General features: G+C 41.4%; 2 protein-coding genes and 1 long non-coding RNA gene across 4 annotated transcripts; 1 reads left to right on the forward strand and 2 right to left on the reverse strand.

The window, feature by feature from the left end:
- Positions 1-3,350: 3,350 nt before the first annotated feature.
- LOC310992303 (tectonic-1-like) lies at positions 3,351-17,836 on the forward strand (the record flags this gene model as incomplete). The annotated part of the gene is made up of 14 exons (XM_083980317.1): positions 3,351-3,660; positions 4,640-4,757; positions 6,263-6,396; positions 8,041-8,192; positions 8,268-8,370; positions 9,135-9,247; positions 10,027-10,047; positions 11,160-11,294; positions 12,809-12,934; positions 14,307-14,394; positions 15,249-15,387; positions 15,466-15,619; positions 15,772-15,903; positions 17,693-17,836. 14 exons carry the CDS (start codon positions 3,351-3,353, stop codon positions 17,834-17,836), a joined length of 1,869 nt encoding a protein of 622 aa, XP_083836443.1.
- A 107-nt stretch (positions 17,837-17,943) lies between these two features.
- Positions 17,944-26,319, reverse strand: hvcn1 (hydrogen voltage-gated channel 1). Of its 2 annotated transcripts, XM_083980152.1 has the most exons (6): positions 26,080-26,319; positions 23,645-23,855; positions 22,236-22,340; positions 21,927-22,158; positions 19,240-19,352; positions 17,945-18,353 (listed from the first exon to the last, which is right to left on the reverse strand). In XM_083980152.1, exons 2-6 carry the CDS (start codon positions 23,816-23,818, stop codon positions 18,297-18,299), a joined length of 681 nt encoding a protein of 226 aa, XP_083836278.1. In that variant the 5' UTR covers positions 23,819-23,855; positions 26,080-26,319; the 3' UTR covers positions 17,945-18,296. The 2 variants fall into 2 exon arrangements, with proteins under 2 accessions (XP_083836279.1, XP_083836278.1); XM_083980153.1 differs by lacking the exon at positions 26,080-26,319 and having other exon boundaries at positions 17,944-18,353; positions 23,645-23,851.
- Positions 26,320-30,279: 3,960 nt separating this feature from the next.
- LOC310992435 lies at positions 30,280-34,166 on the reverse strand. Its single transcript, XR_014595685.1, has 6 exons — positions 34,118-34,166; positions 33,060-33,148; positions 32,162-32,234; positions 30,895-30,947; positions 30,651-30,714; positions 30,280-30,402 (listed from the first exon to the last, which is right to left on the reverse strand). It is a non-coding gene; the product is annotated as an uncharacterized lncRNA (long non-coding RNA).
- Positions 34,167-72,089: the final 37,923 nt, after the last annotated feature.

Below are 72,089 nucleotides of genomic sequence, written 5' to 3' on the forward strand. Positions count from 1 at the left end.
CTTCCTACTTTGGGTTCTCTTGACTTCCTCCCACAGACATGAGAATTAGTGCTGTGAAAAGTGTGAAGAGAGTGACAAGGGGAGTGGAGAGAAAAAGACACCAAAACCATCTTGGTAGAATTTGAGGGAAGTGAACTGCCAATGTTTGTGTCTTATGGATTATTTAGGAATAATAAGAGAATAAATAACAACACCATGTGTTTCAAATGTCGGGGGTGTCCGCATAGTGTGCAAAGAAAAGAGACAGAGTTGTAATTGGTGATCACAGTGCAGCTTATTGGTGGTATGAAGTGCTGATAGGATGATGGAGTATTTCATGCTGATGGAGAGAACTTGGCAAGATCATGATCTGCTCTGATCTTGATCAGGTTGTCATCATCTTAATAAAAGCCTGATCATGTTTATATTTAGTAGAAAGGAACAGACAGACGCATTCTGTGTTCAGGAATCATGGCTGAAAGCAAATTTGGATGTTGTGGCTACCTGGGCGTGAGAGACTCATAGAGAGGAGGAGGAGAAGCTATCCCTCACAACTAGGGATATAAGTGAACAAGAAGTGGAAGTGAGGGTGTGGACAGAGAGAAAAGAACTGGTGATATAAGACCAGAGCACAGCAAACATGAGGAGATAGAGGAGTGTTGTTTAGTGTGGTGATTTTAATGGACACATCACATTATGGGAATAATAGACATCAATTCTCAGGTAACAGAAGAATTATTAGAAGAGAAGAATTTATCATATTTGAATGATGGTAGAAACAAACACCAGAATTGATGAAAAGGAAAATAATCTGTGCTTGATGTATCAAAACATCAATATGCATCAGTATGTGACTGGACAATGTAGGCTATAAACAAGAGGCCAGTGATCATTATGCAGTTTGGTGAAGGATTAACCACTACACTGACAGGAGACTAGGCCTATACAGCAGAGGTGGGAAGTGGATCCTAGAGGACGCTAGTGTAGAGGAACCTTCAAAGGGACTGAAACAGCATTTTTATATTTTAATCTTGCATGTGTTGATCTTTGGTAGCCTATGTTTATATGTGCACAGTAGGTTTGACTATATTGTTGAGATGTGACTTAAAGGTTGTCCGATGTCCTGTGAAAAAGTCCATAAATGTATTGCAGAGGCAGGGCAGTAGGTAATAGCTACTAGGCTACATGAGGCAAGAGCATAGACTCTAGTGTAGTAGTATACACCTTAACTTTCTTGCTTTAATAACTTGTATCATCACCATGTATTATGTTAATCTTTTTATGTGTGTCCTTTTTTGGAACTGAAGGAAAGTGTGAATTGGTGTTTTACTTCATGGACATGTTTTGCTTAGTAAACGAATCAAAGGTAGATGTTATAAGAGAGAAAGACGCACATACAGTACATTTATAGATATATAAAGATGTTGCATTAGGTGTTTAGTAACAGTAATAGATTAGATAATGAGTGGCTCTTGTGAAATGTACCCTAGGAGAATGTCTTTCCTGTTGTTCACATTTTTCCTGTGAGAGCCTTTTCTAAGTTTATGTTAGCCTCGTCCGGAGTATGAATGTAAGGTCGTAAAACTCTATAGACCCTTTCAGAGAGTATAAACAAAGACAGGTGTGGCTCATTAGAAAACGCTCTGGTACACTAAATTGAATGGAGCCTTAATTAGTATCCTTGGTAACACCTGTCTTTGTTTATACTCTCTGAAAGGGTCTATAGGTAGATCCTGTCTCATGTTCATTGACGTAAAACATGAACTGCGTATGTTAAACAATTACAGGAATTGTTTAGATTAACAGATACATGGATTGTTCATGTTAAAGTTGAACACTTAATGCCTATTATGGTAAGCAATATCCTTATGTTGGGAGAAGGTGGAGTTTTGGAGTTAGAAAGTATATAGGATTCGGCATTTTTTGTACACTGCTCTTCTTCTTGTTAATAAACTCCTTTTTGAATAGGAGTGAAGACGCGTCGGCGGTGATCCCTTCTTTTCATCAACACATATACCACACTAGGGCAAGAGGGGCAGTAACATATTGTTGATTGTGGTCAAACTGGATTTGAAATGAAAGGCAGCAGCCAGCAACCTGTAGGTGGCAGCACTGCTGCACTTTGGATGAACAACAACTTACCCATCTCTTTAAAGGTGTACAGAAATGGCCGTTTGTCCTGTTTGTCGGCCGAGTTGTCACGAGCTGCAACACGAGTTTACCCGAGTGAGGAAAACGAATTTGATTGGTCGTTATCGAGCGGGCGGGATATTCAAAGCTTGGGGCGAGCCTGAGCTCCGTGTGTGTGTGCGTGTCTCAGACGTTTGAATGACTGATGACGGATCCAATATCAGTGGCTGATGAATCGTGTACAGGCTGACGTATAATCCGTGCGCCTGCATTATCCAATGCGGAAAAAAAAATACACACTTTCATCCCAGATTTACTCAAAAATAGAATTTTGCACAAAGTTTGGCCTACAACGTCTGAAAGATGAGTTATTACATTAATTTTATGACCCAAAGTGGGCTCAAATTCAATTTTCTTTTCTGTACACCTTTAAACATTACCGAAACAGCAATGGGGAAAGCTTGTTTCGTGGGTAATAATAAAAATAAAAACAAGTTTATCCGTCAACTATTTCAACAAGATATTGTAAGTTAGTTCACCCTCTGCTTTATCCTACTGGTCTACATTTGTTGGAAATATTAATTGGGAAAAAGTCTGGCTACTACCCATAGACTGTATAGGCTACTACGTTTTTTTTAACCAACAAGGTCAAAGAGATTTCATTTAAAATGCTTCATAGATTTTACCCAACTAATCATTATATACAAAGGCTTAAGAAGGACATTGATGTTCATTTATTTTGGTCTGGCCCACACACCAGACAACTCAGTGATCATATTCACCCCCAGTTTAATTTATACTGGAAAAATGTTTTGTTTGGCTACACTGAATATGACAAAAAAAACTAAATTCTTAGTTTTATATGATTAATTTGTTAATTATTTTATCCAAATTGTACATACATAAGTCAATTTTTTCTGGTAAGAAGCCAAACTTCTTGGATCTGTCTGCATATGTTGGTCAATCTCCTCCCTCTGTGAGTGTGAGAATAAAAAAGCTGTTAAAACGTATGATCTTTATTTATTTAAATGTATGTTTGTTTGTTTGTTTTTTTTACTTTTTTCTATCTTGCTGTCAACCCCTGGCGTATTTATGATGGTTTGGTTGTGTATTACACTTATCTCATACTGTATTCAATCCTGTGTATACTCTTGTTGTCAATAAAGTTGTTAAAAAAAACTGTGGATGCCACCGTTAAACACCACAGAAGAAGAAGAAACCATAGCAACGGCCCAACAAAAATGGCGGCTCCTGCTGCTGCGCTGGGCTTTCTACTTATCTTCTGTTTATTCTTGTCGCTGGAAGTTTTAACAGCAGATGAAAACACAACGAGCCAGACATTTGACGTCAACACGACTGCGTTTGGTGAAGGTAACGAGACGTATTACGTTACGGAGAGTTCAACAACCGCTCTGCCTCCAGAGTTTGAGGCTACAGACACAGAACCGACACCCACCGACAGCAGCAGCAGCACGGAGCAGCCCAGTCAACCGACAGCTGCCCCGGTGCCGCTGCCCGCCTCTGGCTCCCTGCTCACTCCTCTTACTAAAGGTAAACAACTGAGTCAACCCAACACCGCTAAACAAGCTGTTGGTGAGCTAACTCCCAAATCCCAGTTTTTTGAAAACAGACACAGAGCGTTGTAAAAGGTTTGACAGCAGAAATGATATCTAGGAACTTAAATTAAAACCTGGATGGACAACCCTGGAAAGCTACAGGGGCCAAAACCCCTTTCTTGGCTCATTTTGCTGGCGAAATTATGTAAATGCAAATATTTATGTTCTACAATGGCATAAATAGTCATACAACTATAACATTTGGCAGAGAGTAACTTGACACATAGGGGGAGGCATGAAAAAAAGATTCTGGGGTTTGTTGCAACTCAATTTTAAGATATCACCCTCAACATCCCAAAAAAGACAAACAAAAAAAAGTACTGTTCACCTGACAAATTCTCATGAAAATGATTATTTTTCAGCACTTTATGGAGATTATCTATGCCTAACATGTATATAGAAAACTTCCTTAATTCATAAGCTTCCATTTGAGTCCAAGATAGCCTTTCTACTAGCTACTGGAAAGCTACAGGCTGTCTCCAAACAATGCAACACCTATTGTGAAAAACTCCATGTTAACTGACATGATCAGAAACCATTCTATTTCTGGTCTCCCCAAAGTGAACAGATAGATAGAGAAGACCGTTGGCCACAGCAAGTGGGGCTTTTGAGATAGAAAGGCTATGGCTGTGGAGGCAGGCTAACACTACCTATACACTTCCAGCGTTTGAGCTAAGCTAATTACGGGCGATACGGCTCTATCTCCCTTGTTGCTGCACGCACAGTCGAAAAGGATGGTGTCTATCTGCTGGTCATGGACTCGGGAGTGAGGCAAGACACGGAAAAAAAAATGTTGGTGTATCCCTTTAAGGTTAAATGTATTGGTTGAAAACCAGAGAAGGAAAAGCTCCTCAGTCAGTGCACCATCTGGAGACCCCAGCTTTAACTTGTGTGTTGCTTTGTGTGTGTGTCAGTTGACAGCGTGTGTCCCTGTGATGAGTCCAGAGAAGTGTGTGACATCAACTGCTGCTGTGACAGAGACTGCGGTGAGGAGTCGGCTCTGTTTACCCACTGCTCTGTGGCCTCAGTCAGGTGGGTTCTGTCTGAGTGGCAGCTTTCCACTCACTGTGCTCTCTACAGATATCATGGCCACAGGCTACTGTGACCCATTAGTGGATGATGCACCTAAACATCTACTGATGAAAAACAGAGACACCCAGATAAAAAAGAAATCAGACACAGTGATTATGACCATTAAAAACACTGAATACATCAGTTTCACATTTAAAGTCATTGGACCTCATTCATGAACTGTTTTTAAGAACAAATTGGTTCTTAAAGCCCCAGTATGTAACTTATTTGGCTTTTTATTAGCAAAAATCAAATATTGCTTTCATAAATACGTATTTCACTGAAGTGGAATCACACCTGCATACAAATGAAAGCTTTCTCCTACCTTAGAATGAGTTGTTACAAGTCGTTACAAATACATAAGTCGGCGACGCACCGAACCGAGGCGGCCATGTTGCATCGCCATTTGGCAGCGTGACCGTAGGTAACCACGGAAACTCAGCGGAGCTGTGGGCTCGGCCTGTTAAAACTGTCACCACTGTGTAGTGTGAGGAAGGACGGAGGCACTGGTGTTGCATTCAGGTGCAGTCAGGCAGACGGCCGTCGGCAAACCAACCAGATGTAATTTTACTCCACCAGAGAAAGACGGTAAAACAATACCACATCACCATGACAACATATTGTCACGCCTGTATTGTTTTGCCTCGTGCTGGCGTCTGACGTCTGCCCGATTTCACCTGAATGCAACATCAAGAATACGTTCAGATATGCAACTGCATCGCTAGATGGGGGGAATTCCTACATACTATACCTTTAAGTCCTACTTACAAAGCTTTTACGAAGATTGTGGCATTCATAAATGTCTTATCCTGGATATAATATAATATAATTATTAATTATTTTACAAATCATTGTGGTCTCTTAAAAACACTTTAGAAGCTTAATTCTATTGGGAATCACCGCGCTCATATGATATGATGATATTTATGACGGCACAGCTGAGAATGACCCGATGGGCTGGTCCAGCTCAGTCTGGACCAGGATGTCATTCATCAATGTAGGAACACAGCTGTGATGTAACAACGCCTTCAAATCCCACGTAGAGTTTTCCTTCTTAAAGGGATAGTTCACCCAAAATTGAAATTTGGTCTTTGTAACAAAAAGACACACCAAAAAACATCCAAATACCTCCAGCGGAAGCTCCTCTTCCCGGTTCGTCCAATTTGGACGAACCAGGGTCCGTCCTCTTCCCGGTTTGTCCAAATTTGACAAACTGGGAAGAGGAGCTTCCGCTACAAAACAAGCTTGAAATATAGACTTATTACATTTTTTTCGGAACAATTTCGCATTTCGGGGCTTCAATACAAGACGGACATTACATAAGAGCAGCATGGACGTATTTGGATGTTTTTGGTGTGTCTTTTTGTTATGAAGACAATTGGTATGGACAAGGTGGAAAAATTCAGATGTAAAAAGAATTCATGTCCCACGTGAAGGTAACATCTTTTACATGTTTCTGTTTTCAGAGGCAACAAGCAGCTGTGTAGCCGCGATGTGGCGTCATATTCTTTAGGCAGCACCACGGACAGCTATTCACATCCACAAATGTCTGTTGCCAAGGAGACCAATTATGACATTTTCTGCATTCAATCACAAAACCGTAAGTTTAACCAGCGATCCATCCATCAGTTCAAAGAAGCCAGGTAGATTTATAGACTGATATTATCCTGGAGCCATGTATTATGAGACTGGAGCTGGGGAATCGCAGTATTCTGTCCTATGATAGTGGTTTATTTGTTATTTGTTGTTATTTGTTACGAGTTAGATCACCGTGGTAACTGAAGCTGAAGTCCTAACCTGCTGCAGACCAGGTCAAAGCCTGTCACCAACCGAGCTGCAAGGAGATCACAGGAAAAACAGTCCCAACGTTCCTACAGGGACAAAAGATTTAACACTAAAAACACTGAAAGAACAGAAAATATACTGTTCACTTTTGTGATTACAAACATTTCAGTCAGACTGACTCATCCTTTTTGCAGTATACAGTATACAATATACCCATAGTTTGACTTTACAATACAACAATATACAAATCATTTATTTATATACTATATTTATATAATCATTTGTAATTATTTCTATCTGGATTTCAGTATTTTTCTAATCCAGTCATGTGATAATATTTACATGTAATTGACCTAATAAGCTATAACAAACTTTTTTTTTTGTATATTTTGGGGTTTTTTAATGCCTTGGTAGCACAGTGGAGAGAGAGACAGGAAATGGGGAGGCAGAGAGGGGGAATGACATGCAGGAAAGGGCTATTACAAACTTTACCTGCAGGTGTCAGCATTTCATTTCAGATCATATTGATCACGTATTCATGGTTTTTCTAAACAGCTCTGTCTTTCACATGACCAAGCTTAGACCTGGACAGGTGAACCAGGGTTAAATATGTCAACTGGCACCAAGCTTCATAGCAGAGGTTACCAACACAGTAAGGTTCAGTTAAAGGGATAGTAGCATTTTTTTTAAAAGTGGGGTTGTATGATCTCCAAATAGCCCCTAAGTACTTTAATTGCAGTAGAAGACTCTCTGCACTCCTCCCGTTAGCAACGCCAGCCCATAGCCCTGCCCAGAGATTTACAACATACAGTGTTGTGAACAGACCCAAAGAAACGGCCTATTTTCGTGGCCTAAAAGAGGTTTTACCTGAAAAAAAAAACACAGTTCCATTGTTTGCTATAATATAATTTTTTCCAGCCCTTCAAAGTGCAGGAAAAACTCAGTTTTTATTTGGAGCAAACCAACTCACGTATCCCTCCGCCCAGGGTTAGCGCCCGCCGATCAACAGTTGGTTAGCTCCAAACAAAAACTGTGTTTTTCCTGCACTTTGAGGGGCTGGAAAAAATTATATTATAGTGAACAATGGAACTGTGTATTTTTTTTCCAGGTAAAACCTCTTTTAGGCCGCGGAAATAGGCCGTTTCTTTGGGTCTGTTCACAACACTGTATGTTGTAAATCTCTGGGCAGGGCTATGGGCTGGCGTTGCTAACGGGAGGAGTGCAGAGAGTCTTCTACTGCAATTAAAGTACTTGAGGGCTATTTGTAGATCATACAACCCCACTTTTAAAAAATGCTGCTATCCCTTTAAGCCTGATAATGAAAACCTGGTTTTGTTGAGCTTGCTTGGCATTACAGAATCCTGAATCCAAGTTCCTCATCAGACTGCTACACACAGTGATATCACCGATGACTGACCAACAACAAACGTCTCAGCTGCTTGTCATTGTCTGTGTGTAGGTCACGACGGCTTCTCTCATCCCACTCCCGCTCTTCCAACCGACACCAATTTTGACTCTCTGTTCGAACTCTTCAACAACTTTATGTTTGACCTGGAGGAAAAGAAAAGTCAGGTGTCACACGTAGGACGTCAGGCCTCGTCTGGATACCAGGTACATCTCTGTTCTTTCAGTTATGTACAGCACTCTCCATCTTGTTGGTTTTCTGATGTGTGGTTGTGTTTTCAGTGGGGTGATGGGATGCTTACAGCAGGTGAGGGTGGAGACAGAGGTCTGTTGTGGCTGCCAGGTCCTGGTGTCACTGCTGACTGTGTGGACAACAATCCTGCAGGTAGATACCACTTCTGTTGATGGCTTCTCTACGGCAGCCATCGATTCCAGTGTCTATTGAACTCCAATACAAGCACCTCACTCTACTGAGCTGATCACCTAAACCAAATCATATTTAATGATGAAGAAAGATTATAAATAAATAAAAAAACACTGCTGTGATTAAAAATTGGGATTATTCCACCAATGTTGATTTCTAAACTCTTCCTAAATTTAAAAAGTAGTGTTGTGTTGTTTTAAAATTAATATGAATTTGTTTTTGTTGCATTATACAAGGTCTGAAAACGCCAGAATTGTTTTGTTATTTTGACCTGTTGCCATTTTCTGCAAATACATGCTCTAAATGACAATATTTGTATTTCCAATTTGGGAGAAATGTTGTCAGTAGGTTATAGAATGAAACAAAAGTGTTCATTTTACTCAAACACATAGTTATGAACAGTAAAACCAGAGGAACTGATCATTTTGAAGTGGTCTCTTAATTTTTTACAGAGCTGTATATATACATTATTTGTGTATATTCGTCAAGAGAGACAGGAAATGGGGAGGCAGAGAGAGTCGAGTCAAGTCATTTTTATTTCTAGAGCACATTTAAAAACAACAGATGTTGACCAAAGCACGAGAGGGGGAATGACGTGCAGCAAAGGGCCACCAGGGTCGGGATTCGTTCCTGCAGCGAGGACTATAGCCATCTGCTCAACCCACTGAGCTTAAACAGTGGTCGTTTCTTCATAGTCTTTTAATGGTTAACCTTTGTTTTGGCAGCGTTCTTAAAGGATGAAAGCAGAGCCTGTCATCGAGATCTGATCCTGGACCAGGACTGCAGCACCTCAGCAGCCCTCAACATGAACACCTACACTAACATCCAGCTCTCTGCTGTGAGTCTGCCACACTCTCCTGTTCCCTCACTGTCTGACTGTGATGTCAGTGATGCTAATGCTGTTATTAAAGGAGCAGCTGTTGATACTTTCCATGAGAGTTAAAGCAGATATCAGCTTCACGGCCGTTTCGGCTAATGCTGCGTTCAAGGCAGGCTTTTGAAACCGTAAGTTACAGCTTCAAGTCACAACTACGACTTGGTAGCGTTCCAGGTAACCCGTAGCTCGTGTTTTTACCATCCTGTTGTCTGTGAAAGTTCCCTATAACGGCCACTCGTAACTTCCGACCCGTGAACTCGTACCAGATCGAACTGGTATGACTTGACAGGAAGGAAAAACACAAAGTACGAGTTTCTTTGAACGCACCATGAGTTAGCAGCCCCCGCCCTTGTCAGGCATCAATTGGTCCTCGTGCTACGTCACCACATTCACGCGCATCCCTTGGCTGCACACACAGCCCTTCATGCCGTTCTCTCTCCTCATTGGATAACACTTGTATCCCACAAGGAAAATTTTCTCCTCGGGTTACAGCAGAGCAGAGTGACGGAGAGACTCGTGTTTAGGCTGAAATACTTCATGTAAGTGATTGCTGACGGAAAATAGGACTATTTAGGACTTATATTAACAAAAACATTCCACTGATATCTGCTTTAATATACATAGTAACATAGTATCTTATTAAAATGAATGTAATAAGTAAGAAAAAAAGGCGTGATAACACTCAATTGAAAGAATCAGTTCATTTTAAGGTGTTCAACTAAATCTTCTCTTCTCTACAGGGGAAGAATAAAGATGCAGCAGTAAGTATGTTTTTTTTTAAAGACATTTTCCACATAGGTGTGATGGGGAGGAGGCTGTGTCAGGGTTCAAATGCCCTTTGTGAGGGGGTGTGAGAAAAAAGGTGTTCACTTGCTTTGTGTATTACTGAATTAATTGATTGATTAAATGCCCATGAACAGACCTTAAATAAACATTACGGTAGATAGATATGCATGTATAGAAAGAAGCATGGAATGGATCAGTATAAATATAGAGGGCTTTTAAAAGAAGTAGGGCTGCCCCCAAATAGTCGACCAAATAATCATTAGCCGACCAAAATTTCATTGGTTGATTGGTTGCAGGAAAAAAAGAAAAAACCCATTTGGAGCCGTGTCTTGTCAAAATTAGGTCAAAATCAATATGACTGACTTTAATTTGAAAGGCCAGATACAGGAAGTCGTGACACTCACTCGCTGTCAGTTTTTTGTTCTTGTTGTATGTTTTTTTTACACGGCACAGCAGGTCCCTATTTATTTTTTGTCAAAAGCGACTTACCAGGTGTGGATGCTGTGTCCCAGCCTCACAGCTTCTGCTAAACCAGGAAATGTAGCAAGACACTGACAAATGTTTTGCACATAAATGTGTCTTCATCATCATGTCACCACAAAGAGCAGAAACTCTGAGGTTAACTGCTGCAACACACTCTTTTCTGTCAGTTCACACGAATAAGGAACCCATCACTTGTTTATATTTCAGGCTGCACTTGAAAATAAGAATTTTGTTCTTAATTTGCTCGCCTGGTTAAATAAAGGTTATACATCACCACATATGAAGCATGCTGTTGTCTGACTGTCTGTCTGTCTCTGCAGTAGGATGATCCTTTATAGACCTGTCTGAGATCTTTACAGTGTGTTCACACAATGAACACTGTCTGTTAGTCAGCTGAGATATTGTTGCAGTGCAGTTGCAGAGGTTTTTCACATGAATCTGCACTAACTTCCCTTAACAATAAAACATAAATCACCAATAACCACTGATCTCTCTGTAAGTTGGTGATGATGCAGAAAACAAATGACAGCAGCCTGAGCCAGCATGTAAACACTCTGTAGACTGATAAAGTGAGTAAACATGTCTGTCTCTGTTGCTGCTGCAGCTTGTCCCTGTGGAGGTGTCTTCAGTCGTCCTACAGTCTGTAGACCGGACTCATACTGAGCTGAGCCTGAGTGAAGGAGAAGACCTGAGTCCTGTTCTCCTGCACCCACACCTGTGTGCTCATGTTGTTCTGAAGGTGAGTCCTCTGGAGCACTGCTCCTGACAACTTGTCATCACTTTATCTACCACAACACAACAAGAGTCCTAGGGCCGTTTTATCAAGCGTCTTAGAGTGCCATTTTAGTCTTAAAGGGATACGCCAACATTTTTTGTGTGTGTCTTGCCTCACTCCCGAGTCCATGACCAGCAGATAGACACCATCCTTTTGACTGTGCGTGCAGTAACAAGGGAGATAGAGCCGTATCGCCCGTAATTAGCTTAGCTCAAACGCTGGAAGTGTATAGGTAGTGTTAGCCTGCCTCCTACCTGAGCCAAAATCAGCAGTCAGAAGCTGATTTCATTTTAGCTCTAAACTCTGTAAATGTATCACTTCGACATATCGACATTTCAAACATGTTTAGGCGAGAAAGTAGCTGTTGAGATCAGCAGTGTGTCGTTAATTTGTCTAAATACCAGCAATTTGTTCACACGAATTTGGCCCTACTCAAGCTAGTCGTTGTGACCAACGCACTTCCGGTTACTTTCACAAAATAAAACACCCGTTTCCCTTTACATACAGAAAACCATGACGATAGAATTTGTGCTTTTACTTTGAAATAGGAAGCTAACCTACCCTCCATGTAGCTAGCTTGAACCAAAATAAAGCGTCTTTGCTTGAACCCTCCGTTTTGACCGATCTCGTCCCGTTAGCGGCATTTGACCGCTCAAGATGCCTTACCGGAGAGTTTTGTCAGCTCTGAGACGAAGATCGGTCCGTTTAGAGTTGCTGAAGAGTGTCTCTCATGACTTTAGGTGGAGGCAGGCTAACACTACCTATACACTTCCAGTGTTTGAGCTAAGCTAATTAGCGACTTTAGCTGGAGGCAGGCTAACACTACCTATACACTTCCAGCGTTTTAGCTAAGCTAATTACGGGCGATACGGCTCTATCTCCCTTGTTACTGCACGCACAGTCGAAAGGATGGTGTCTATCTGCTGGTCATGGACTCGGGAGTGAGGCAAGACACAACAATTTTTTTTGGCGTATCCCTTTAAGTGCTGAGAATTTGGGAAATTTAGTCCTACTCTCAAATTTAAGAATAAAAGCTATTTATCAACTTTCTTAAATCTAAGAATCACTGGAGAGTGGTTAAGAGTTACCAGTAGTTACCAGTAGGGGACGGCACTGAGAGAGAAACGTGTGTGAACCTTCATGGAACAGAAAGACATTGTGGCTTTGTTTGATGATGAGTTGATGAAACTATATTGTTTTGACAGAGCAGGTATCATCCTTGTCCTAATAACCCTGATAAGGGACGTCATCTCCCCAATAACCTCACACAGCAGAGCTTTCACTGCAGAGTTATGGGTTAAGGCTCATCACAATGCTTCCATTTCTTGCCACTGGAAAAATGCAACAATGTAACAATAAATTAATGAATTGGAGGAAACAGATTTCATTGTTTTACTGATCACATACACTGAATGTTAAGTTAAAGTTTCCTCCTGTAATGAATATTTCTGTGCTCTGGTGTCCATCTGTCTCCTCAGGTTGGCTATGTGGTGTCATACAGTCCAGGGGGTCACATACTGAACGTGTCCGCATCTCTGGTGCTGGGATTTGTCCGTGAAGTTGATTTGCCCCTGAAACAGGAATTTCAGATCACCTTTGTTGAGGTACAGTCACTCATCAACACACTGCGGCTCATGGATGGATGGATGGATGGAGAGATCCAGTCTTGGTCATGCTGTGTCAGAAGATGTTTTGATTTGAAGAAGGCACTGTATGATTGGAAGCTGTTCATCGGGACCAGGTGGTTAAAGGGATAGTAGCATTTTTTTTAAAGTGGGGTTGTATGATCTACAAATAGCCCCTAAGTACTTTAATTGCAGTAGAAGACTCTCTGCACTCCTCCCGTTAGCAACGCCAGCCCATAGCCCTGCCCAGAGATTTACAACATACAGTGTTGTGAACAGACCCACGGCCTAAAAGAGGTTTTACCTGAAAGAAATACACAGTTCCATTGTACACTATAATATAATTTTTTATAGTCCTTCAAAGTGCAGGAAAAACACAGTTTTTATTTGGACCTAACCAACTGCTGATCGGCGGGCGCTAACCCTGGGCGGAGGGATACGTCAGTTGGTTAGGTCCAAATAAAAACTGTGTTTTTCCTGCACTTTGAAGGGCTGGAAAAAATTATATTGTAGCGAACAATGGAACTGTGTTTTTTTTTTTTCAGGTAAAACCTCTTTTAGGCCGTGAAAATAGGCAGTTTCTTTGGGTCTGTTCACAACACTGTATGTTGTAAATCTCTGGGCAGGGCTATGGGCTGGCGTTGCTAACGGGAGGAGTGCAGAGAGTCTTCTACTGCAATTAAAGTACTTAGGGGCTATTTGTAGATCATACAACCCCACTTAAAAAAATGCTACTATCCTTTTAATAAACAATGCAAAACTAACACTGAAGTTCGGTCAGATAACATCAGCTTTAGTTGTAGTTTTCTTAGAGATTCTAAAGCTGCAGGAAGAAAAGGCCACAACTCAATATGGGACGACTTGGAGTACGACCCACAGGTAGATAAGAGTAAATGGAACCTGTTGAGGACTGATGGGAACATTATGGGATGTAACTAAAAGGGAAAAATCCCACAAACGTGGAAGTTCATCTTCAGAGGTCTGACAGAGGCTTTCTCCTAAAACCTGAAAAACTACAACTAAAGTAAAACCACTTCATCACTTGCTGAACTGACTAAAACTAAAGTGAAATAATAGAAAAAGCAAACTGAAAAACTAAATGAAAATAAAAACTAGTTGTTAAAACTATAATAACCTTGATTCACCAACACTTCAACGTCAACATCTGACATAAAAAGAAGACTATGTGATGTCTATGTGATGTTAAGGTGAGTAGGCTGACCTTGAGTTAAGTTAACTGTTATTCCAGTGTTGTAAAGGTTTTTAGGATCCTTTGTGACGATGTACCAATGAAAACGTGCTGTTGATGAGACTGAATGAGTGAGTGTCCTACTCTGTGGTTGTCAAACAGCAGGACACGGAGCAGACCACAGTCCACTACAGCGGAAATCCAGGGTATGTGGTTGGACTGCCTCTAGTGTCTGGAAGAAGAGCAGCAGAATATCCTTTACCTACCCCAATGCAGGGCCGTTGTATAGGGGAGAAAGGTGATGATAATTCTAGGGGCCCAGCGCCCAGTGGGGCCCATAAAAAAACCCCAGTAGTCTATTCTTTGTATGACTGATTTATTCTGTGTAAGACTCAATACTCATAGTACACTGTAAAAACTCAACATCTTTCCAAGAATATTTGTCTTATTTCTTATCCAAATGTCTCATTTCTAGTCCAAGCTAATCTCTTTCCACTTAAAATAAGACTCATAACCTAAAAATGAACTTGTTTTTAGATCATTTTCACTTGTTTCAAACAAATTTTCACTTTAATTAGTAGAAAAATCTGCCAGTGAAAACATGTTTTTGTGCTTGTAATAAGGAAGAATTCCTTATCAGATTTTTTCTACTTATTCCAAGTGAAAATATGCTTGAAAGAAGTAAGAAGTGTCTAAAAACAAGCTACTTTTAATATGATGTGTCTTATTTTAAGTATAATGATATTTGTTTAGACTAGAAATTATATTTTGACTAGAAATAAGACAAATATTCTTGGTAAGATACTTGAGTTTTTGCAGTGTAATGCTGCATTAGCATCAAAACAAAGTAGGCAAAATAAAAAATGATAATACATACGTAGTCTAAGAAAAAAAACTGGAAAAGTTAGGCGGAGGGGCCCACTTTAGTATTCTTTAAGGGGGCCCAGAATTCCTAGCAACGGCCCTGCCCCAATGTGGTGAACAGTGTGACTGGATTCACTTCTTGTCCAGTCTTGTAAACTTGTACACTATCTGAGAAAGAGTGGGGGGGGGGCTTTCTGATCTGCCACAAGCACCAGGATTTGGCCTTAACGGTCATGTCCAATGGGATCGTCAGGAGCGTCGACCTCAGTGACACCGTTTCTCTTCTCCACGGCGCTGAGGACCAGGACTGTTTTCACGGTCCACATGGACGCTCCCCGGTCCTGTTTGGTGTGGATGCCGTGTCTGGCTGCACTTTAAGGTACAACATCCTTCCACTCAACAAATCCCACCTCTGTGGACAGGGACAGTTTTCCTGAGATCTGTCTTGTTCCCGTAGACTGGAGGACACGGCCAACTGCTCCCTGGTGTCCCAGCTGCTGGTGGACATCCTGAGAGGACCAGACTCTCCCCAGTATGTGGCCTCATTTGGAAACTCTCCATTGAACAATCAACTGGACTGGGTGCAGGTCAAGAGCAACTTCAACCCTGCAGTGAGTTCTAACTCAGTCACAAAAATGATTTTTTTTGGGGTTCCCTTGAAGAACATGATATTACAGCAAATGGAACAAATAATGTCCACAGTGAAGCCACCATTTAGCAGTGTGTGTGTGTGTGTGTGTGTGTGTGTTTGTGTGGTTTGTAGGAAGCCCAGAGTTGCAGCATCCCATTGTCACGTCATCTGGAAGTAGAGTGGACCAAATATGGATCCCTGGTGAACCCTCAACCTCAGATCGTGAGCATAAAAGAAGTGATACAGACCAACACAACCAGCTTGGTAAGACTCACACACACCCTGTTAAAGGGATAGTTCAACATTTTGGCAAATTAGCCCATTGCCATAATCCCTATAGTCATACATAGCAGTAGGTTCGTTACCTTTAATTGTCGGTGCAAGCTATTTTTAGAACAGCGGAGCAGAGCCGTGAGCTGCTCAGAGCTACGCTACGGAGGCTCATGGGATTTCTTAGTTTCCCTCATCAAACTCATCAAATACACAATCCAACAACTCCACAACGCTCTGGTGGACAAGTTGTGACCTGCACATTCACCACGCTATGAGTTGTTTTAGAGGTAAATTCATGCAAAACCGCTGATGCACGTTGCCTTCAGGGACAGTTTTTCAGCAAACAGACTCTGTATTTCCCTCTAAAACAACTCTGTCTGGTAACATTCTGTTATTATCTCATAGCGTGGTGAATGTGCAGGTCACAACTTGTCCACCAGAGCGTTGTGGAGTTGTTGGATTGTGTATTTGATGAGTTTGATGAGGGAAACCAAGAAATCCCATGAGCCTCCGTAGCGTAGCTCTGAGCAGCTCACGGCTCTGCTCCGCCGTTCTAAAAACAGCTTGCACTGACAAATAAAGGTAACGAACCTACTGCTATGACTATAGGGATTATGGCAATGGGCCAATTTGCCAAAATGTTGAACTATCCCTTTAACACCTGGCATTAACATGCATCTCCTATCCAGATTGTATCTGGATACAAATTGACTGGATAGCATTTACACCTTCCATTAATATGCGTCTCCAGTGTCCACATTAAGATATCATTGAATTCTGATCACATATTTGCGCGGGTAAATTAAAAAAGAAAGTAAAAGTAGAAGAGAAAAGGTAGCCATTCATGAACCTTCGGAGGTGGTTTGGCCGATCAGATCACAATCCGTCCTCAATAGTGGATGTTTACAACATTTCTTAATCAGATTGAAAACTTGAGGGATTGGAAAATCCAAATCCACTGTTTACTATATGGGCGCAAAATCAAATAATCAGATCATGACGTGCTGTCTTCAGAATAGCAGCATTTTGACATGCGCCGGGTCGTCTGATTTCGCTAAAACAACCGCAGAAGAAGAAGTTGTACTTCCTCCTGTGCTGTAAACAAACCAACAAAACACTGAAGTGACTAAATCTTTCCTCATTCATCATTTTTCCCTGCTAGGGATGCACATGGTTAACCGCTTAACAGTTAATAATAACAATAACTTTGAGCAATTAATAATATCTGTTAATTTTTTTATTAGCTCCTCATATCGTCAGCTCATGAGGACGTGTCCACTCGTACCTTCAGTCATATTTTGCAGCAAAAAGCTCAGTCAGCATGACAGATGTCAAATTTGGACGAACCAGGGTCTGTCCTCTTCCCAGTTCGTCCAAATTTGACGAACCGGGAAGAGGAGCTTCCGCTACAAACAAGCTTGAAATATAGACTTATTTGATTTTTTTCGGGACAATACAAGAGGGACATTACAGCAGCATGGAGGTATTTGGATGTTTTTTGGTGTGTCTTTTTGTTACGAAGAAAGTTGGTATCCATTTGCAACCGTTATATGGACAAATACTGCTGCGCGGACCCCCGCGTACTCCGAGAAGGCACGGATAACTCTGAAAATTCTCACAGCTCTTAGTCGACATGAGGGAGAGTAGATAGAGTGAAATTTGAATTTTGGGTGAACTATCCCTTTAATGCCAGGTGTAAATGGGCTCATATACTGATGGAGGAACAGGAAGGTGCTCTAGTCTGCTCTACTCATCACCTCTGCTGTGTCTTCTCCTCCAGCTGTGGTCTGGTGGCAGCAGCATCCTGTCAGTCACCACGTCTGTGGCCTTCGTCCCGGTGTCGGCTGTGGCTCTTCCTGGTTACAGAGTGACACCCACCATCAACGCCAGACTGCCCTTCAACTTCTTCTTCCCTTTTGTCTGATCAGTATCCTGACTATTAGGTTCCATCACCTGAGAATGCTACCGTTCAGCAGGAACACTGCTGTTTATGACATTTATGAGCAGCACTGTTTGGAATATCAGTTTATTACTGTATATGTTGAGTAATATATAAAAAAATGTTGTAAGATTATTTAACATTTTCTAATAAATCAGACTTTTACACAAATACAGTTCTTTTGATTGTACATGTTCTCAGTGTGAGGGCTCAGTTATTTACAGGTTTTAGACTGAGGCCTCTAGCTTCACATCTGACATCCATCAGATCAATGCTTCTACTTCTCATCTGCTTTTACAAGACCATGTGTCTACAGTTCATGTTAGAACTGTAGCACTTCTGTCAACAGCCAGTAGTCTACAGTGACAGGTTATCATGGAGTGTGTAGTTGGATAATTAAAAACAATGATGCACAAAGGTACATGTTAGAAATGACAGTGAGCGGTTAGAAGTCGATGCCGTGCTTCTTCAGGAGAGCTTCAAGTTTCTGTTTGTCTTGTTCCTGTGATGATGGAGAGAGAAGAAAAGAGTCAGTCAGTCAAAACCAGATCTGATGCATGTGACGTCTCAGCGGTACTGGAAGAAAAACGTGTTGTCCCAGGGAGAGAAATGAGGAACGTTATGTAGGTGTTTGTCTGAATGAAAATACAATTACAAAATACAATTTCAGCAGAACCGACTGCCATGAACTCATAGTGCAGTTCAGACCAGGGTCCGTCCTCTTCCCAGTTCGTCCAAATTTGACGAACCAGGAAGAGGAGCTTCGAGAAGCTTCTGCTACAAACAAGCTTGAAATATAGACTTATTTAATTTTTTTCGGGACAATTTCGCATTTCGGGGCTTCAATACAAGACGGACATTACATACGAGCAGCATGGAGGTATTTGGATGTTTTTTGGTGTGTCTTTTTGTTACGAAGACAGTTGGTATCCAACCGTTATATGGACATGCACTGCTACGCCGAGACCCCCTGTAACTCAGAGAAGCCACGGAGGACTCTGAAACTTCTCCCAGCCCTTAGTCCACATGAGGGGGAGGAGATAATGAGTGAAATTTCAATTTTGGTTAAACTATCCCTTTAAAGAAAGCCATTAAAATAGTCTTGAGTTTAAATATACTTTCTTTGTGTTGATTTTACATTCATTTTTTGATTTAACATAAATAAATATTCGTTATAAGCTTCAGTCTTAAGTGGACTAATGCAATTAATTCATTGATAAATGAATCGCGATTTATTACAGAAAATTGTCTGATTAATTAGTTACTTTTTTTAATCGATTGACAGCCCTAAAATATACTGGAAAACTTCTACAATACCAAGCCCAGGTCTGTTGCCCTGGTGACAGTGTATACATGTCTGTGATGTCTAATATAAAACATTGACTCACCAGTTTGTCGGTGCGCTCCTGCAGCTCTGTGACTCTTGTCACCAGGTGGTCGTAGCTTTCCTTCAGCTTGTGGATCTTCTGCTCTGCTCGGGTCTTCACTGACACCAAGATACCTGCAGCACATCCACACAGTCACTTCTGTTCTGTCCTCTATCAATCTGCATCTCATTGTAAAACTGTCAGCACATGCACAGAGACTGAGCTTCTGTCATCCTCTGTGCTGTGGGCAAATGATAGTTATTGAATATAGTAGAATCCTGTCACTGTTCCCTCTTATTTGTCCAACAAACAGACTGAGCTCAGACCAGTGTGAGGAGGCTGTAGTGTCTTCAATCTGACAGAGTCCAGATGCTGTTGATCCTGATTCCCCACAGCTCTGTAAACTCCACTATAAGTATAACACTCCAACACTGAATACACCTTCATCATGGCACCTGTTAGCAGTAATGGGCATGTTACTTTGAAAAAGTAATTAGTTATAGTTACTTTCCCAATAAAGTAAATAAGTTAGTACATGATAAAAGTGTTTAATTACAAGAAATTTTTATATAAAAATGCTCAAATATTTCAAATTACTTCGGTCAGACGGTAACAAACCAGATGTCATTTTAGTCACAGAAGTCCAGAGAAAGCCGGTAAAACGTGGGTCAGATAAACAATACCACATCGCCATGACAACATATTGTCACGTGTATTGTTTTGCCTCGTGCTGACGGACCACTTGTTTACATAGAGGCTTGTTTATGCCGTTACCTGCAGCGGCTGTCGTCCGTCTGCCGTCTGCCCAATTTCAGGTGAATGCAGCATGAAAAATACGACTGAGTTGCTTTCTATCTACAACCACAACGCTAGATGGGAGGAATTCCTACACAATGTAGGCTACCTTTAAAATCATCATTGTATGTTGTTGGTTCTCGTTTGTGTTTCTCATTCCATCTTAGCACAACTCCAACAGAAACCCTGTTCAGGTTCTTGCATTGCTGCACCCCCATTTCATCTATCCATCCCTGACAGTTTTTTTGCGCACTGTAGCACTTTATTACACTGTATTACATTTGGTTTCGTTGTGTTCTCAACCCATCCTAGCACAACTCCATTAAGAAACCCTGTTTTGGTCTTGCATTGTTGCATCTTCATTCATCTTATCCATCATAAATAGTCCATCTCACCTTAATCTATTAAATTGCACTACACTTCTTGTTTCTGTTTTTGTCTTATAATAGTGTCATGTTAATTGTCTTTTCTAGTAGTTGTTATGTCTGTTGGTTTCTGTTGGATACATGTGTTTGTTGTATGTGTTTTCTCCTGTTTTTATGAATGATGTCGTTATGTCCTTGTGTTCATTTGAATGGCTTTTAACACCTTGCCAGGAGGACTACAGTGGGAAACTAGCCGTTGGCTAACACTGGCACCTTTACAATTTATTATGTTCATTAACTCATTGAGTGCCAGCCCTTTTATAAAATGGTCAGTGCCATGTGCCAGCGTTTCGGGGCATTTTGAGTAATATTTTAAGACCAAGAGAATATTTTGTATTATGACTCTGAAAACACAAAATAGCTCAAAGGAAAGAGGAGACTCTCTATTTAACTAGGAAAAAACCATTTGTTTGTACCTTGTTCCATTCTTAATTTATCTTAAGTTGAATAGAGCCTGGTTGCACCAAAAAGACCACTTTTTTTCTAGAAAGCTGAGAAAAATGCATTTTTGTGAAAGAGAGTCTCTCAAGAAAAACAGTGATTTATCCGTTTTAATTTTGGCTTCAAAAACATGTAAGACATCTGAAAATTTCATTTCACATGTTTTTTCATTGTACAAAAAAAAAAAAAACTAAAATACAACAAGTAGGAGTCCTACTATGCAGAGTGATGTCTGCTCTCCTACTCCTCCTGCAGTTGCTGCCCCCTCACCCTCTCCTCCCCCCTCCTCTCCCCCTCCCCTCACCCCCTCTCTGCCCCTCCCCTCTCCTACTTCTCCTCCTGCTGCTGCTTCGCCTCGTCTCTGAAGTAGGGAGGGAGACGTCATGGCGTCTTCAGCCTCTCTGCTGGACGCGGCCGCGGCAGCGACGCACCGCGCTGATCTCTCGGTTCGTCGTCACGACGTCGGTTTACAGCAACTGGTGAAACTGACTCCGCGATCCGCTTTCGCTTCGGCATTTCGGTGCTGATCATCTATGAGTTTACCTTTCCTGCCTCCTCCGATCACTTCATGCTGGAGCTATGCTAATAGCATCCGTGGCTAAGCTTTCCTGCAGCTCCACGTTACACTTGTTCCAGGCTCTGCCCGTCGTTTTCCTCTAGAAATAGAAACTTTTCCCAACTTTTTTATCTCTGTACCGATCGCACTCGTCTTCTCCTTCCTCTTCACTTCTTGCTCTGATCTACAGTCTCATTCGTTCTACACATCCCAGAAGCCCCAAAATTACTCACAGTGTGCGCAACAGCGTCCCCATTTACCAGCCGCAGAAAACTGCATTTGACGTATATATACGTCAATGGCACTCAAGCGTTGGATTTTGATTGACGTATATATACGTCAATGGCACTCAATGAGTTAATGTGCATTGTCCTCCTTAAATAAAAAAATAAATAAAAATAAATAAAAAATATAAAGTGAGACGATCATTGCTTGGGCAACTCTGCCAGCCCAGCTACATGTGTAGCACACAGAGTGATTGTGTTACTGACCATTGATGATTCTGGCTACCCTCCATAGTCGCAGCAGGATGAGGAGACCCATCCCATCGAAGGCATCCTCATGGAAGATGAATACGATGTCCAGGATAAAAGACACCACCACCACCAAACCGTCAAACATCTCGAACTTATGGTGGAAGAACTCCAGGCGGTACGCAAAGAGCTTACCGGCCAGCTCCACCATGAAGAAGGTAAGGAGGGCCAGGCTCAGGTAGTGAAACACCTGCAACACCAAATATGGCTCAGTCACATGACCTACAGGGCTCGGTCACATGACCTATAGGACTAAAAGAGACTCACCTCAGGAGCAAGATGTCCATGCGCCAACTCAATCACAGCCAGGTCAATAAGCAACTCGGCCAGAACAAAGATGGCGTCAAGGATCACCAGACAAACAACCAACACCTGGAAGGAGAAGATGCCTCACTTCATCAGACTTCATCCATACGGTATAAAGGTAGATGTTTGTGTTAAAGCTCCATACGGTATAAAGGTAGATGTTTGTGTTAAAGCTCCATACAGTATAAAGGTAGATGTTTGTGTTAAAGCTCCATACGGTATAAAGGTAGATGTTTGTGTTAAAGCTCCATACAGTATAAAGGTAGATGTTTGTGTTAAAGCTCCATACAGTATAAAGGTAGATGTTTGTGTTAAAGCTCCATACAGTATAAAGGTAGATGTTTGTGTTACAGTTAACCGTAGGAAGCCTGAGACCTGAGGAGGTGCAACACTACACAGATGATTTTTGGTTTTTAAAACCACAGATGTCTTCTTACGGATCAACACTTCAAATAAAGCAAAGGAGAATCAAGTTGTAAGATCCTGAATAGAATCTAACCCTTCTTTCTTATCTCAAAAAATCGTTATTGATCAGGCACTATTGCGCGTTAGAGAGCGCATAGCATCCCATCAGAACACTCTGCTATCTTACTGCAGGTCTAATTCTGGTTCCTAGAGGTTCTAGGAGGAATGAGAGAGTCTGGGTTCAGGAGTCACAAGCCCTCTACATTCATGATTATGCTCTTAGGGTCTCTCTCTCTCTCTCTCCCTCTGCACTGCATGCTGGGAGTTTGGTGGTGAAGAGCATGGTGAGTGTGACCTGTGAGAGTTTGTGTTTTTTCCTCAAACGTTTCATTGTCTCACAGTATATATAGTGTGAGTGTTGTGTGAGGAAACGATTGGGTTCCTCTTTCTAACAAACTGAGGTCTTGACCCTGGAGAGTGAGAGGAGATAACATGACTTGGTGCTGTAATAACAGCATCTTACTGATGGAGGTGCTTTCAGTTTAACTGCAGGACTGTGACTTGTAATAGTACTTTCAGTCTATTGTTTTGTGTCTATCAACATGGAGCTGAATGCAAAAAAAAACATAATGCAAATATAGCTGCTGCCCAGCAGTGGTCGAGGCAATTTTAGGCAAAATGAGGCAATTTGAAAGTGAAGTTCAAAAGCTGTAGCCAGTGGTGGACAGTAATGGAGTACATTTACTTGAGTACTGTACTTAAGTACATATCCAGAAGATTTGTACTTTACTTGAGTATTAGATTTCTTTGGTACTTATTACTCTTACTTGAATACATTTCCTTATTTTAAGAGAAAAGAGATTAGTTTTGACTAGAAATTAGACAGTTTGACAAGAAATTTTGAGTTTTTGCAGTGCCCCTATTATTCATAGATGAATGGATGGATGACTGCTGGGCTACCACACCTGGAAGCGGTCGGAGCTGTAGAGCCTCTTCAGCGAGTCTCTGAAGGTCAGGCTTGTGGGGAACTGTCCTGTAGCTGGACTCAGCTCCTCGGTGGCCACATGCAGCTCCTCCTCCTCCAGCTCAGTGTGCTGCACATCGCCCACCGTGGTGAAATACCTGAGGTATTTAGCCATCGCAGCAGACTCTGTGGAGAGTCCCACCTCAGCTCACCTACAGGGAAAGATTTCAGGTGACAACGTGTCAGAAAAAGAAGAGTTCCCACACACATGGCCAACTTGCAGAATTTATTGTGCTAGACCTTTTTCAAGCAAATGTTTGCACCAACACAGGAAGCCATCTTAAAGGGATAGTAGCATTTTTTTTTAAAGTGGGGTTGTATGATCTACAAATAGCCCCTAAGTACTTTAATTGCAGTAGAAGACTCTCTGCACTCCTCCCGTTAGCAACGCCAGCCCATAGTCCTGCCCAGAGATTTACAACATACAGTGTTGTGAACAGACCCAAAGAAACGGCCTATTTTCGTGGCCTAAAAGAGGTTTTACCTGAAAAAAAATACACAGTTCCATTGTTCACTATAATATAATTTTTTCCAGCCCCTCAAAGTGCAGGAAAAACACAGTTTTTATTTGGAGCTAACCAACTGCTGATCGGCGGGCGCTAACCCTGGGCGGAGGGATACGTGAGTTGGTTAGGTCCAAATAAAAACTGTGTTTTTCCTGCACTTTGAAGGGCTGGAAAAAAATATATTATAGCGAACAATGGAACTGTGTATTTTTTTTCATGTAAAACCTCTTTTAGGCCGCGAAAATAGGCCGTTTCTTTGGGTCTGTTCACAACACTGTATGTTGTAAATCTCTGGGCAGGGCTATGGGCTGGCGTTGCTAACGGGAGGAGTGCAGAGAGTCTTCTACTGCAATTAAAGTACTTAGGGGCTATTTGTAGATCACACAACCTTTAAAAAAAATGCTACTATCCCTTTATATATCAACATACAAACAATAGAAACAACATCAATATACAAAGGTAAAGAGCAATATAGCCTACAATAAATACTAAGCTGCCGTGACTGGATACATTAGGTCCTAATGGAAGGTAATAGCCAATAATCACAGTCAGAAACAATAAATACGACAGATACAATAGAAAAATAGAAGACAGAGCGACTTGCAATAAAAAGTGTGCAAGGATACAATAGAAATCTGAAACAGTCTGAACAAATCATGCAGAGTCTACCTGGTGACAACATGTCAAAAGTGAATGGACGACACAGCTTGCCTTATTGTGTTTCATTGCATCTGTGCATATTTCTCCATACGTTAGACAATCTGAGTTCACTTCTCCATTATTAGGCTTGCGACATGTCGTTAAGAAATCAGGCCATCTGAGTGTAGGGAAGCTGCAGACGTCCTTCTCCCATCATGCACCACCCACAACTCAACAGGAAGAAGTCATGAGACTGTTTACAAAGTAAGTGGAGGATATCCACCATTATCATCACGGCTGCACCCCCCCTCACCCCCCTCACCCCCAGGAGCTGTCTTGGTTTATCTGTCAACATGAAGAGCACTGGAGTTAGAAATGTGCACTGACACAACAGATCACCTACAGATCCATTTTGAAAAAAATGAGCTGAGGTTTTGTAATTATTCTTTGCATAGCGTTGTTTTATTTTTTGAGATATGTCTGTTTTGTTACATCTCAAAGTCACTCAACTTTGGTCTGACTGATATCACCTTATGTAAATAAAAAATGAAGATTCTAGAATTTTTTTTAAAACAGAGTTATCTGCTTTTGCAAATGAACTCTTCACAACAGGGATTTGGCTGAGCACAAGTATGTTTTGGACTATGTGTAGACTATACAGTAGCACATTTCCATTGTCCAGACACCCATGTGCACACGCATGCACGCACACACACATACATTTAGCTATGTTCTATTTTGTGATTTTTGAATTACTTTTGTTTTCTGATTTTCTGATATTTTTATGTTTTGTTTGTTTTGTCTATTGTTGTGGTATTTTATTTCTTGTTTTTATGAGGTGAGATTTCTCTTCTAAACCCCTCTACTCTGGGTTTCTTTAATCCCACCTGCACATCTGGTTTGCTGTTTTTATGCTGTTTTTCTTTCTTGTTAAATTGTGCAAATAAATTAAAAAAATAAAAAAGAAAGAAAGAAACTGAAGAGACACAGACTGCAGCACTGACTCCACTGATCAGCTGACTGCTGATCCAACACATCTGGTTCAATCTGATCCCACACTGCAGCACAGGTAGAAAAGCTGAGGCTGCAGGAGCTGCACCAACACTCAACTTAGAAACACATGTCATTCTAAATAAATAAATAAATGAATAAAAGTGTTGCAGTGTAAAGTGAATGGCAGGTAAATGACCCGCAGCTGTGGTGAAGCAGACAGAGTTCAGCTGGTTCCTACCTCAGAGTCAGATCCACAGTGTGTTAGCAGCAGTTAGCTGTGTTCGGGTCCACAGCTGAGGACAGCAGTTCTTCTTGACTCGTGATGTCTACGTCCGTCCGGGGTTTGTTTGTGCCAGACCAGACCAGACCAGACCAGCAGCTCCCCGCTCCGCTCCGCCCAGCTCGGTGGACTCAACCCGGTCCGGAACACTCGCTGCCCCGCGGCTGGAGCTGCAGGTTCCAGGTCGGTGTTGGTGTGTCTGCGCCCTGCTTCTGCTCTCAACTTCTTCAACCAAACTTCTCAACGCAGTTTACTTCAGTCACAAAACTCCGCCCGCCTCCCCTTCCTCCTCCTCCTCCTCCTCCTCCTCCTCCTCCTCCTCCTCCTCCCCGTCCTGTCCGGTCCGGTCCACAGCTGGATGACGGGGGTGGTGCAAAAATCTAACTTTTGCATAATGAAAAGTACTTTCATTCATATTAACAGATTTGTGTCTAACCAACACATTGTTGCATAATGAAAAGCACTCTCATCTCTAGTAGCCTATGCTTTGCCATAATACTAGAATGGTTCAAATTGTAGGCAGCAATTCTTCAGATTGTTCACATGCACAGTTAATTATGCAGATACACACACATTCTGTTGAAACATTTATTTTTCACCAAACAAGTCAGTGCAACATATGCACAGCAGATCTATTTACATTGGGGTGGACAAAAATATATATGCTCACAAAAAAAGGAAACTGAAAAAAAAATTGCAGGGGAAAAAAAAGGAAAACTCTCCTCCCCCTCTCATTCTCCCCCTCCCTCTCTCTGCAATGTCTTCCACTGTTGTAAAAAAAAAAAAAAAAAAAAGTGCTTACTTCCTTGAAGTGGTAACTATTAACCATTTAGGTGTTTGGCCAAGTGGCACATATATTTTGAATCATTTTGAATGGCAGTGTTGTGATGGCCATTATGTCAGATTGTGGTGTTATGCAGAGAACCGTGTTTTGGAGACTTGAGAAGAGGCCTCTGCTCTCTGTGTCATTTTAAATGTGCTATGCATGTTATTTTATAGTATGTTAGTAATTTGATCAGGTGTCTAAAAGTATTCATTTCACTCAGCTCCTATAACTTGCAGAATGTTTATGGCAGGGCTCTCAAATATATAGCAGTAAACTTTTCAAAGTATATCACAAAATTCATTATTTGATGTCAAATGCAAGGAGTGCCTGTGCCACTACCAGGGTAGGTTCGGTTGGAACACAACCTGGGGTCAGATTGAAAACTAAATACTGAGACCACACCACATAATATGTTAGTTGATTGTGCATGTGGAGGTTGGAAGCTGCTCATAATCCATGTATAATTTCAGTAGAGATGGTTGACACTTCATAAAAGTACAAAGGTAAAAGTTGTAACAACCATCCCCCTGTCAGTCATTAGTTTGACCAGCTGTAGCAGCATGGGGGTTTGAAATAAACACAAATGAAATGACTCACATCTTGCCTAAGAACCTGCTCTATCATATTATACAAGTTAGGCTATTGTTACTAATCAACAAACTTGGTCCAAAATATTAGTTTCTTACCTTAAAAATATAGACTTATTTATTTTTTTTCAGAACAATTTCTCATGTTGGGCTTCAATACAAGAAGGACATTACAGACGAGCAGTATGGAGGTATTTGGATGTTTTTTGGTGTGTCTTTTTGGACGAAGAAAAGTGAGCACCATTTACAACCATTATATGGACAAATACTGCTGCGCGGACGCCCCCGTAACTCAGAGAAGGAACGGAGGACTCTGAAACTTCTCACAGCTCTTAGTCGACATGAGGGTGAGTAGATAATGAGTGAAATTTTAATTTTGGGTGAACTATCCCTTAAAGTGTCTTTTAGAACTTTACATGTGTACAGACTATTTCCGCTTCTGAGTATATGATCCAAGTTGGTCCTTTCAGTCAGCACCGATATTGAGCAGTCAACCAAAAAGAGCAGAGTTGACCAACCACAGAGGCCTGACCTGACAGATCTCTCTACCTCCTCCCCTCTCCTCTTGTTTCTCCCCTTTTGCTCCCCCCTCTGATCACCAGTCCTCCTGTTATGTCTTATTGTATGCTGTATACAGTGGGTACGGAAAGTATTCAGACCCCTTTAAATTTTTCACTCTTTGTTTCATTGCAGCCATTTGTTAAAATCAAAAAAGTTCATTTTATTTCTCATTAATGTACACTCAGCACCCCATCTTGACTGAAAAAAACAGAAATGTAGAAATTTTTGCAAATTTATTAAAAAAGAAAAACTGAAATATCACATGGTCATAAGTAACCCTTTGCTGTGACACTCATATTTAACTCACATGCTGTCCATTTCTTCTGATCCTCCTTGAGATGGTTCTACTCCTTCATTGGAGGTTACAAAAGAATTTCTGCAGCACTCAAGGTTCCTAAGAGCACAGTGGCCTCCATAATCCTTAAATGGAAGAAGTTTGGGACGACCAGAACTCTTCCTAGACCTGGCCGTCCAGCCAAACTGAGCAATCGTGGGAGAAGAGCCTTGGTGAGAGAGGTAAAGAAGAACCCCAAGATCACTGTGGCTGAGCTCCAGAGATGCAGTGGGGAGATGGGAGAAAGTTCCACAAAGTCAACTATCACTGCAGCCCTTTGTATTGGGCAGGTGATGAGCAGTGCCTGGTTTTCTCCACACATACCGCTTAGAATTAATTGCAAAAAGTTCAATCTTCGTCTCATCAGACCAGAGAATCCTATTTCTCATAGTCTGGGAGTCCTTCATGTGTTTTTTGGCAAACTCTATGCAGGCTTTCATATGTCTTGCACTGAGGAGAGGCTTCCGTCGGGCCACTCTGCCATAAAGCCCCGACTGGTGGAGGGCTGCAGTGATAGTTGACTTTGTGGAACTTTCTCCCATCTCCCCACTGCATCTCTGGAGCTCAGCCACAGTGATCTTTGGGTTCTTCTTTACCTCTCTCACCAAGGCTCTTCTCCCACGATTGCTCAGTTTGGCTGGACGGCCAGGTCTAGGAAGAGTTCTGGTCGTCCCAAACTTCTTCCATTTGAGGATTATGGAGGCCACTGTGCTCTTAGGAACCTTGAGTGCTGCAGAAATTCTTTTGTAACCTCCAATGAAGGAGTAGAACCATCTCAAGGAGGATCAGAAGAAATGGACAGCATGCAAGTTAAATATGAGTGTCACAGCAAAGGGTTACTTATGACCATGTGATATTTCAGTTTTTCTTTTTTAATAGATTTGCAAAAATTTCTACATTTCTGTTTTTTTCTGTCAAGCTGGGGTGCTGAGTGTACATTAATGAGAAAAAAAAAGAACTTTTTTAATTTTAGCAAATGGCTGCAATGAAATAAAGAGTGAAAAATCGGAATGGGTCTGAATACTTTCCGTACCCAGTGTATGTATTGCTGTAATTTCACTGTACTTCTGTATAGTGACAATAAAGGCTGATTCTGATCAAATCCAATGACATCAGTAATTATCAATATACACTCACTGTGTATCTTTTTTTTTTAATAATCATGTTAAAACCCGAGGTGGCTGCATCACTTTCACTTTTACTACTCAAGGCTCACCTAATGCAGCTGACCATATGACTGAATTCATTATTGGTATTGCAATTTGGATTATTATGATAGTGACAGAAAATATATTACAAATGTAGGGCATCATGTATAAATTGGTGTGCACGTGTGTACATGTGTATTGTTTTTATTATAAGTGTTTATGTGAAGTGTAGTTATGATTGGAATGTATGACTGTATGTATTGATGTCTGGGTATACTGTACTATGTACCCTATGGACCCCAGGAAGATTAGTGTCGCCAAGGCAGCAGCTAATGGGGATCCATCTAATAAACAAAACTTTTCAAACAGCTAAAAACTCAGAAGGATGGCAATGTTAGGCCTTCACCTCTGCCACAGAAGTTGGTGTGGTATTGGTGGTGTATTATATTTGCATCCATGTGCAAGTCTGACTCCATGTATTTTATTCGTTCATTTGTGACTTTTGTATTTTGTTTTATTTAATAGCAGACCCTTAGTAAATTTATTTTGTGCATGCATCATGTGATTTGAATACCTTTAAAAGCACAGCATCATTAACATGTACCAGAAAGTATCAGTATCAAATTGAAAATATTTGGTATTGCCCACCCCTAATGTGTAGAAGAGAGTGAAATTATAAAATCACACACAGACACTGAAATGTGAAACTTATTTCATTTTATTCATGTTGTTGACAGAAACCATGCTCTTCAGTCCCTGGTTCAGCAGTGAATCCTTCAGCAGCCTCATCCAGACCAGCAGGATCTCAGGATCTCACCAACCACTCTGTAAACAAACATCATTAGACCACTCATCTCCTCTCCAGGGTCAGTGCACAAAGACATGAGGCGGAATCTGTTCCAGGTCTTCAGTCAGGTTTTGGTAAATGGGTTTCACGTAAACCTGTGCCAAGTCCTGGGCTTTCTCTCCCAACGTTAAGATTCTACAGCAGAGACAGTTAGCTCTGCCACAGCAGTACAGATTGGGTTTCAACATGCTGAGCAACACATCTGCATCACATCTGTATGACCAACCTCATGTCCCAGCTGTGTGGTGTATGCTGCCCCCTGCAGGTCAGGTCAGCTGCTCCACATGCTCCTGCAACAGAAACAGACACAGACAGGTGAGTGAAGTCAGAACCAAACCACTGACTGGAGCTGGCGGTCAGCTGAGCTCAGAGGTTAAAGGTCACCATGGTGTTGTCTGCATGATGTGTTATATATTCACTCATCACAGCAGATACAAGGAATAAAGGAGCTGTGGTTCAGTCAGACTCACCGTGAGCTGCACAGGAACCATCCATCCCATAGAGAGCAGCTTCAGAGCTCCACCTACAACAACACACTTCAGTTAAGACAGACACACAACCACACTGTTCAGCAGCAAGAGGAAACAATCTTGTGCTGCTTATTTCTCACTTTGATTTCTATTCAGTCATGTTACATGACGTCAGCTGAGGTACTGCCTGTTAAACACTTCACCAAAACAATCTGATTCTTTGTCAACTGCTCTCAAAGTTATTATAGATTTAAAATGTTCATTAGTTTTTATTTTGTGTTTCAATTCACTTTTTTTTCTGTTTAGTTTAAGTCAGGTTTTAGGAGAAAGCCTCTGTCAGACCTCTGATGATAAACTTCCAAATTGTGGGATTTTCCCCTTTTAGTTACATCCCATAATGTTCCCATCAGTCCTCATCAGGTTCCATTCACTTTTATCTACCTGTGGGTGTTATTAAAAAAAAAAAAGCTTTGTTCCAGCTGCAATAACACTGGTAAACAAGCTGTAGTTTGCACAAAAGCTGCACAAGTCACTTTTCGGAGCATTATGGATGTATCCCCTTTATCTCATTGCTTTATTTACATATTTACTCTTAACCAACTTGTAGGAAATTTTGCTCTTGGTGTTTTTAATTTTTCTTTTTTAATACCATTTCAATTATGTGTTTTTAGTTTCATGTTTTTACTTTCTATATTTATTTCATGAACTGCAGCACTTTGTCGAGTATTCCGTCTCATGTTTTTTTAAAATGTCCCGTTTCTGATTTGATGTTCGTTTTCTGTTGCTTGTTTAAAACTGCAAAACTAGTTTACCCTTGGTATCAATAAAGTCACTTGAACCTACTCCAAGTCCTCCCATATTAAGCTGTGGCCTTTTCTTCCTGCAGCTTTAGAATCTACAACTAAACTGATGTCTAGTCATTGAAATAAAGACATTTTTTCCAAAAACTACTAAATAAAAACTACAGTTGAGTAAATCATCTTTTCACTGCTAGTTTTAGCACTAAGCCAGGCCCAGGTGGTGATGTGCAGCCCTACACTAGGCCCACCCTGCTGAAGAACCAGGACGGGCCACTCTCGTTGGGCCGCGCTCTGAGGCGTCAGCACCAACAGGCTCTAAAACAGAAGCTGCTGAGCTGCCGCGGGAACAGAGACTTCCTCTACCAGCGCTGTAACACTGAGCCGGACACGTCGCCCGGTCAGCTGACTGAGCGCTGGACACACCCACACACACGCTTTAACATTAACTTCAGTTAGAAGAAATGTACCTGTTGCTTCAGGAGGAGAGCAGCTCTGTCCACGACTGTCCCCAAGACAGTCTTACTTCAGTGAATGCAGCATCTGAGAAACAAAATGTCATATTAGTGCAAAGTGAGGTGGTGGTCTACAATCAGCTGTCCAGCATAGCAGAGCTTCAGTAGACAGCAAACAGCTGAACATTAAGTGCAGCTGACATGACTGTAATTAATTGGCACACAACCAAGCTTGGTATCATTAACCACACTGCAACACATCACTATTATGGACTGATTTTCCAATTACAGCTATGTGAAATAAACAGGATGCAAAGTGATTTGCAGACTTATAGAGCACCGTTTTGTTTTTACAGTGCAGTAGTTTCCCCCCACATTGTCCTCATTTACCCATGTTTGCAGTCTAGGTTGCAGCAAATAAGACTGACCCTGTGTATTGGAGGGGAGGGGCATGGCTCTGACACCTGGCAGCATCATGCATCACTGTCGGTGACGACGGAAGGAACAACTTAAGGTTTTTTCTCCAAGGGATAGTAGCATTTTTTTTTTTAGTGGGGTTGTATGATCTACAAATAGCCCCTAAGTACTTTATTTGCAGTAGAAGACTCTCTGCACTCCTCCCGTTAGCAACGCCAGCCCATAGCCCTGCCCAGAGATTTACAACATACAGTGTTGTGAAAAATTATATAGCGGAGCCAGTGGACTGAATCACACCCACATGATGAAAACTAATGTGAATGTGCAATCTGTTAATTGAGTACTAAAGTAATTGAGAACATTTAAATTGTTATTTTTTCCCTCTACAATAGAAGCAGGTGGTGTAAGGCCCAGGTTGATTTAGTAAAGTCTTAATATCCAAATCCAGCCCTACACATCAGAGTGCATCATCTTGGGCTGTTTCATATGAACTCACCTTCAGCTGGTTCAACCTGCAGCAGTCACACTCCTGACCAGCACCAAGACCAGAGACCATGTCTCTGTCCAGGTGGACTCATCTGTGTCCTGTGAAGAACAAATAAAGACCACCATTAATACAATTAAGACAATACATTTCCCTCTATGACACATTGCAACAGTCAATACATCCAGATTCAACACTTGAGCAGTGTATGTTCAAAAGGCACAACAGTCAGATAAATATGAACTAAGAAATTAGCTACAAAGACAAAAGATACGAGTCTACTGATTAATGAACCACTAAAGTAATATACGAGTGTTTGCAAATAATGACAATGGACCATTTGTATTTTCCTCAAAGCGTTTAGGTCTAATTCTTATGGTTTTTGATGAGGATCTGGTCTACTGTTTAGAGGTAAGAAAAGGTGTAAATTGTAATTTGACAGACTCCTTTTCTCTGGAAAAGCATCGTTCAAGTCTAACAGAACATGACTGACTCGGTGTCTGGAGAAAAGTTTCCTCCGAGTCTGTTCAACTCATTCTGACTTCAACAAGTTTGCTAAAAATAAGGACAATGAAGTCATCCATCCATAACGGCGTGTTTATATTGTGCCCGTTCACTTTGGAGGATTAAATTCAGCAGAGGTTGAGAATCAATCAGGCTAACTGTTCTCTGATGGAGAACAGTTAGCCTGATAGCCCCTGTAGTAGGCCTACAGACCGACATGCTGCTCCGCTTCTAACTGGATCCGTCCTCAACAGACACAAGTCTCCATGACGACTGATAAGAGCTGAGGAGCAGTTCACTGGAGAGGACAAATCATTCACCGTCTTAATGTTCTATCATCCATTAACCACAACTTTAACTACAACGAGAGCACAAAGGCCACGTGCGTGTTACTTTAACTAGAGTCCGGCCGCTCCCTCAGCTGCACGTGCACTAAATACGTCGTGCACTAAATACGTATGTGTTTGTTCCACTGTGTGCGTCTCTGTAACGTCAGTGTATCGTTTATCAGAATGAACAGCACGTGTTGTAGCGTTGATAGACATGTCTATGGCGTTACAACTCACCAGCAGCGGCCCAGGCTTCATCTCACGAGCGAGTCCGACACACGGAGAGAAGGAACGGAAGTCACGCACGCATTTATAGAGCGCGTGTGCCGCTGAGCATTGTGGGACAGGAAGCTAGCCTCTTTTCTTTTTTTTTTTCAAACTTTATTGTGTTCAAAATGTACATACATTCTCAAACAAGAAAACTGTTGCATTCTTCTTCTTTTTTCCAAAGACATTACTTTTCTTACAATAAAAATAGAAAATTAAATCTACAAGGCTTGGTGCTGAATAAGTAAAAAGCTATTTTAAATGTGTGAAAATAAATAAATAAATAAAATAAAAGATATAACACAAGTTGAAGGCATTGTACTAATTGGGACTCTTCACAAATTAACAAATTACATCGTATTGCAATTTCCATCATACCATTATTTTTTTCATTTCCATCTGCCAGTAAATTTAAGGAACTAAAATATTTGTTTAGTTCATTTTTAAAACAGATTATTGACGGGGATTTACTTTTCCATTTACAACAGTGTATATGGTATTTGCCCAAAACAGATTTGACAGTTTTGAGGGGGCATCATCTTTGAAAAGGAGGATGTGTTCTTTATTAAAGGGTGTGACATTTTCTATTTCATTTTTTAACCAATCAAACACATTTTTCCAAAATAGCGTGACTACTGGACAAGAGTAGATGGAAGCTAGCCTCAAGATCGTCCACTGAGCAGATGTAACAAAGATATTCAATAAACCGTCTTTGGATGTAACACTACAGAATTACAAGCTTACAAAAAAAAGAAAAGAAGAAAGAATTACTCTGAAAAACAGAGCTTTTTTTTCCAAGTGAATTTAATACACTTCCGTACATTTCTCATTTCTGTACATTCAGTTCAAGAAAAAGAATGTTTTTTTTTTTTTAACTCAGTTAACTCTTAAAGGTATAGGGTTGGAGATCCTGGAAAAACAGTTCTATCAGACCATATTTCAATAGTATATGGTAAATTTTTTTTTTTTTTTTAGTATGTTTATTTCGGTCTCATAAAAACAAATAGGCTACAGTAGACAAATATAAAGGTATAAATACAAAACAAAATAAATCAGAACAAAAACACAACAAGCAAATCAATTTACTTTGACCGAAAAGGTGTAGGCTGAAGCATCAGCTTATTTTGCCTACCCTTCTTAAAGCAGAAGTAAGTGATATATTTGTGTTAATATAAGTCTTAAATAGTTATATCTTCCGACAGCAATCACTTACATAGAGTGTTTGGACTGAAACACGGGTCTGTCAGTCACTCTGCTCTGCTCTGAGCCGAGGAGAAAACATTTATTGTATCCTACAGTTTTTATCCAATGAGGAGAGAGAACGGCATGCAGGGCTGTGTGTGCAGCCAAGGGACGCCGTGAATGTGGCGACGTAGGGACGAGGACTGTTATGGTGCGTTCAAGGAAACTCATATTTTTCCGACCGTGAAGTGGTACCAGTTCGATCTGGTACGAGTTCACCGGTCGGAAGTTACGAGTGGCCGTTATAGTGACTTTCACCGGTACAGGTCGGAAAAACACGAGTGGGTTGCCTGGAACGCTACAAAGTCGTAAGTTGTGACTTGAAGCTGTAATTTACGATTTCAAAAGCCTGCCTGGAACGCAGCATTAGCGAAAACGACCGGACCACTCACTTCTGCTTTAAATAGAGTATCTTTCTTTGGTATATGGCTGCTGCAGACCTGGAGACCTGCACAGTCAGACCCCCGCACTTGTGGACCCGCACGTTCAGACCATATGGATCTATTATGAGACCCTAGTGGTTGACTGTAAAATTGCAACTGCACAGTCTGGACCCGGACTATGGTTTTTTGACAGGGCAAAATCCAAATAAAACGCCAAGATGTAGGGTGACATCAGGTAAATTGGGCCATCAGGTAAAATGAGCCAGTTAAGGTTTGAGCCTCCTAGCTTTTTAAGTTTTAACAGGCAATGGCTGTAAATGATTTCAAATTGTTGCTACAACTGTACTTGAAAAAAAAACAATTGATTTGAGTGGTCTCTGGTTGCTGTTGTGGGTGGGACAATGCTTTATATCCAGCCTGCTGAGGAGAAGTGTGCGAAAAGTGGCCTGGCAAACAAATTTCACTTGAAACTGATAAGGTTGATAACTCTGTAAAAAAAAAAAAGATCTACAATAAAAAATGTGATTTATAATACACATTGTGATTCCCCCCATTGGATAGAATGCAAAATTCTTGCTAAGCTTACTTATTTTTTAATTTAAATGCATTTTTTGTGGGTGGCCCAATTTACCTTAATGCATCATGGTAAATTGAGCCATGCATTTCAGCTAAAATGGGCCACATACAAAACACAGTCTTACACTGAAGTTACACAGAAATTGAGGGTGCAAAACATGTTCAAAGTTAGATATATATCCAAGGTTGGTCAGTGCCACTCATGGTACCATTAGCACTGTGGGGGAAAAAATGGCATCTATAATGCCACACACACACATACACACACAGTAAAAGAGCCTATAACATAGTCAGTTAACAAAGAGCATAGCAACAACATGATCATGTAATTTTAAAATGCATTTTAAGATTAAAAAATGTCTTCAACCTCTTATGTATTCACTGTTAATGTTAAGTTTAGTGTTGTAGTTTAGTAGTAGTGTCAATTAATTATTAAAATTTAAATGATTTCTGCTAAAATTACTGTGTTGTTCTCTCTTGGCCCAATTTAACTGAACAGCTGGCCCATTTTACCTGAACCTTCATCGTACCTCGAGAGGGAATATCCCGATACTTTAACTCTCATAATTCCAAAATAATTATACTTTTTAATTTTTTTTCACACAGAAACATTTAAAGCAGATATCAGCTTCACGGCCGTTTCGGCTAATGCTGCGTTCAAGGCAGGCTTTTGAAACCGTAAGTTACAGCTTCAAGTCACAACTACGACTTGGTAGCGTTCCAGGTAACCCGTAGCTCGTGTTTTTACCATCCTGTTGTCTGTGAAAGTTCCCTATAACGGCCACTCGTAACTTCCGACCCGTGAACTCGTACCAGATCGAACTGGTATGACTTCACAGGAAGGAAAAACACAAAGTACGAGTTTCTTTGAACGCACCATGAGTTAGCAGCCCCCGCCCTTGTCAGGCATCAATTGGTCCTCGTGCTACGTCACCACATTCACGCGCATCCCTTGGCTGCACACACAGCCCTTCATGCCGTTCTCTCTCCTCATTGGATAACACTTGTATCCCACAAGGAAAATTTTCTCCTCGGGTTACAGCAGAGCAGAGTGACGGAGAGACTCGTGTTTAGGCTGAAATACTTCATGTAAGTGATTGCTGACGGAAAATAGGACTATTTAGGACTTATATTAACAAAAACATTCCACTGATATCTGCTTTAAGAGACCTATGTCGATTTTTAAAAATATCAATGGATTTCATGCATAGCTTTTTTGATGGTCTTATTAATCGTTTACCAAAAAGTGGCCCATTTTACCTGACTTCACCCATTGTTTGTGAAGCTTGGAACTTTTTTAAATAGCCCATAATGAAATAAAATGCTTTTAAATGTTCTATTGCATGGGGTTACTATTGTATGCTAATGGATACAGATATGACAGATACGAAATATGGACAATATGGATGGCAGTGGGAACGTAAGTATCGAACATGAATCACATTGTTTGTTTAATGCCATAAAAGTTTTTGTCGAAAATGTATCTGACAGTGTGGGCCAACGTTTCCACAAAAGCATGACATTTTATTTATTATTTATATTTCTGTTTAATTTTACCACACAGTATTAAAAGTAGCTATCTCTCTTTCATTAACTTAAACAAAATGTGCCGGCCAAGAGCTTCCATAAAGATAAATATTATATTACTTTATTTGCTTTACGTGCATATAAGTCAAGACTATCGTAGTAGCCTAATTGTAGCTAAACGTACGGTCAAACGTTCATGTCAGATACATTTTCGACAAAAACTATGACACTAAACAATGTGACTGACGTTCGATACTCACGTTATCCATATTTTGTATCTGTCATATTATAGGCAGAACTAGACATGAAGGCATCTGATTGTCTTTTTGCTCTCAGAGTGAAAAGCATGGATTGGTCATTGTGTCAGTCCTGCAGCTGCCCCAGAGGTCTGATTATTTTTATTCCATTTTCTGAATAGCCTACATAATGTGTAACAGGATTACCAACTATAGCTAACTTTAAGTAAAAAAAGATGAGGGCATTGTTAAAAATACCCCCTGAAAATGTAGAATGTGCGATAAAGTTGTAATTATGGGATCATCCAGTGCCAAAACAAAATATACCCACAACCATAAAAACTACTTATGTTGGTTGACCTTTAGTTGACATGGTCATTGGTTTCCTGTGCAAATACGTCTGAATTGAACTGGTGTAGATAGGAGGTGATTTTCTACCTTTTGCTTTTAGGAAACAAAATGAATGGCTCCATATTGATTTCAACTTGATGGGTGTGTGAGACAAATTTCTACTAATGAAGTGAGAAGAGTCGTTTGGTTAGGGACAGGGGACCTGAACAGTGCTTTTAAACTATAAAGAACACTTGACTTATATTATTACTCTTTCCACAAGGAAAAAGTAGGAAGAAAAACATGTGGAGATGAACATAAAACTGGAATTAGCAAATTAAATCATCACAAAAACAACAGTAAATAAAACGGTCCGAAGAATAAAGGAGAAGTGACATTTATGAACAGAATACATCAAACTTCACAGTACATTTTTCATCTGAAGTAGTGTGTGTGCACATCCACATCATCAAATAGAAATGTAGTAACACAGAGTAAATATTGATCTGGATCTAGATCTCAGTTACTGGTTCCTTTGACATGTGTTGTTATGTTGTGCTTTATGGACAAATGCAAAGATCCAGTCTCTGTCTGCAGATTACATCAACTCTGATTTGGCCCTGACATCTGATCTCCAGTAAGAGCAGATGTTCTTTTTCAGAAGGAAGTGGTTCATTTGGAAGATCTTCTGTCCACAGGGTGGCAGTGCAGTTTTAGAAATGGATGGAGGTGGATGATGGGCTCTGGTGTAAACATGTGAGCTGCGGTCAGCTTTTAGGTGAATAAACTTCTCTCTAAGTGATAAAGATAAAGAGAAGGAACGATGACGAGCATAAAGAGATGTCATATATGACAGGAAAAATGAAGAGACATGGAGACAGGACAATTTACAGGGACATGGGGACAAAGAGAGACAGACAGAGAGACAAAAGCACATCGATGCAGAGAAGCAGGCAGACACACAGAGGCAGAGGCGCAGAGAGACGTGGGGTTCACTCTCTGGGTAGGACACACACTCAGACGTGTGTGTGTGCACGGACGCATGGACACAGGCAGGCACACACACACATATGAACATACCGTATGCACACACTCTCACTCGATTCAATTTGATTTATCGCAACAAAACAGGTTTAGGTCTAGACCTTAAATTATTATATTTACTATGTTATATATCTTGGTCTAATAGATAGATAGATAGATAGATAGATAGATAGATAGATAGATAGATAGATAGATAGATAGATAGATAGATAGATAGATAGATAGATAGATAGATAGATAACTGTGTTTTTCCTGCACTTTGAAGGGCTGAAAAAAATTATATTATAGCGAACAATGGAACTGTGTTTTTTTCCCGGTAAAACCTCTTTTAGGCCACGAAAATAGGCCGTTTCTTTGGGTCTGTTCACAACACTGTATGTTGTAAATCTCTGGGCAGGGCTATGGGCTGGCGTTGCTAACGGGAGGAGTGCAGAGAGTCTTCTACTGCAAATAAGTACTTAGGGGCTATTTGTAGATCATACAACCCAACTTAAAAAAAAAATGCTACTATCCCTTTAAGTCGGACTAATGGACGCAAAAATAAAGAAATGTATGGTCGGAGAAATGGGTAGTCGGACAGATGTCATGCGCCCAGTGAGCCTGTGTTGTCCAAGTCTCACCAGTCAGTGCCCTCAGGATGAGCTGCTGCACTGGTTTTGTTCTGAGGCAGAGAGGATGTCTGACCCTGAATCTCAGTGGGCTTTGGTGGCATTGTTCTCAATAACAGTCTTCGAATAGCATGAGGGTGGTAGTCCCAGTTGTTGGGCCTCATTAAGAGTAGCAGCAGACACTTCAGTTACTGCTACCACTCTTTTCAGAGGAACTTCATTAAAGCTCACATGATGGCTTCCTTCCCTACGCTGTCTGTCGCTGTCTGGGATCAATGTAAATCATACAGGCTTTGCCTAAATCATGTGGACACAATGGGAGGTATACCTGTAGGAATCACCACTGTGAGGCCGGATATACTGAAACAGTTTGGAGAGTATCTGTCTGCCTGATCCTGACTGCAGGCAAAATGATGGTAATAATAAGGAGCATATTCAGCCAGCTATAATCACCACAAACAGGACACCACAGTTAAAGGGATAGTTCACCCAAAATTGAAATTTCACTCATTATCTACTCACCCTCATGTCGACTAAGAGCTGTGAGAATTTTCAGAGTCCTCCGTTCCTTCTCTGAGTTACGGGGGGGTCCGCGCAGCAGTATTTGTCCATATAATGGTTGTGAATGGATACCACTTTTCTTCATCCAAAAAGACACACCAAAAAACATCCAAATACCTCCATACTGCTCGTATGTAATGTCCCTCTTGTATTGAAGCCCCGACATGAGAAATTGTTCCGCCGGTAGGAAGAGCAGTGAACTGAGACACTGGGAGCTTCCGCTACAAACAAGCTTAAAATATAGACTTATTTAATTTTTTTTGGAACAATTTCTCATGTCGGGGCTTCAAATTGGGGCTGACAAATTCTCACAGCTCTTAGTCGACATGAGGGTGAGTAGATAATGAGTGAAATTTGAATTTTAGGTGAACTATCCCTTTAACAGTTAGTTTAAGATAGGTTTGACCACAATTTATAATTCAACACAAATTAATACAGTAACCATTTGATTAAAATAATCCACGCGTATATTTGAACAGAGTCTATGTGTAACTATACTAAGGCCAACTGCCCACTGTTCAACATCCAGTGCTTGACTGGGGTTGAACCATCGATCACTCACAAGCAGATCCAGTCCTCCACCTTCCTTTGTTCCACTTTGCTCTGGTGTCTTTTTCCTCTTGTACAGCAGTGAAGGGGCAAAAATCCAGAGTGTTGTTGTTCAACCAGGTATCACAAGACAACCTGGATCTTCACATGTACTGTACCTCCACTTCATTACACTTGTTCGTCAGGGAGTCGATATTACAATGAGGATTGATGGTAAAAGCCTTTATCTTAAACCTGGCTATTGTTTTACATGGTATAAAACCTGTGACCCTAACAAAGCACATGAGGGTAATCACCACACAAAGGCTGCTTGATACAATCCCCAAGAATTGTGCAGCAAATGTCAGGATTAAAGGGATAGTTCACCCAAAATTGAAATTTCACTCATTATCTACTCACCCTCATGTGGACTAAGGGCCGGGAGAAGTTTCAGAGTCCTCCGTGGCTTCTCTGAGTTACAGGGGGTCTCGGCGTAGCAGTGCATGTCCATATAACGGTTGCAAATGGATACCAACTGTCTTTGTAACAAAAAGACAAACCAAAAAACATCCAAATACCTCCATGCTGCTCGTATGTAACGTCCGTCTTGTATTGAAGCCCCGAAATGCGAAATTGTCCCGGAAAAAATTTAATTAGTCTATATTTCAAGCTTATTTGTAGCGGAAGCGTTTCGTCCAAATTTGACGAACCAGGAAGAGGAGCTTCGAGAAGCTTCCGCTACAAAACAAGCTTGAAATAATGACTTATTTAATTAAAAAAAAAAATTGTGACAATTTCGCATTTCGGGGCTTCAATACAAGACGGACATTACATTCAAGCAGCATGGAGGTATTTGAGACCCCCTGTAACTCAGAGAAGCCACGGATAACTCTGAAACTTCTCCCAGCCCTTAGTCGACATGAGGGTGAAATGAGTGAAATTTCAATTTTGGGTGAACTATCCCTTTAAGCATCAGTTTCTTTCATTTAGCATCATTATAACAACAGCTGCTGAGGGTCATGGAGGCAACGTTTTCACTGGGTTTAGTCACTTTGGAAAAAAAAGAGAACCTGAAGACCCTGGATTCCACTGTAAAAAGGTTTTTAGTGTGGGAAAAAAATCTCTTCATCATTGCATTCACTGTCTTCCACCATGTTTTGAACTCCCAGTGCATGGGACTGGGAGACTGTTGCTGGTTGATACCGTATGTACAGAACCTAACATGTGTCAATGACAGGGCCGTTGCTAGGAATTCTGGCCCCCCTTAAAGAATACTAAAGTGGGCCCCTCCGCCTAACTTTTCCATTTTTTTTTCTTAGACTACGTATGTATTATCATTTTTTATTTAGCCTACCTTGTTTTGATGCTAATGCAGCATTACACTGCAAAAACTCAAGTATCTTACCAAGAATATTTGTCTTATTTCTAGTCAAAACAAATCTCATTATACTTAAAGCAGAAGTAAGTGGTCCGGTCGTTTTCGCTAATGCTGCGTTCCAGGCAGGCTTTTGAAATCGTAAATTACAGCTTCAAGTCACAACTTACGACTTTGTAGCGTTCCAGGCAACCCACTCGTGTTTTTCCGACCTGTTTTACCGGTGAAAGTCACTATAACGGCCACTCGTAACTTCCAACCGGTGAACTCGTACCAGATCGAACTGGTACGACTTCACGGTCGGAAAAATACGAGTTTCCTTGAACGCACCATAACAGTCCTCGTCCCTACGTCGCCGTTTGGAATAAGTAGAAAAAATCTGATAGTGGAACAAGTTTTTCTTCCTTATTACAAGCACAAAAAACATACTTTCACTGGCAGATTTTTCTACTTATTTCAAGTGAAAATTTGTTTTAAACAAGTGAAAATGATCTAAAAACAAGTTAATTTTTAGGTTATGAGTCTTATTTTAAGTGGAAAGAGATTAGCTTTGACTAGAAATGAGACATTTGGACAATAAATAAGACAAATATTCTTGGAAAGATGTTGAGTTTTTACAGTGTACTATGAGTATTAGTCAGGGTCTTACACAGAATAAATCAGTCATACAAAGATTAGACTACTGGGGTTTTTTATGGGCCCCACTGGGCGCTGGGTCCCTAGAATTATCATCACCTTTCTCCCCTATACAACGGCCCTGGTCAATGATGATTAAAATCTAAAGGTTAATACTGATCTATATTTCAGACTATGATCCTATACCATCTGCTGCCTGTGCACAGATCCAGATCCAGCAGATCAGGTCTTCAGGTCCCCAATGTTTGTGAGTGTGTGTCCACCCAGCCTCAGGTTTCTGTTCTTGGTGACAGGAAGTGGAACCTGTTGTAGTCTCCTGCTGCTGTTGTCCTTCCACCACAATGTTGGACGAGTTTTGGTGTTTATCCGAGTGACCATAGCCTTTCTATCAGACAACCGTCCCAGATTCTCCTCCTCTCTCTTTGGAGCTTTATTGACATTGTAGTGTAGCAAATCCAGGCCATTACCAGTCCAAGTAGAAAATCATTGCAGAATTCAGTGTGAATTGATTGCACTTTGGCACCAATCTCACTCAGTCTAAATATGATTACGATGCAGACACTGTCATAATGAGAATAGTTCTGGTTCACAGTCGTGTTGTTCACTGTTCTGTGAGAGGCTGTGTCTGAGTACAGGGAAGTAATACAAAGACAGTGATGATGTCTTTGAGTGTGTTTCATCACCGATGCTGCCCTCGTTAACACACATGTACTGACACATACAATCTGTCCATGAACACATCATTCCTTTCAGGTAAGTCGTAGAGAGAGCCAAGAACCATTCTGTGAAATCCTCTGTCACACAACAACAGCCCTCTATGAAAAAATGCAGCGTAATATGAAATAAATCATCACACCTTCCCCATGGAAGGATACCTTGGGGACGTTACAGGGAAAATTCAGATCATCTATCGCCTATCCATTCAGTGTTCTGTACCAAGCACTCCTCCAACCTGAACAAACACACCGGCTGTTTTCTCCAACTCTGTAATATGACCCATGTCTCCTGAAATTATGACTTAAAGCAGCAACAGCTGAAGGGACATGATTGGTGCAATAGATGTAGACACACAATGTCCGTTTCTTCAGTTCAAAACTGAAGAAACATTTTGGATGAGTGGTGATATATCTTCAAGAGCCAAAAAAAGTCCATTTGCCTCTGATATTAGTAGCTATTTAAAGGTGATAGCTACAAGTTTAATTCCTCCTGGCCAGTAGGTGTAGAACTCACACTGCCTGCTCTCGCTCCAACCTTCCGTGTTACTGGTTGCCAGTTACCATAGATATATATACTGACTAGATGCCGCATTCCTAGGCAACTCTATCGAGTGGAATGCGTCAACGCGGCCGCCATCTTGGTCCGGGGGAAGCCGTGTCTACTTCCTGCACTAGTCAACAGAGGCAGACGTCTATCAACCATTAAAATCGCCATAAAGTAACTCACCGAATATTCAACCGATTTTCAAGCCGTTCGTTTTATTATAAATGTCAGACATATATTTATGATACAACAACAAAACATTTTTTTATAATTTTTTTTTTATGTATTAAACATACACTTAGATACTCAGACACACACCCACATGCATAAATACACTGAAATTTGTTCTACAAGGGTCTGACCGGTCTGACTGATTGTCAGACGTATATTATGTCTATGGTCAGAACCCCGGACCAAGATGGCGGCGCTATTGACGTACGCTGAGAAGCAGAACGAGGCATCTAGTCAGTATATATATCTATGGCCAGTTACAGCAGTAGACACATGACATCAACAGTCTAATGCTGTTGCCACAGAGATCCTTCCATGCCGACGTTGCCAACGTAACCAGATGTAAATATTTATATATTTCGGACCCGCCAAAATTTATTAAACAATTATTTATATACTATTATTTTTTTAATTCAGTTATATTAATACTTTTATTCTGCACCCCTCTAGACATTCTGTGGATGCATTATTTTTGAAAAATGTATCCTTTTGATGAAAAAGTTGTAGCTATAACCTTTAACAATTACAATGGCCTGGATGACACATTTTAGCAGACCAGAGGCACCTCTTGTCACTCATGGGTCTTTTGGAGGACTAGTCTAAGCCTGGCCTCTAAGACTGGTAAAAGTCAACCACTCACTAAACTCAAATGCTGGAGCTCACGTTCCTGTATCCATGAAGTTCCGGTTGCTGTGTTAGGAGCCGAAGCATGCTTCCTGAGTGAGTAATGTCAGACAGTTAAAAATTATTTAGGAAAAGCAGAAGCCCAGATGTGATTTAAAGTCATGTTTCTGTAGGAGAGCCATCTCAGCCAGCAGCTGTAAATTAAGGCTGTAGATGGGAGAGCCACCCCTCGTCGGCAGCCATAAATTAAGGCTGTAGAGTGCTATGTAGGAGCTGAACAAAGCTTATTAAACTTTTTTCTTTTTGTATTTTTTTTTCTTTCTTATCGATTGACACTTATAAAACAACTCTGTTATTAATTAAAACTTTAAAAGCCTTTCTTGGTTGATTTCATTCTGAAAGAGACCACATAAGATAATACGTTGTTTTTAATGAGAACACCGTGGTGCCCCCTAGAGGTAAGCTCCAGTGCATTCACTACAGCAACACTACTGATGACCATTGGGTGAGGGTTAGGGGCTGGTTCCCATGTACACAGATAACAAAGGGAGACAGAATTTGCATACAAAACTATTAAAGGATTGCAAATGTAAACAAATAAAAATAACCTATGACATAAGGTAGAAGAAAGTGCAAAATGGCAAAAAAAAAATGGCTTAAAGGGATAGTAGCATTTTTTTAAAGTGGGGTTGTATGATCCTCTTTTAGGACGTGAAAATAGGCCGTTTCTTTGGGTCTGTTCCCAACACTGTATGTTGTAAATCTATGGGCTGGCGTTGCTAACGGGAGGAGTGCAGAGAGTCTTCTACTAAGTATTTAGGGGCTATTTGTAGATCATACAACCCCACTTTAAAAAAAAATGCTACTATCCCTTTAAGAAAGTGACACCAGTTTAGTAATTACATCATGTCAGACATTGCATTTTCGCTGACAAAGTAAAAGAACCTTTTGGAACTTCCTTTCAAAATAAAACATAACAATAACTTAAAACATGATAATGCTGCTGCTCAGACTGAGCTCCTCCAGACATTATTGCTGTTCCTCAATAAATCACCCCCCTCCCCCCTCTCTAAACGCTGTAGCAAAACTGAGGCAAACATTCTATTTTTCATAATTCACCCTGTATGTTGGGTGTGATGTGCTGCAGGCTCACATGCTCCTTAGTAACAAAGGACAGGATCAGATTTACAGCTTAATGACGGTAATAAAATGTCAGAAACACCTCCAGCTGTTTGAATGTGAGTTAAGTAGATTTTAGCCTAAAACACAGTTTTAATCGCATCACATTGTCACATCATTACATTATTGTATCACTGGACAATTAGAATGTCACGTGTAGATAATAAAAAGAATCCTTGTTTCTGTTGTAACAGTAATGACTCCTCCTCATGTCATGACGTATGTGCAAAAACAAGGCAGATGCTGTTTTCTCACATTAAGATATTTATAAAATAACAGCATGTGGTGAAAATGTGTGCACATACAGACTAATGCTTACTACAGCCAGCCTCCAGTGATCAGGTGAATATTTTTAATGGTTTAGGTTGTTTTGCTGTTTCACTAATTATATGCTTTCTTTGACATCAGGAGTAATTTCTGGACCCAAATGCATAGATTAGAGTCTTTTTAAAGGGACAATGAGGAGTTTCTCCATCGGCAGAACGAAAAATTCCACGACAATAAAAAAAGTCTCATATTAATGTGGATGAATCTACGTTACCACTTGTTAATGGGCCCATTTTTGATAAATATATGGTTTTGTCTCTATGGTTATTTTGTTATTATTAGTGGTGGTGGAAATGCTGGGCGAGCCGACCAGCGTTTCCTTACTTTCGGTTTCGTGGCGAGTCATGAGAATAACGCCGCCGAATCGCTGTTTATGGTGGGAACTACGACGGTATGTGATCGTCTTCCAACCTCTGACTTTAATTCTTGATGAATGAAAACATGAGTCTGTCTTGCGCCGGTCAAAGAATTTCACGGTGCGGAGGCTCATAAATGTAGTGTAAAAACGCTTCGCTTTTCCAAAACTCCTTGTTGTCCCTTTAAGCAGCTTGTCCAGCTTCCATGTGTTCAGGTCAGACATGCTGTTGTTCCAGCTGCAGAATAAAACACTGGTCACTACTGAATGATCAAACATGAGCTGCATTTTACTGCAGGACCTGAGCCTCCTGAGGAGAAAGAGTCAGTTCTGGACTGGACTGGTTTTTAGGGACCAGTCACACACACATAAGTATTTAGAACCTGAATATCCACCTGGCTCATCCAAGTAAGAATTGGCCCTATGGAGCATGTAGGGATAAGCAACATCCACTCCAATTAGTTCCTTGTAGGAGGTCTAGTGAATCTTCAACCTGCGGTCTCTGAGAGTGGAGAATCAGCTGCTCCGAGGTCTTAATGATGAGTAATGTGAGGGGCACTGGTCTGAAGTCATTTAGTTAAGAGCATCAGCTCTCTTACCACAAAAGCACAGCAGAAGAGGCTTATCCATGTGAGCTCAGGTCCACAATGACAAGGTTTATTAAAGGGATAGTTCACCCAAAATTGAAATTGCACTCATCATCTACTCCCCCTCATGTGGACTAAGGGCTGGGAGAAGTTTCAGAGTCCTCCGTGGCTTCTCTGAGTTACAGGGGGTCTCGGCGTAGCAGTGCATGTCCATATAACGGTTGCAAATGGATACCAACTGTCTTCGTTACAAAAAGACACACCAAAAAACATCCAAATACCTCCATGCTGCTCGTATGTAATGTCCGTCTTGTATTGAAGCCCCGAAATGCGAAATTGTCCCGAAAAAAAAAGGAAGTCTATATTTCAAGTTTGTTTGTAGCGGAAGCTCCTCTTCTCGGTTCGTCCAAATTTGACGAACCGGAAAGAGGAGCTTCGAGAAGCTTCCGCTACAAAACAAGCTTGAAATATAGACTTATTTAATTTTTTCTGGGACAATATCGCATTTCGGGGCTTCAATACAAGACGGACATTACATACGGGCAGCATGGAGGTATTTGGATGTTTTTTGGTGTGTCTTTTTGTTACGAAGACAGTTGGTATCCATTTGCAACCGTTATATGGACATGCACTGCTACGCCGAGACCCCCTGTAACTCAGAGAAGCCACGGAGGACTCTGAAACTACTCCCAGCCCTTAGTCCACATGAGGGTGAGGAGATAATGAGTGAAATTTCAATTTTGGGTGAACTATCCCTTTTAGATGGTAATGTATCTGAAGCTCAGTGTCACCACTTAAAAGCCATTAATTACCCTAACTAATGAACCTCCTCAATGGGAGACAGTATCAGAGGCTAAAACAGCTTCAGGGTGAAGTGTAAATCTCAACAGGATGGGTGATGATACTGAGTTGTTGACCTCATGCAGATGGTATTACTGGTCCATTTATGACCCTCTGACTATCAGTGTTTCTTTGTCGCCCGCTGCTGTTCCCTCCCAGGACAGTATGATGTCATGTCTCAGCCCCTCCCCCGTCCCGTGGGACCAGAACCAATCAGCCAAAGTGTTGCCCCCCCTTTGAACCTCTTAACTCTCGACCCCTCTCTCAGATGCTGGGCTGTCCCATCCCCATATTCTGTAACACCCTTTACTTCCACCCTTGGCATGTGTGTGTGTGTGTGTGTGTTTGGAAACAGCTGGAGTGAACTAATCTCAGATCAATACACAGATTTACAAAAATCAGAGGAGCCGTTTATCTCTGTATCACAAACAATATACGCGCAAACTCTCACACCTGACAACACACATAGCCTATACCTCAGCAATCACTGAGCTGTAGCGGAGCGCGGGGCACAAACTAATGCAGGGCCAGTTGAAACACGGACTTTTTATCAAGTCCACTTCCGCCTACCGGTCCGTATGAGTCAGTAGATACGCGACGAGAAATTTCGTAAGATTTGATGGCGATTTCACAAAAAAAATTTGAGTACATTTTTCCACATCACTAGTTTTTTGGTTACTGAAGCACATGTGCAAGTCACCAAAACCATTCTTATATCATCTTTTTCAGCATGTTCTTAGTTAAAAAATTGTACCATGCTAAAGCTTGTAGCTAGCTCGTAGCCAGTGCTAGCTAGGCAAGAGTAAGGAAACTACATGAGGGGGGGTCATTCCTATGTTCCCACATTTCAAATTTTTGTTGTCACTGAAAATTAGGCCCTATGTTCCCACAGCCCTTTGGTCCCACCATTGGTTGGGTTTAGGCAATGAAGAAAAGAGTTGGTTAAGTTTAGTAAAAAGACCAGGTAGATGCTAGACAGGCCAGATAGAGAGAGTCCAGATAGGTAGAGAGAGTCCAGTGGGAAAATAAGGCCTAATTTTGACAAAAATCTTAGAACTGTGGGAACATAGGGCTGTGGATACATAGGCATGGACCCCATGAGGGGTTAGTTGTAACACAGTGTTATAACTAGGGCCACATAAAACAGGGGTGCAAACATGGCACTTATTGGTGAAAATAGCCGTTTTTAAATGCTAGATGGATCATAGTGTCCATAATATTGTATTTTTGTCATCTTTTTCAGTGGGTGACGTTTATTTTTTTCTTCCTCCTTTATGGCAATATGTATCATATTAAAGCAAATACAGTTTAGAACAAGAAAAAACTGAGCAAGCACAATCATAACATTGTAACACCAGTGGGGTAGGTTGTAACGTTTCACTTCCTCCATCTGTGGTGAAATTGTAAAAGAATGGCAAGTTTTCCAAACAAACTTCCAGTGTTCATTTGTAGCAGAGATGTGTATGTTGCTTGTGTAAAAAAAAAAGTAATCTAACTCAAATATATCTTTAGATATCTACCCAAAAGCAAAATCCATTAGGTTGTGCCCCGCTCTCCCCTAGTTGATCAGTTGCTGGACAACAGTTACACTACAGACAAAAGGTCAGAAGACTTTTATTTTGTTATCAGTGTTGCTTTCACCAACAGTCGCAATAGCAACTTGAAAAGCAAAGAAGGCAGCACCCCTGGGCGTCTATTCACTGGTTCACATGGTCTCCATTGTTGCCCAACCAGATTACTATGCACACCTGGAGCTTACAAACTAAAATGGGGTCAGTGGTGTTTCTAGAACGTCTTGTTTTCAGTCCTCGAAAACTCTGGAGTAGTGTGGATTAGAGGAGCGGCAAAAGAGATGTGTTAGGGTCAGTGTATCTTTTGGTCATTGGATTTTCTTTTGATTTGATTTTCATGTTCTATTTCATATAACAAAAAATAAAATTTCTAGCCAACAGAAATGAAAAAACACACACAAAAAAAACTGTTCTTTTCATATTTTGACACCAGATGTTGTCATTTTCAAGGAAAGAGTGCCAATGAGTCCTACAGTATCACACCAAAGTGGGGGCAGAAGAGGATTTTCTGCAAGTTTGATGGGAGTCCCCAACGTATCTGAAGTTAGAGGTGGAAAAAGTCAGAACTAAGGTATGAAACTGCTCTATCTCCCTCACTCACATGCATAATAATAATAATAATAATAATAATAATAATAATAATAATAATAATAATAATAATAATAATAATAATAATAATAATAATAACTTTATTTGCACAGACATGCACAAACAATCCTAACCCTAACCATAACACAGATACTGAACCATCAGACAATAGGCAAGGTTAAAGAAAGGCGGTTTTCAACAAGGTCAGCACAAAAAATCATTGTCTGCCCTCTTCCCTCTCTTGAGAAGATGGCTGACTCCTGCCACCAATCTAGAGCTCAGAACATTACAGAAGACCCCTCCCACCCCGGTCACCTCCATTTGGAACTTCTGCCCTCAGGGGGGCGATGCAGGTCAATAAAAACACACGCCAACAGACTTTTGCACAGTTTCTTTTCCAAAGCCATCCAGACTCTCAACAACAGTGACTCTGCAACCCCAATATTGTGCAATATATCACCAGCACCTACTGGTGCAGTATTGTAAGGCAGGTAATAGAGATCCCTCAAATAGATTTTTTATTTATTTCTGCAGGTTTGTTGAAAATGGCCGATATAATAGAATTACAGACCCTAAAAATAATGTTTAAAGCAAAGAACAGATCATTACCAGAACATTTACAAAGCTTGTTTAAATTGGAGGAAGGGGACAACAGACTGAAGCTTGATTTTAAACATACATTTGCAAGGTTAAGCTTAAAACAAATGTGTATTTCTGCTGCAGGTGTAAAAGTATGGCACTCACAAAGCAAGGAATTGAAAAGTTGTACAAGTATGTCTCAGCTTAAGAAAATGTTTAAAAAAGAAAAGATAAGCGTCTACAAAAAAGAAGGAGAACGAGAAAAAGAAGGGAAAAAAAGAAAAGATAGATAGAGTGGTGTCTACTGCTATTTTGTTTGTTTTCTTGTTATTACTATGTTTCATCATTCTTAATAGTTTGAAACAGAGAATAATATTGGTGTTGAAATAAGCCAATGTAATTGTAACAACAGAGAGGGGCAGGTACTCTACGTTTTCTTCATCCTGCTCCTTTTCATTCATGGTGAAAATGTGTACATTATGTAAATATGTGCAACCATGTGAGAATGTATACCATGAATGAAATAAATCGAAATGAAATATGAAATTGTGCACTTACAACATTTTATCTCATATGCAGTGTTTTTTTTTTGTTTCATTATGTGCCATGATGGTATTATGATGGACAGTTGCAATTGTAATGTGTTTTAAATACTGTGACAATAAATGAATCTTATCTTATCTTTTATTTCACATATTAAGAGGTAGAGAAATCATGAAGTGAATTGCCACAGATTCAGCCTAGACTTTAAAACTATAGTATAAGTACCCATCTGAAATGTTGTGATGTCACCATGAGGGCCCTTTTCAAACCTGGCTGTTTATTAGGGCCTGGGGGTGCACCTCACCTTAGGGTGTCAGGACCCTATTGTTTCATTAGCATTGGCATTGTTACTTTTTGTGTGGGAGTTACACCACAAACAGCACATTTCCTCACTCACAAAAAGTGTATTGGGGTGTGTGTTGTGTGTCTTGTGTCTTGTGTAGTAGGAGTGGGCAATACTACTTCCTTTTCTTTCTCTAATTTATGGTCAGAATCGTCAATATCAACACATTTTATTAATACAAGCAGCTTACACATTTTAATGAGGCATAAATAGGTCATATCTACATACACTGAAAGGATTTGCCAAAGGTTAGCAATCATTAAAAGGATGGTATGAACCTGCTACCTGCTGTGAGACCTGGATTTGATTTACAACTGAAACATATACAGCAAGCAAAGCAGAACACAAGTTGTCTTTATCCGTTCATGCCACAACAACACTGCTAAATGAATGGCACAACTCTTTCAGGTGGGCATCACTGCATTCATTTCTTTATTCATGATTCATTTTTGCGATTACTGCGACGGCCCTATGGTGATGCTTAATTAAATGTAGATGACAGTGATTGATGCACAGCAGACCCTGTTCTACCCAATGACCCCAAGTCCCTGAGTTCTACACCACCATAGGCCTGTGCATATTCTCATTTGTCCAGGTCATAGTATCTCAAAGGAGTTTAAATCGAAAGCAACTGGACTTTATGAGGCATAAATAGGCCACATCTACATACACTGAAATGATTTGCCAAAGGTTAGCCATCATTATAAGGATGGTATGAACCTGCTACCTGCTGGACAAATAACCAAGTCAAGTTGCCTTTGAGATACACCACCATAGCTGTTATCTCCATTCTATAAAGGTCACAGCTCTTAAAAACTCTACTGCGTTAATTGCGTGTGCGATCAGAGTCTTAAAAGAGTTACGACTGTAGAAAAAAGAAAAAGGAGATGGGGTCAGCCCTATGTTCCCACAGCCCTATGTTCTGTCATTTCTAAGAATTATTTTTTCACTGACAATTTTGTCCCTATGTTCCCACAGCCCTATGTTCCCTCAGCCCTATGTTCCCTCAGCCCTATGTTCCCTCATAAGTCAAGTCAATTTTATTTTTATACCGCATTTAAAGGGATGATTCAGAGTAATTTCAACCTAGGGTCCTTTGCACCGTGACCTCGAGCCAAACGCCGTCCCCCGCCCCACCCCAGAAGTGCCCAAGTGTTATTTCCTTCGAGATGATGTGCTTTGTAGGAAGTGGAGACCCCCTACTAGACCTGTAGATGCCCACTGGGCCACCCTGGAACAGGTGGTTTTGCCCCAGAGTTACAGACAGGAGGTGTTGAGACGAGCTCATGAGTCCGGGCTTGGTAGGCAAGAAAACCTTGGACAAGATTTGTTGTCATTTCTTTTGGCCTAGTATTCGGAAGGATGTGAAGAGATTCTGCCAGTGTTGCCATGCGTGTCAGATGGTGGGAAAGCCAGGGATTGCAGTACCGGTAGCTCCTCTACAACCTCTACCGGTAGAGGAGGAGCCATTTGCACACATGATGGTTGACTGTGTAGGGCCGTTGCCAAAGTCTGAGAAGGGAAATGAGTATCTTTTGACAGAACAGGTGGTTGACCCAAAGCAGCCTGGAGATGTTTTGAGCTATGTGTCGTCTTTCAGGGCCAAGTTGCAGTCAGCGGATGAGGCAGCTAGGAAGCACCTGTTTGCCAGCAAGGTTCGCATGAAAGTCAGATACGATCGAAGAGCTGTGGTCAGACAGTTTGACCCAGGGGATGTCGTTTTGGTTTTGAACTCTGGCCCAAAGGGACCCTTGGAACCAGGATTTATGGGTTCATATAGGGTTTTGAGGAGAGTCGGTGACTCTGGCTATGTTGTGAGCACCCCAGATGGAAGTTCGAAGACACGGCTGTGTCATGTGAATGTACTCGAGGCTTACAAGAGTCCTGTAGCGACAGTGTGCTGCGCCATGCCAGTTCAGACTGATGCTGGTGAGGTTGGAAACTGTGAAGATTTGTCAGTGAGCACTCCAGAGGTGGTTAGTGCCAGGCTGTGCAATACTGAGGCTCGTGCAGTGTTGGAAGAACGGTTAATGCATGTAACTGAGCCATGCGGTCTTCAAGTGAAGCATATTGCAGGCAAGAACGACGTCTTTGTAGATGCCCTGTCCGGAGGCTGAGGAAAGGAAGATTTTGATGGTTTATGTGAGAGTTGAGTGAACCTAATTGGTAGGAAAATGTATAGGTGAATGTCTAAGGACCGTGGAGAAGAAAAAGGAAGAAAAATAGAGAAAGGAATCTGTTATATGTGACCCGTTCTATCAAAATGAGTCGGATGTCACAACGTTCTATTTTTAGATAATCAGCTGATAACATGGAAAACCCATAGAAAATCAAAAAAAGATTTTTACCCTAATTTCAAAGCAATGACATTCAAAAACAATCTCCCAAATTTTCACAGTCCAGATAATTGAGAAAAGGCACGTAAATGATGATTAAAGTTGACTTGCAACTTAAACCCTCTGAAAATGAGTGTTGCTTCGGTGCAAAACATGAAATGTCTCCTGAACCGTTCATGATGGAGACGAGCTGTAAACTGCATCTGAATCGCGGGGTTCTCCGCTTTCCGACGGTCATTGAATGGTGACTCTATGACGAGCAGGGACGGGTACAGAAACAGATGCTAAACCGAGTAGCATCGACACTAACAGAGCGTAGCATCGACTCTAACAGAGCGTAGCATCGATGCTAAACCGAACGTAGCCACGATGCTAAACCGAATGTACACGCTTGCACATGTTTTACAAAATGTCAACAAAACATGACAACTTCTGAACCGTTTATGATTGAGACGAGCTGTAAAAAGCATCTGAATTGTGAGATTCCCTGCTTTCCGAGGGTCATTGAATGGTGCATCTATGACAACAAGGGACCTTATAGACCGTTTCAGAGAGTATAAACAAATACAGGTGTTACCAAGGATACTAATTAAGGCTCCATTCCATTTAGTGTACCAGAGCGTTTTCTAATGAGCCACACCTGTCTTTGTTTATACTCTCTGAAAGGGTCTATAGGGTGCGTGTAATCACGTGGTACAAGAACAGATGCCAGAGTCACTGGCAAAAACTTTAACTGCAATTTTCTCAGATTTTAGAATGGAATAAGAGAGTGAAAGATCCTAATTCAAATGGCCACATCTCGAAAACCATCAAATGTATGACTCTGACTAGGGTGTCATTTTAAAGCTTATTTTCTAATCTTTCCATTGATACCAAAATCTCAACTTTGAAATTTGGGTCACTGTGACTCATTTTGATGGATCGGGTCACATATGTTGTCCAGTGTGTGTTTTTCTTCTTTTTTCTTGTTTATGGAGGGGAGGAATGTTACGGTCACTTTCATGAGGTTGAGAAGGGTGGGGCTGCCATATGGTGTAATGTTTTGATTGGTTGCCTGGCTACCTGTCCGCTTAAGTTTGACGTGAGCGGAAGAAGCAAAGGATGCTGGGAAACCGCCAGAGTGAGAGCCGCATGGACGCGGCTGCAGCCCCGCGGAGGAGTCAAGGGATCTTGACGATGAGAAAGGACACGTTTCACCTCAAGATTGAATTATTGTTTAGTTATTGTCTTGTCCACACACAAATGAACTAAGAAAGCCACGACCGCGTGACGACGGACTGGGGTCGCCGCACGCAGGACGCTGGAGGCAGGAGCTGGCCCGGTGCCACAGCAGCCGGACGCCGGTCAGCTAAGAGGGATTTGCCGGCCAAGCTACAGGTGATGACCGCAAAGCAATTGGTAAGTCAAGGCATTGCACTGTATGGCGGCAAATTCACCAGACTCCGGGGTTTCATTAATAGAAGTATGTGCACCTGTGTCCGCCCTGAAGCCTTGACTTGTTAGAGCCTGAGTTGTGAAATTTAACTTGCCAGCGTGGCGCGTGGTCGCGACACTACAGAGAGAAATAAAACAGCTCTGAAAGATCTCAGTTAGATAGCCCTACCACTTCCCCCTAACCCTCGTCTGAACCAGAATCGGGACACCACCACTTCACGTGAATGCGCAAAACGAAGGGGTAGGGCCAAGGGCTGGGGCTAAGGGGGGAACTGGAATTCACCCAGGATCGTGCTAAATGAGTTTTAGCATTTTTGAGAGGAGGAGATCTCTGTGGATCAGATAATAAATGTAATCTCTGCAGAATCTCTTTGACCCTGCTCTCTTTCTGGCAGCACAGTAGGAGGACAGAGAGATGAGTGAGGAAGGATCTGATACCAAACTGTTCTTCATTGTTTCTTAAAGGGATAGTAGCATTTTTTTTAAAACTGGGGTTGTATGATCTACAAATAGCACCTAAGTACTTTAATTGCAGTAGAAGACTCTCTGCACTCCTCCCGTTAGCAACGCCAGCCCATAGCCCTGCCCAGAGATTTACAACATACGGTGTTGTGAACAGACCCAAAGAAACGGCCTATTTTCGCGGCCTAAAAGAGGTTTTACCTGAAAAAAATACACAGTTCCATTGTTCGCTATAATATATTTTTTTCCAGACCCTCAAAGTGCAGAAAAAACACAGTTTTTCTTTGGAGCTATATATCCTATTTGTAGATCATACAACCCCACTTTAAAAAAAAATGCTACTATCCCTTTAACTGCATTCAGTATTCCGATCTCAGTAATATTATTAACTTTTTAGATTGGTTGATATATTTGAGTGTGTTTTGAGACATTATAGGTAATGCACTTTGAATTACCTATGCAATATGTAATCTGTAGTTTTAAAAAACAGAGGTCATTACCAGAGAGCCATTACCATCTTCAAATAAAATAAAATACATAAGTTTACAGCTTTATGTATGTGTGATAGAGACATTGCTCCTACCCCTCACTTGAAGGCATGACAAAGCAGGGACTACCTAGTTGTACTGTTGAGTCTTATAATCCAATCTTCCTTAGCTGAATAAGCCTCCTGGGCTCTCACAGCAAAGCAGGAGGTCTCTGTCTGTGTTGGACATTTTCTTCTACTGCAACACATTCCGAAAGAATAAAAAAAAATGTATCTGGGTCTCACTCATTAAACTTTTCACTAAAGCCACAAACCAACCACCAGCTGGTGCAGAAGCAGACACCTCTGCACTAGAACAAATTGTAGATTTGAATGTTCTGACTGGATTTTCTCCAGCTCAAGTTGCGTCACCATGTTCACCTTTTCTCCTGCCCAAACAACATTACTAGCCACTCTCTCTGCTGCTGAAAGGTGAAAGGTCTGCTCCTCTGTGGCTGCACCATACTCTTTTCTGAATCCTTGTTGAAACAAAGCTGACAAATGAATATCTCTAATCTCCTTCCCCACTGTTTGAGTGCCATAATGGTCAGTTATCCACACAAGTACTCCCTCTTAAACTCATTCACATGTCTTAAAAGGTTATTTGTTGACCACCAGGTGACTTGAAATCATAAGGATGTGTTCACAAACAGCTGACAAAAACCACAGAGCCAGCACAAAAAAAAACACCAACAAATGATCCCAAAAGAGAAAACTGGGACTCTGTTATGACTGTGGCTCCAGTGGCCACAAAAAAAAGGAGATGTACCATGGTTGACATTCATGAAGAGTATGTCACTCTGAATATTAGAGTGTGGAAATCAGGTCAGACTGACTGCTGCACTCTCAGTCTGAGAGGTTTCCAGTTATGTCCATGAGGGGAGGTCCACCAGAGGAACATTGCAGTATTTGAGCTGACAAATAATAATGTTGGTGGAGTTCTGAGTCAGATGAGATCTCAATGAGACACAAGGAAACAGATGCAGTGTGATCAGGGAAGGAGAGATGGTCATCAAACACATCCAGGTTTCCCTAGATGGATATTTCATTTCATTTCTTTATTTATTGAATTGGGACAGTGCACATTCATTAAGCATCAGTGTAAATGTGCCGGACATAGCACAACTGCTAGATTTCAGCCGCAGTCCCAAGGCAGGTTTCTAAAAGACAGACATAAACACAGAAGACAGACAATTTTAATCCACAGTTAAAGAACAATATACCATATGCCCCGGGAACAGACATCAGATTAAACAGTATTTAAGCTATATGAGTACATGTCTGATTTGTTTTTAACCAATGTTTGAGATTTTTTTAAAGAGTTGTCACAGTTTCTGATGTGTGGTGGTAACTTGTTCCAGGACTGTGTTCCTCTTACAGAAATAACCATTTGACAAAATTTTGTTCTACGCCTCGGTAGCCTACATTACAATCACCACTTGTTAAGGCTCTGGTTCTTTGTCCTTCATTATTTTTTTTCTGAATGAATTTATTCAGTGGTGGGGGGGCAAGTGCGCTTAAAACTTTGAAAATGAGGCAAACATCCATAAAAATCTGATAACTGTCTAAGTCAAGAATGTTAAACTTTTTTAAAACATTACAATAATGAAAATGAAGAGGTTTCATGTCCAGAATCTTTAACTGTCTTTTTGAAGAGAGACTTGATGGGTTTCAATATATACAGAGAGCTAGAGTCCATGATGGAGAGACACTGGTCAGGACAGCTAGAGTCCAGTCTTTGAGAGGTGTAGAAGGTGGTTCCTTCATCCACCTGGATATATCAGAGAGAGACAGATCTGTGGGGATGGCAAGTAAAGTTTGGTGTCATCAACACTGGTGCTGAGCAGATAATTGGACCACTGGGACGTGACAAATATTGAATGGTAGGCTACAGTTTGGTTATTTTTGGTTTTACTTATTGGGGTTTTAGAGTCAAGCATTGAATAATTGATCATTTCAGGACAGGATGGAATTTTTATTATAATTATTTTGTTGATTTCACATCATTGATTGGCTACTCTAACAACACACATCTGCCCTTTGTGTTTGTGCATGTACACATCTTGTCCGCCATGATCCTTTCTGCCTCCATGATGTGTCTGTGTACGTGTCGGTTGTTGAAAGACCTGTCATGAGTCACTGTTTATGGTTCATACCCTGTTCAATAACCTGACACTGTAATACTCATCTTTTTGTATCACTCCTTCTTTTCTCTGCATCCGTCTCCCTCTCCACCTCTCACTTAGTCTCTATCTCTCTCTGTCTCCAGTCCCTGCTGGCAGTGAGATCTAATGAGAAAACACAGGGGACCAACAGAATAATTAGGTTAACGTAGATTTGCATGTCCCCCTTCTCTCTCTCTCTGTGTGTGCACATACACAAATACACATATAAATACACAGACACACAGAAACACAAAACACACATGCACACAGATAGACGGATACTAGATAAATATGATTATTGCTGAGGGAGGGACAGTCTGAGTCTGAGTTGGTGTAAATGTATCTGTATGTGTGTGTGTGTGTGTGTGTGTGTGTGCATCTCACATTTCACTATTCTGCCCTACAAAGGCAAAGTGCAGTATCTGCATTTTTTTCAATTGTTTTTTGGACCAATCAAAAGTGTGGCATATTCTCTTCAATCTGGTAGAATTTGATATTGGTACTGCTAAAATGTCCAGAGTTATTGAGCTTTTTATTTTGTTGTCCATCCAAAAAAAGCACAGTGAAACCAAGGCAAAGTGCATTTATACATTTAATTCAGTCCACCTTTATCTAATCAATTATAGACTTGGTAGTTATTCATAATTTGATGCTTAAAGGGATAGTTCACCCAAAATTGAAATTTCACTCATTATCTATCTACTCCCCCTCATGTGGACTAAGGGCTGGGAGAAGTTTCAGAGTCCTCCGTGTCTTCTCTGAGTTACAGGGGGTCTCGGCGTAGCAGTGCATGTCCATATAACGGTTGCAAATGGATACCAACTGTCTTCGTAACAAAAAGACACACCAAAAAACATCCAAATACCTCCATGCTGCTGCGAAATTGTCCCCCCCAAAAAAAGTCTACAGTATATTTCAAGCTTGTATAGCGGAAGCTTCTTGAAGCTCCTCTTCCCGGTTCGTCAAATTTGGACGAACTGGGAAGAGGACAGACCCTGGTTTGTCCAAATTTGACGAACTGGGAAGAGAAGCTTCCGCTACAAACAAGCTTGAAATATAAACTTATAAAAAAAAATTCGGAACAATTTCGCATTTCGGGGCTTCAATACAAGACGGACATTACATACGTGCAGCATGGAGGTATTTGGATGTTTTTTGGTGTGTCTTTTTGTTACGAAGACAGTTGGTATCCATTTGCAACCGTTATATGGACATGCACTGCTACGCCGAGACCCCCTGTAACTCAGAGAAGCCACAGAGGACTCTGAAACTTCTCCCAGCCCTTAGTCCACATGAGGGTGAGTAGATAATGAGTGAAATTCAATTTTGGGTGAACTATCCCTTTAAACCTGACTATGAAAAACACAAAAAGCTGTTTCTCTCTGCACTTTGCCTTTGTAGGGCAGTATTGTGATACACCTGCCCAGTTAGAGCCAGCACAACCCCCCTACCCCTCCCCCTCTCTCTCTCTCAGATAGCAGATAGCGCCCATAACTGTCAGGTTCATCTAGCTCTAATTGGCTGTGATTGGAGCCCGCGGTCCCCAGAGGGAAGGGCCTCAGATTCAATTAACCCGTGTGATTGGTCCCTTTAAATATTTAACGCCAACTCAAAAAAAAAAAAAAAAAAGCTAAGGCAACACTTCCTTGAATCAAACTTACAATGACCCATGTAGTGAGCATCTGTGTATAAATAAACGATATATGTGTGTGTTTGTGTGTTTGTGTGTGCTGATTCAGACAGACATATGGTATAGAAATCTGTCTCTTATGTGTGTTTGTTGTCCCATTCAGCTGCGTGTCAGTGTGTGTGGGGGCGGGTGTATTCATGTGAATGTATGCATGGACAGCGAGCAGTTATATTTTGCTGTGTGTAGACTACTGTAAGTGTATTTGTGTGATATGCCTCTTTGTGTGTGTGTGTGTGTGTGTGTGTGTGTGTGTGTGTGTGTGTGTGTGTGTGTGTGTGTGTGTGTGTGTGTGTGTGTGTGTGTGTGTGTGTGTGTGTGTGTGTCCCAGTTAATCCGCTGGGCTCAGGGGAGAGTGACTGCTGGAGCCATCAGAGGCTTTTCTCCTCTTCCAGCCAATGCCACAACAAACACACACATACAGATCACTGTGGTCGACTGAGGAGCAGCAAGACAAGGGAAGAAAGAGAGAGAGGATTCCTTCTCACTGCCACTTAATGAAACATCTTAATACTGAAAGAATTCACACACACAAACATAAACACACGCTTAGAGAGAAAGGAAGGGGCGGAACAAAAAAGTAGCCAAATAAGAGAATAGGGACAAAAAAAGAGAGAAACCTGATCAACACATGCAGGATATTATTTTTGAAAGACTCCTCTTGACCTGATGGAGTGATATGCAGACAATGATGAAAGAACACTGAAGGAGAGGGAGAGTGAGTGGGAGGGAGGGAGACATAGAAAAGGAGAGAGATGGACTGAGGGAAAGAGAGAGTGGGAGGAAAACAAGAAAGGATGGATGAAGGAGGAGATGGAGGAGGAGGAGGAGGAGGAGGATATAATACCGACACTGTGTATGGATATAAAAAAGGAAGACAGGGACAGAGCGGAAAGTACAGATGTTGGAGGACTGGACCAAATAAGGACAGGTTCCTCTCTTCATCTGTCAGCTCTGTCACCCTGTCATGGTTACCAGTAATGGGGGGGAAAAGATAGTGTATTGATACTGAGCCTGTTGACTCAATCTGAACTTGATATCAGAAATCTATTAGCCTGGGTGGCCCAGTTGTTCACCCGCACACATACCAAATGGGCTTCTTTTCAGATTGCAGTGGTTTGAATACCTTACTTGCACTTTACCTATCATATTTTTCCCACAGTAATCATAGGCTGTGTTGTAAATCTCCCCCTATCACGGATGTAGTGCACTATATAGTGTGTTCGCCATTTTGTAGTGTTGTTCGAATTCTCCGCGATTCATTTCATCCACTATGTAGGCTAGTGCAGTGGTTCCCAACCTTTTTCTTAAGGGACCCATATTTTTTACCATTGAAAACTTTGGTGACCCCCCCCCCCCCCCCCCCCCCGATGTAAAATAGAATAAAATAAGGATCATCATAACTTCTTTTACATGAAATACTGTATTATATTTCAGTAATTTAATAACAGCATGGAACAATCAGGAGAACCTGTGTATGATTACAACATATTTCTTCAGAACTTGTACTTTTAAAAACATAATTGTGTTTTTAAAAGTACAAGTTCTGAAGAAATATGTTGTAATTTTACACAGGTTTTTTCTCATTGTTCCATGCTGTTTTTCAAATTCATTGTGACTGATATTGCCCTGCTGTATATTATGTATTTAATGTTTTAAAACAGTTGATATTCAATCATCTATTGATAGCCTATAGGCCTATCATTTAATTGTTTATCTATTTAAATACACAAATAAATGTTTAATGTGGCACTTGAATTTAGTTGATTTTGTCATATGAATTGAATGCTTAGCCTACTCATTTATTTAACATTTTAATTACATTAAAATTATTAAACCCCTTAAAATCAAGAGGGCTTCGCGACCCCCCCTGGATCTTTGGCGACCCCCTTGGGGGGTCCCGCCCCCCAGGTTGGGAACCACTGGGCTAGTGGATGACAAAACACCCACAATGCACCGCAAAATTGAGTGAACAAGCGATGTACACTACTTTCTCCTCCCGTATCCCACAATGCAATGTGGTCGTGGTTTGCCAGAGAAGAAGAGCAAGCTAATTAGCATGTTAGCTACGATTTATTTAGGCAATTTACCAAAAAAACTCCTCAGACGTATTTGCCTTCGCTCCGTTTGTCTCGCCCAAGGAGCAGGAGTTGGGCAGCAGCATCCGAACATTAACAGGCAGCATTAAATCAATCTAATAAAGAAACTGTAGTAGAATATGTAGTAAATACCAGCTAACGAGCTAAGCTAATAACCACAGAGGGACACACAACAGCAAACTTCCGATATTTCAACAGTATATTGTCTGAGAAACACAACCACACAGAATCACATCCTCAAACGTTCCCGCAAATGTTAGATTTTTCTTATTTTATTTTTATGTGTCCGGTTTGTTTCATACATCCATGGTGATTTTCGGCGCGTCTGCTTCCATCAGCAATACCTGGCGCATCTACGGAAGCAACCACGTTCAGAAAATGACCGTGTAGTGTCCGAATTCTCCTCCCGTCGTTCCCTACATCGTGTACATGATGTAGTGCACTATATCATTTAGCTACATGATGTAGTGGATAGGGAGTGAGTGAATGAGTGGATGATTTCGAACACAGCCATAGTTTCTAGATGAGAGTAGATAGTCACAGATAATAATGACATCTCTGCACACCTTGGATAGGTATCACCTATAAATCTAAGCGGTAACACTTTACTTGAATAGGTATTCATAAGATTGACATAACACTGTCATAACCATGACATAACAGCTGTCATAAACATCAATGAATAGGCTACTTATGACAGCTGTCGTTAAGTGTCATTCTGTAAGTTATGTCACTTTTGATGCAAAGTTGACATTTGAGATGTCCTTGTTATGAGAACTTGACATAATTTTTAAAGTTTGGCAATTAGGTCTGCTATGACAATTTAAATTGTCTTTATGTCAAGTTGTCAGAACAAAAACATCTCAAACAATGCATTAAAAGTGACATAACTTACCGAATGACACTTAACAACAGCTGTCATAAGTATTCATTTATGTTTATGACAGTGTTATGTCAATCTTATGAATACCTATTCAAGTAAAGTGTTAGGAGTTTACTGAAGTGCTCTGTGGTAAGCAGTTTTCCTGCCACCTCACGAGAGGCTCAATATTTGTGGCACACATGCAGATTGAATTGAACAAACTTGTTAATGAACTGTGAGATCACACGTTCAATGTGGTTCTGCAGGCCAGGAAGCCACCAGACTCCTCTTTCACACTTTAGGGAAAGCCGTAACAATGAGCTCCAACGTCTTACAGTTTTTCTCCACTGGTTTGGCTCATTTCTCTAAACAGAAATGACATTCTCAAAACTCTAAAATCATTTGGCAAAACACTCTTACAGTTCAGCACAACACCATGGCTCACTTGCAAAAGCACATATCTCTCCCAAAACAGTTCACTTACTTATTTATTTCTCATATAAATGCTGCTTATAGTGATCATGTCGTTCCAGAGTCAGCATGAGCTTCATAAGAGGTTGACTATTATATTTTTCCACTTCATTTTTTATGCAGAACATCATCTAAATGCCATTTGTATAGTTTTTCTATGAGAAATATGTAACGAAACAGACAGCTTCCACATTTACTGAATTTGATTTGATGTTTCAAACATGGTACTGTAGGCTACACTCGTTTCAAATGCTTTTTCAAGAGGCACCGTGCAAGTTTAATACTGTACACAATAGCCTACAGCACAGTAATGTATAGCTATTATAAATAGGCAAATTGTCTTTAACGTTTTTGTGCAGTTTAGTTAAAAACAGTAGGCCTACTGTATGTCCGTAGTGCAAATCGGTAACCCAGCTGCGGCTTGGTTGTGGCTTGGTTGTAGCTTGGCTGTGGCTTTTACTGAAATGCCCAGTGTTTCGCGCCCGGTGTCATTTACGTTAGCCAGCAGCAGAAGCAGATGTCTGGTAAGGAATCATGGCCCGACATTGGCCGCGTTTCCCAGATTTGTTAAGAAGCTCTTATCGCTAAGATCTTCTTAGGAGCGCTCTTAAGAGCGCTGTGAAAGAAGAACGTGTTTCCCAGAGTCGCTCTTAGCTTAAGAAGATCTTTCACTAAGAAGGAAATGTAAGATCGAGCTGACCCACTCTTACGAGTCTTCTTAGCGACCAACGCTCACTTTTTCAAGGCAAATCAATATCACACTAAGCAAGATTTAAACAGTGCACATCGTATGTTTAAAACATATTAAATTATGTGCCGAAATAAAAAATAAAAAGATAAAAAATAAAATAAGAACAATAAATAACCTAAATATGAGGAATAACATGTGCTCTACACATCAGGCACACAAATAAAATTAATCATCATGACTATCATTTATTATATTTTTACGCACACATCCACATCCCATCTGCATGAACATCAAAAAAACACAACCATTCTAAAATCAACCCCTAGTGTCGCTGTTGCATCGTGTTTTTATGCAGTGGGCAGCTTCTTGGTGTGGTGGGGGCATCGCAAGCAAGGGTCAGTGTCACGGAGTGTGGCAGCCGTGACACTGACTACGTGACACTGATCCTCCCGTGCCATGTTATACTGGCACCAAAAAGACTGTCACGCATTAACACTCCACTGCCTAATACAGTATATATACATATGTATAGCATTGATCATTCAGTGATGATGAGAAAAGAAAAACGTGTTGATCACCAAAAGACCACAGCAATATTTCAACTTGTAGTGGGGATACTCTATCAAGTGAGCTATTTGCTACCTTTGTGTTACTGAATTATTGTGTTTTCATCCTTTCTAGAGTTGTCTGGCTGCGCACGTTTTTATTTTTATTTTCACACACATCATTCAATGGTCACGCAGCCGTCTCGACCGCATCATTACGCGGCTGTGCCGTGTCATCTACGGCCAGTCCGTCGCTGCCCGTGACCAACGCGGCAACAACAGCGGAGAAGTTTCTAATCAGGCCCGCGGACACCGGGACCTGTGTTAACCCCGTGTTTGGCAAGTGGAAATCCCGTTTTCGGTTTATTCATCGCCCGTCGGTGCAGCTGCGCTTGTCACTGTGTGTGATTTATGCGCGTAATAGGTGGCGTGTGATATAATAATCGATTTGCCTGGCATCGATTGATTCAGTTTCAGTACTGTGGTGGTGGACAGCTCCCGTTAAGAGCTTCTTAAGAAGCTTCTTTGGCGTGATCTTAAGGTTCTCCTAAGAAGGCAGTTAAGAACGCGTCTGGGAAACACCCGTATCTTAGCGCTCCTTGTCGCTACCCGATCTGCGACGCTACCGGATCTGTGACAAAACTCTTGGACAGCTGCCTACGGCAACTCCACTTGGACAAACTTCATTTGGGCACTGCCCGATTTGCGTACATGCTTAAAGTTCTGTGAAATTAAAATACGGTTTCACAGTACTGTGAAAATGATTAAAAAATAAAACAAAATAAAAACCGCGGAGGTCCGTCATAAGACAGCCGCGGCAGACTCGTTTATTCAGTGAGTGTTGTGGTAGTCATGGTGATGAGGCCGGCGAGAAAAGAGGACAGTAAATATTAAAAGTCCGCCTGTGTTCCTGTTTTCTGAGCATCAAGATCCTATTACCACCACAACCAACCCTCAATTTACATTACTAATAAAGTATTTAAAAAAATAAATAAAAAGATAAACCGTCTCTGGCGACGCACATAGGGCAGTGATCCTAAGTCAATTCAACTAAGTTTGTCCAAGTGGAGTTGCCGTACGTGGCTGTCACAGATCCGGTAGCGTCGCAGATCGGGTAGCGACACTCCTTCTTAGCTGAACCCTTCTTAAGAGCCTTCTTAAGTCCTTAAGAAAGATCGAATCTGGGAAACGCGGCCATTAGCAGTTATCTCATAGAGAAGCCCAGTGTGTACATAAACACAAATTTGTGTGCATATAAGTCTGTATGTGCAAAACTTTTTAATTTTTTAAAATTTATATTATTTTTAGTTTTATGACACCAGTGCTGCACAGACTTTCGCCGCCTTTAGGACCTTCGGGACCCCAACCCGCCCTTTAAATGGCCTGGAGCTATAATCTTCTTTTTTTGGCAACGATCCCCTCGGTTGATTATACAATTTCCATCCATCCTTTTGCCGGTTTGTGCAGTTAACAGCACAACAACTCCTTGTCCTTTTTGTTTTCTGCTTGTAAATAATGAGAAATGTCCCGCTTTCTGCCCCCTGGCTGTGCGCGCACAGAAACCTGTCTATACTTGCTGTAAACAACGCGAGCGCATCATGGCTGCCACGCGTTACCTGCGTCCGTTTGATGCGTCGGCGTTGCAATATTGACATGACCGCTAGAGGTGCTTGACCAGACCGGACGTAGTAGTAGGTGACGGGAAAAGGCGATGGAAACTTTTGAGGACAGGCTGACAGACCTGGTGCGGAACTATCCGCATCTCTACCATGTGTCCAGGCCACTTCACTGTCATAATAGCTGGCGACAGATCGGTGGGCTTGTAAGTGTTGATGGGGAAACCTGTCAAAAGAAATGGAAGGTAATCCGTGATCGGTACGTGCACGCCAAAAAAAAAATGCAGGAGAAGTGGAGTGGAGATGCAGCAGGTGATGTGTTCTGCCTGGCCGTCCTGAAACGTCTTGGTTGGATGCAAAATTACATTACCCATCGCACCACCGACACCAACTTCCCGGTAAGTGCTATGTGTTTGATTGGATGTTTATCTGTCAGATAGGCTGAACAGAGATACAGTAGCAAAACATGTATGAAAATTCTGTTTAGCTGCTCATGTCTCCTGTACAGGCATGTCAAGGGGCAAGGCAATTTTATTAGTTTAGCCCGTTTTTACAGTTTGTCTCAAAGGGCTTACATCCCATCACAACAACATCCTCTGCCCTTAGACCCTCACATCCACTGAGGAAAAACTCCATGGAAACCCTTTTAACAGGGAAAAATCTGAGAAACCTCAGGGTGAGCAACAGAGGAGGGATCCCTCACCCAGGACGGACAGACGTGCAATAGATGTTGTTATAGACAAGGGGGTGGGGTCGGTGAAATATTTTGACCACGGGCTAAATTAAGTAACTGTAGGCCCTAGTGTTAATTTTTGGCGCCATCGAGCTGTCTCCCGAGGGACCAAGCTCCAGGTGTACAATGCGCCCGTTATCTCCGTCCTCCTGTATGGTGCAGAAACCTGGCCTCTGAACAACAACACCCTGGCTGCCAGGCTCGACGGCTTTGACACAAGAGCCCTGCGGGGGATTGAGGGGGTGAAATGGTTCCACCACGTCACCAACAACGCGATACGTGAGCGCACTCAACAACTCCCCGCACTTGCAGCAATGCAAGGCTTTGGCCAATATGTTGGCATGTTTTTGCAAGACCTGCCACCAGAATCTGCCAAGAGATAAAGGAGATCAAACAACTGATGCAAGTTTATGAAATGTAATGTTTTAATTGTTTTAATTTAGTTGTTCTAGTTGCACTGTTACAGGTTACTGTTACTGAACACTACAAATGACTAGGGATGGGTACCGAAATTCTGTACTTTTTTGGTACCGACCGAATTCCCACCAAAGTACCGAGTATTGATTCACATAAAGTCAATCGGTACCACATTTCATTACCTGAACGTGCGTCAGCGACATTGCAGTCTGCATGAGCCCCACACACTCGCACGCGCCCGCCCGCCCCACCCTCCTCTCTCTCTCTCTCTCTCTCTCTCTCTCTGAAATGAGGCGGAGAAGCGGTAGCGCCAGCCCGTCGTTTTAAATCACTACCTGAAAAACAGCCGTCCGTCATTTAACATGAAGAACGGACTGTTGTGACAATCCGTACCGAAGCGGTCCGGGCCCGACTCCCTCATCACAGCGGCGCCATTCAAGTCCTCGTCACGTAATGAGAACACATCTAAACGAGGATGAAGTCTCCCACTCTCCTCTCGTCAAAACGTCCAGTCCACATGTTGCAGAGTTTGCACTGCAGTTTTTTTTTGGACCAAGTTTCACACAGAGCTTTCTGATGGCTGTAGGAGTCTCTCCATGTTTCTCATTTTCCCACAGTAAAAACGGACATTTTTTCAGACAAGACTATAGTCTCATAAACTTTTTTTTTCATTGAATGACTATTCCATTATATGAAAATCATTGCCCATCCCTAAAACATGAAATACTCTTAAAGGCTGAGGAGTTGTGATGTTGTTAAGAGGAAATATTCAAATTTCAGACGTTTTTTTTTTTTTTTTTAATTACCACACACACAAAAAGTACCGAAAACAGGTACCGATTGGTACCGGTATCGGTTCCCAGGTACCAAGTATCGATACCGCATCAATTCAAATGAAAAAGGTACCCATCCCTACAAATGACATTTAAAGCAGAAGTAAGCGATTCGGTCGTTTTGGCTAATGCTGCGTTCCAGGCAGGCTTTTGAAACCGTAAGTTACGGCTTCAAGTCACGACTTACGACTTTGTAGCATTCCAGGCAACCCGTAACTCGTGTTTTTCCGACCTGTTGCACCTGTTTTACCTGTGAAAGTCACTATAACAGCCACTCATGTTTAAAAACACGAGTTACGGGTTGCCTTGAACGCACCATAACTTCTTGTCAGCGATGGAGTTAGCAGCCCCCGCCCTCGTCATGGATCTATTGGTCCTCGTCCCTACGTCACCACATTCACGCGCATCCCTTGGCTGCACACACAGCCCTTCATGCCGTTCTCTCTCCTCATTGGATAAAGGTTGTAGGATACAAGGAAAGTTTTCTCCTCGGCTCAGAGCAGAGCAGAGGGACTGACTGACCCGTGTTTCAGACCAAACACTCTATGTAAGTGATTGCTGTCGGAAGATAGAACTATTTAAGACTTATGGTGCGTTCCAGGCAACCCGTAACTCGTATTTTTCCGACCTGTTCCTATGGTTACCCGTTAGAACGTACAGTCAAACTCGTAACTTCCCACCTGTGAACTCGTACTAGATCGATCTACTCCCAGTTCCCAGTTCGTAACTCGTAACTTGCCTGGAACGCTACAAACTCGTAACTGGTGACTTGAAGTCGTGACTTACGGGTTAAAAAGCCTGCCTGGAACGCACCATTATATTAACACAAACATTCCGATTACTTCTGCTTTAACAGTAGTGTTTGTTTTTGCGTTCTAATTGTTTACACCTCTCTCTCACATTTACATTCACACAACTTCGTCTAACAACTTCATCTTTCGGACGTTGTAGGCCAAACTTTGTGCAAAATTCTATTTTTGATTAAATCCAGGATGAAAGTGTGGTATTTTTTTTCCGCATTGGATAATGCAGGCGCACGGATTATACGTCAGCCTGTACACGATTCACCTACTGACCTACTGATACTGGATTCGTCATCCGTCATTCAAACGTCTGAGACACGCACACACACACGGAGCTCGGTCTCGCCCCAAGCTTTGAATATCCCGCCCGCTCGATAACGACCAATCAAATTTGTTTTCCTTACTCGGGTAAACTCGTGCGGCAACTCGGCGCGACAAACAGGACTAACGGCCATTTCTGTACACCTTTAAAATGAACTTTTCATATACAATCAAAAGTAATTCTGTTTCTATTCTGTTGTATTTGTTCTCTCTCACTCTCACTCTCTCATGCATGCACACACTCACACACCTACAGTCAGTCTGTCAAAAGGAAACAGACAGCAAACTACTCCAAATTGTACTGCGGGAGCGTGCCTCGCTGGAGGACAGTGTCCTGATGGGCAAACCTGCCGGCCGGCGTCTGGAAGTGTCTTGACAGACGGCTTCTCACCTCACAGCCTAGCTGAGTGGAGCGGTCGGCTGAAAGGCGTTTGTGTCTTCTGCAACAACTTGCCTCCACTCACCAGGTGTGTCATCAGAATCCATGAGGTTGCCTGGGACATAACTTGCCCGTTCGGCCTGGGAGGACGAGCAAAGAAAGTTGTGCAGGGCCACACATGCTTTGGTGACATCCTCCGCTGTCTCCAGGGCGCACTCCATGGCCTTTCCAAAAACCCTCCACCTTGCAGCAAGAATGCCAAAGGCATTTTCTACAACCCTCCTGGCTCTGGAATGGCGGTAGTTGTATGTTCGCTGCTCAGCAGAGAGATTTGTGCCTGTGAATTCATAATTAACAGTGATTAGAATGTTGGTTTCAGGTCATAAAAAACTAATGGGAATAAAAAAACTTTAATTTGAAAGAATAAATAAGTTGATATAAGTTAAAAGCAGAAGTAAGCGGAATATTTGTGTTAATATAAGTCTTAAATAGTTCTATCTTCCGACAGCAATCACTTAGAGTGATTGGTCTGAAACACGGGTCTGTCAGTCACTCTGCTCTGCTGTAAGCCGAGGAGAAAACTTTCCTTGTATCCTACAACCTTTATCCAATGAGGAGAGAGAAGGGCATGAAGGGGCGGTCCTCTCTGTGTGTGCAGCCAAGGGATGCGCGTGAATGTGGTGACGTAGGGACGAGGGCGGGGACTGCTAACTCCATCTGCTGACAGGAAGTTAGCCACAACCACCGGATCGCTTACTTCTGCTTTAATATTAGTATTGATAAAACAGATCATGTGTTAAATACAGTATGTGGTTAAAAGAGACCGCATTTCAATTGATTTGATTTGGGGTTACATTAAAAATGGACTTCACTACCCAAGATGCTCTAGGAGCAGAAAGGTGAACGTGACGTGATTACGTCAGAGTTTGTTTATGTTGTAGACACCCATGCTGTACCTTGCCTGAACACGCACACGCTGTACTTCTTATCATTTTTTTATTCACTAAAAGAACATCTGAATTGAAGAAACGTCTCGCTTTGCCATTTTTATTTATATTTAATCTACAACAGGTGGAGGGGATAGGATAAGCATAACCAATGTTAAAGGATAATTCCGGGCAAATTCAACTCGGGGCTGTATTTTCCTGTTTTGCGGTAGTTGTGTCTGTCCCCGCATCGCCACAGCAAGTTCCACTGCTTAGGCTATTTACATCCCTCAAAGCCGCAATTTTTTTCCACAGACAGCTTCAGATGGAGACTCAAACATTCACCCAGAAGTTTATTTACTTCAAGCAAGCCGACATGTTTGTAAAACTAGATCTGATTCAAAGTCTCGACCCAAGTTGACGCTCGGTGTGTTCAGGTGCAGTCGGAAAGCTGCCGTTTGTGTCATAAACACAGGAATATCAACTCTTGACTTGCTTCAAGTAACAAACCTTCACCGAGCATGTCAACTTGATCTAGTTTTACAAACATGTCGGCTTGCTTG

This window comes from Trachurus trachurus (assembly GCF_905171665.1).
Source record: "Trachurus trachurus genome assembly, chromosome: 10".
NCBI lineage: Eukaryota > Metazoa > Chordata > Actinopteri > Carangiformes > Carangidae > Trachurus > Trachurus trachurus.

Coding starts and splice junctions, on each gene's coding strand:
- hvcn1 (XM_083980153.1), bottom strand. CDS start 23,818: ATGGCTAAATACCTCAGGTATTTCACCACGGTGGGCGATGTGCAGCAC. Junction 22,159..22,235: donor ATGGACATCTTGCTCCTGAG/GTGAGTCTCTTT, acceptor TTGGTGTTGCAG/GTGTTTCACTACCTGAGCCT. Junction 19,353..21,926: donor GGTAGCCAGAATCATCAATG/GTCAGTAACACA, acceptor GATGTGCTGCAG/GTATCTTGGTGTCAGTGAAG.